The sequence below is a fragment of the Gymnodraco acuticeps genome, unplaced genomic scaffold (assembly GCF_902827175.1).
Source record: "Gymnodraco acuticeps unplaced genomic scaffold, fGymAcu1.1, whole genome shotgun sequence".
Lineage (NCBI taxonomy): Eukaryota > Metazoa > Chordata > Actinopteri > Perciformes > Bathydraconidae > Gymnodraco > Gymnodraco acuticeps.
In genome coordinates this window covers 1,008,904-1,080,405 of record NW_022990590.1, presented here as the reverse complement: position 1 = coordinate 1,080,405, position 71,502 = coordinate 1,008,904, and the positions used below count along the sequence as shown (strand labels likewise).

The 71,502-nt window shown below is 41.1% G+C and overlaps 5 protein-coding genes across 8 annotated transcripts; 3 read left to right on the top strand and 2 right to left on the bottom strand.

The window, feature by feature from the left end:
- Positions 1 to 8,066: 8,066 nt before the first annotated feature.
- On the bottom strand, positions 8,067 to 9,273 carry rps29 (ribosomal protein S29). Its single transcript, XM_034228623.1, has 3 exons — positions 9,144 to 9,273; positions 8,563 to 8,662; positions 8,067 to 8,172 (listed from the first exon to the last, which is right to left on the bottom strand). Exons 1-3 carry the CDS (start codon positions 9,203 to 9,205, stop codon positions 8,164 to 8,166), a joined length of 171 nt encoding a protein of 56 aa, XP_034084514.1. The 5' UTR covers positions 9,206 to 9,273; the 3' UTR covers positions 8,067 to 8,163.
- Positions 9,274 to 10,629: 1,356 nt separating this feature from the next.
- On the top strand, positions 10,630 to 13,995 carry mgat2 (alpha-1,6-mannosyl-glycoprotein 2-beta-N-acetylglucosaminyltransferase). Its single transcript, XM_034228611.1, has 2 exons — positions 10,630 to 10,804; positions 12,179 to 13,995. Exon 2 carries the CDS (start codon positions 12,431 to 12,433, stop codon positions 13,832 to 13,834), a length of 1,404 nt encoding a protein of 467 aa, XP_034084502.1. The 5' UTR covers positions 10,630 to 10,804; positions 12,179 to 12,430; the 3' UTR covers positions 13,835 to 13,995.
- A 19,047-nt stretch (positions 13,996 to 33,042) lies between these two features.
- LOC117554262 lies at positions 33,043 to 34,320 on the top strand. Its single transcript, XM_034228612.1, has 2 exons — positions 33,043 to 33,317; positions 33,357 to 34,320. Exons 1-2 carry the CDS (start codon positions 33,124 to 33,126, stop codon positions 34,105 to 34,107), a joined length of 945 nt encoding a protein of 314 aa, XP_034084503.1. The 5' UTR covers positions 33,043 to 33,123; the 3' UTR covers positions 34,108 to 34,320.
- A 9,241-nt stretch (positions 34,321 to 43,561) lies between these two features.
- Positions 43,562 to 50,058, bottom strand: wdr20b (WD repeat domain 20b). The gene is made up of 4 exons (XM_034228610.1): positions 49,762 to 50,058; positions 47,495 to 47,677; positions 45,596 to 47,056; positions 43,562 to 45,293 (listed from the first exon to the last, which is right to left on the bottom strand). The coding sequence occupies exons 1-4, from the start codon at positions 50,008 to 50,010 to the stop codon at positions 45,243 to 45,245; spliced, it is 1,944 nt and encodes a 647-aa protein (XP_034084501.1). The 5' UTR covers positions 50,011 to 50,058; the 3' UTR covers positions 43,562 to 45,242.
- A 1,680-nt stretch (positions 50,059 to 51,738) lies between these two features.
- Positions 51,739 to 71,235, top strand: hsp90aa1.2 (heat shock protein 90, alpha (cytosolic), class A member 1, tandem duplicate 2). Of its 4 annotated transcripts, XM_034228608.1 has the most exons (12): positions 51,739 to 52,040; positions 52,943 to 53,089; positions 53,177 to 53,314; positions 62,582 to 62,810; positions 62,926 to 63,059; positions 63,143 to 63,460; positions 63,552 to 63,717; positions 67,829 to 68,019; positions 68,535 to 68,682; positions 68,792 to 69,060; positions 70,392 to 70,725; positions 70,808 to 71,235. In XM_034228608.1, exons 2-12 carry the CDS (start codon positions 52,943 to 52,945, stop codon positions 70,918 to 70,920), a joined length of 2,187 nt encoding a protein of 728 aa, XP_034084499.1. In that variant the 5' UTR covers positions 51,739 to 52,040; the 3' UTR covers positions 70,921 to 71,235. The 4 variants fall into 4 exon arrangements, with proteins under 4 accessions (XP_034084499.1, XP_034084500.1, XP_034084496.1 ...); XM_034228609.1 differs by lacking the exons at positions 62,582 to 62,810; positions 62,926 to 63,059; positions 63,143 to 63,460; ... (4 more) ...; positions 70,392 to 70,725; positions 70,808 to 71,235 and adding exons at positions 53,650 to 53,783; positions 55,153 to 55,452; positions 55,563 to 55,728; ... (3 more) ...; positions 56,793 to 57,126; positions 57,221 to 57,624 and having other exon boundaries at positions 51,740 to 52,040; positions 53,177 to 53,543; XM_034228605.1 differs by lacking the exons at positions 51,739 to 52,040; positions 52,943 to 53,089; positions 53,177 to 53,314 and adding exons at positions 58,842 to 59,008; positions 62,147 to 62,296 and having other exon boundaries at positions 62,444 to 62,810.
- The last annotated feature ends 267 nt before the right edge of the window (positions 71,236 to 71,502 follow it).

Sequence of the window (71,502 nt, the reverse complement as noted above, 5' to 3'; positions counted from 1 at the left end):
GGTTCAGTCCTGGCTATTAAGGTTCATATTTGTTGTAGAATACTGCTGTTTTTGCTTCAGGGATCAATTATCTGCTTTCTTGTTGACATTTTATGGAAAGTGTGCAAACTTGCAAAAAAGTAAGTCAATAAAAGAACTCTCTACCTTAGGTTTGTTTAATTGTTCCCCCTTGATGTACGTACATTATAAATTATAATGCAAGGTAAACTTGAAGCTCCCCTCCAGACATGTTGGGGAAATGTGTGAAAATACTCTGCTATAATTAATATGTTGTTAAACATGGCTTTTTCACGTAAAAAGACAACAACAACAACATAGGAGCTGGAAGCAAATTCCCTTTCTCCCTCATTGAGAAAATGAAGATCTTTGAATTTCCAAAAATGGAAAATCACAGAATTTGTGTTAACCCACATGCACATCGCATCATGCGAACAATATCTTGTTCTTTTTAATATTGGAAATCCTGCATGTTGAACATTTCTGCTCCATGCTACCTTTTTTTAAATCATCAGCATAAATCAATCATCAGCATAACACGCCACTTTCAATATAGTATTGTCATATCTTGTTTCCTACATAACTATATTTTGTGTAAGTATTATTTTTACTTTGTTGCAATAGTCTTACCTTTTATAATTGTACACATTTATTTGTTTTGGTTACATATTCTTGTTTCTGTGTCTCTGTATGCATCACTTATACCAAAGCAAATTCCTATGTGTGAACCTGCTAATAAAACTGATTCTGATTCTTGGAGATAAGTATGAAAAACCTTTACTATGCTAATTCAAAGTCATTTCCTGTATAGGCATATCGACTGTAATAAGCATTCGCAATTGTGACATACAAAATCTAGTTCGTTCTAATCTCAGTTTTTAGGGAAATGCACAGAGATCTTCCCCTTTAGTAAAGTTACTATAAACACCCCTTTAGTGATCATTTTTAGATAAGTGAGAATATTCAAATTCAGAGATTTTAGGGGAAATAAGAATAACACATTTTTAGAGTGGAGAGGATCATTAAAAGGGTTCAAATTAGTCTTAACTACTGTGTCTTTAACATGGTAAACAACAGTCTGAGGATACAAATGGAATTGTTGCTCCTTCCCGATAGTAGTTCTGCCACATTGCCTTGAAATCTGCTATAAATATTTATAGTTCTCAGCGACAGTTTTAATGCTTTTGTTGACTCTCATATCTTTCCTGTAGTACCGCCAGTCAGGCCACAAATGATTTCCACTTCTTAGGAATAAGCTTCTACAAAGCTCAGGGCCATCATCCAGAATGAACAAAGTCTGATAAACATAACATTAACGCACAATTAGGAAATCATTTTGTTTTCCAAACCGTTACATTGAAAAAGGGTCGGCCTCTGTCATGTGGTGTCAAGCGGCTCTACCTGAGGAGATAAACGAAAACAGAAAATAGGTATTTTTCACTGCAGCCATTTTGACTTGTCCTTGCAGCAGGGGAGGAACAGGTGTAACCAATTACACTAACAATGGCTCTGTCCCATTTAGGTGTCCAAGTAAGTCATGTGGGCCAAAATGCAGCAGCAGGGGCCTTCAACGAGCGCACCTGAATGGGACGCAGCCATCGTTAGGGTTATTAATCACACCTGTGCGTTTCCTGCTGCGATCACCATGAGCGCTTTTACTTTGGCGGGGTGTGGATCCAGTTTATGTTACATTATCCTGAAGAATGCAGTGAAAAATGGACCACCTCTTATGTATGTGCATTTCTAGAGCATTTCCTCTCTTTCAATCATCTTCCCCCCATGAAATCTATAGAGAAATTAATGTTTAGGTCTAATGTCCTCCTAGCCTAAATAAGGGTTATGGAGCAGGGGAATGCTTATTCCATTGTGGTTGAATTAGATTAGCTGACTCAAGTTTTCCAGTCAAATAGGACTACTAGAACAATGTAGTCAGCTTGGTGCTCGTACTGGACTGTATAAAGCTCAGCCTCGTGGGAATACACAGAAACAGGAGACAATATCCTGGAAAACACTGTAGTCTGTTGGTTTTATGGCTAGATATATCACTGTTAGATAAATAAATGGATCATTGAGGATGCTTTAAACCTCTCCAGTTGCTATCACCCAAAGAAAATGAGTGAACAAAACATGCAGTAATTATCAATACTCCGCTCTTAGTCACTGCATGATTCCACAGTGAGAATAAACTGCTCTTGCCTTTACTGTGGCCTCTTTCTGTTTTTCAATTAATCTTCCTGTTTGTTCTTTCCGTCCCCGGCTACTATACTCTTTTTTCTTTTCTCTTGTATTTGCCAAACACCAAACCCACTCAGTTGAAATTGAGGGAGAGCGTGAATGAGCCGTGTGTTTGCTCACAGCTCTTTTGAGGAAACTTGCAGCGGGAAGTGCCTCTCTGGTCTAACAATTGAAAGCAGGTAAACCCAGAGGAATGTTTCCATGCCAACAGAGCACCGTAACATGTTGGATTCACTTATTTTCCCTATAATCTCGGAGATGGATGGAAAGCCTCTGTGATGTGCCTGGCAGGCAGTCAGAGCAGCACTGAGACTTTGAGGTCCCGCGCCATCAAACAAGCGCTCCCTTCTGATTTGCTCGAGCTAGTGTTTTAGTCAGGTTTACTCTCAGTGTGAAGATGTGGTTGTTACCACACAGTGCACACAATTATATATGTATAAGGTGGTATGCTTGACATGCATACATGAGTGCACAGAGAGTCTTTCAGAGCAACAAATGATTTATTTCTCCACATGTACATTATATATAGAAATGTGTATTGATTGGGATAAACCCATTGAGATGCACCATCTCGTTTTCAAGGGGTCCCGTATTCCAGTGCTGCAACACATAAGCAGCTACTGTTGGAATAGGTGTCAACTGGAAGGGCACTCAGAAAGCACAGACCTCCACCAAGGATGTTTACATAAGCGGAATCAGTATATCGTGTATGTGTTAGAAAATGTTATGGGTTTTTCAGTTGCTAGTGCTACACGCTACTGCCAAGTTTCATGAAATTCAGGTCAGTAATTTGTAATCCTGCTGACAAACAGACACTGAAACCAACAAACAAACCAAACTGATCCCACAGGCTGAGATATGTTTTTACTGCTTAAATAATTTCCCCCAATGTTTATGAAAATGTAATACTTACTGCTGTAGAATATGGGCCCCTCTGGCTTTCACCTACAATATGTGTATCAAATACACCTGTATGAAACAGGAAGAGTCTCAAGATCACCACAAAGAAACAAATTAACTACAAAGAGACTAGAAAGAGATGCAGAACAGCTTCAAAGAGACCAGAAAGTGACTCATGACAACCATGAAAAGGGACACAACAACCACAAAGAGACACAACATCACTGCCAACATATTCCAAATGACTATAAAGAGACACACAGAGAGGTATAAAAACAACAAAAAGCTAACAAAAACAAGAATGGGTGTTCATGGGGCCTTGTGCATGTTAGTGCACAGGGCCCTATTTTCTCATAATCGGCCCATGCTCTCATTTATTGCGATTGCAATCCAGTCACAGAGGTAAGTATCTGAGTTTCTGAGAGGAAAACACAAATGTTCAACTGCTGGATTTTGAAGATGACACATCCTGCAGCAAGCCTAACCAAGTTTAGCCTCAGGAGCCGCTGATCCAATTCTCGCTGCAATAATCCAGTCTGTTCTCTGCACATCCATCAATGTCTGGTTTGGATCGGACACCAAACAGACAGTCAGGACTGCAAATCCCCGGTGCCAACCTGTCCTCCAACAGTACCTCCGGTAGGTGCTATAAAGTAGTGGTACACTGAGAAACTGGGCCAATACCTGCACATAAGGCTGATCATTTATTATAGTAGTTCACTGAGCCGACACCAGGGAAGGCCACTACACGCACATTCTTTATTTTGTATTTATGCATGATTATGTTGTGGCTCAGAAACAAGGAGATACTGCTATCTGCTAATGCTAATGTTGCTTGAGCTAAATTATTTTATTTTTTCGAAAATGGATCCCTATGGATGTTTTTATTAGTTTTTTATTTATTTACTTCAGATCTACTTGTGCAAACGGGATAATAATATTTTTGATAAATAAGAGGAGGGTTAAAAAATGAATCATTAAGTTGAATTTTGTCGTTGTTTTCAGCCTGATTTCAACAGAATGAGGCTGAAAGAAGGTATTTTCGCAACTTTTTTGAGGAGGTTAAAGGTGTCCTATCATGCACAGCCATCTGCTTTTGAATTATTGGCCCATATTCACTATTACAGGGCGCAAAAACCACCAGACACGAGAAACAGTTTTATCCCAAAGGCCCCATTGTACATATCATCATGGCTTGAGGATATAAATCCAGCATGCTATGTAAACATTTACATGCTGTACATACAGTAATCTTGCACTATTTGTATGGTTATACCCTAAGACACTTGAATTGTATATAGATTTTTGTAAACTTATCATTTGTATACAAATACCCTTTTTTCATCCAGCTTACTTATCCCAAGCTGTTAAATCAATGTATGTATACATAAAGAGCACCGGGGAAAAAAGGAGTCGAGTGCCTTATGTGTTCAGATTGGCCATTGAAGCTGATTCTGAAAATACTTCAGACATTACTCTCTGAATAGATTATAATAGCATGACATACAGAAGACCAGCGAAATGGTCTGGCCACACAAAGACAGAGAAGAAGAAAGGGCCTTGTTGAGAGGGCTCATGTTAGATGAAACAGACTTTTCAACATGTCCTCTCGCTCGCTTGTCTTGTCTGTGGAGTGAATAGAAGGCAGCATATCAGGAGGATTAATACACATGGTGATACAAAACAAGGATGTGAAGTGAACATCAAAGACAACACCTTTCAGCCTCCTCCGTAGTGGACTGATGCAACACGGAGCGTTTGTGGGTTCATCTCCCTGCGTCCAAACAGCAGCCTGTCCTCACAAGTCCCTTTATGCCTGTAGTTTTAAGTTTGTATCATACTTACATATTTTACAGAAAATAAAATGCCAAAACAAACACATACATAATATTGATTTTCTTTCTTTATCTGTGTGTTGGTTCATTGCTGCTTACATTTTAGCATTTTTTTAAAACAGTACATAGGATTTTAAATGCTACACCACTTTCTTTTTTATCCGTTGTATCACTTGTTTTGTGCTGAAAGTGTCCATGGTGTATTTAACTTTCACTTTGTTATGATCTGATTGAATCTTTGCTACATTTTAGTTAACCCATTTGGGATTGAGAAAGATGCAGAGTAATGCAGTTGAGCACAAAAATATCTGCTACTTATGATAAACAGGATTTTGACTAAAATGTTTTGTTGCCTATTAAACATGACCAAACCTCCACCTGATAAATAATCCAAGTGATAAATCAATCTTTCAAATTGAGTTTTTCTTTCAACAATACGTATAGTAACCTCTCTTGAGTGCTGTTTTCCTGTAAACCTGAAACCTAACACTCAACCTTAATTAAGCATAACATATATATAACTGGTCATCTGCATGCACTGTTTGACTATAAAGATTGCATGTGCTAGTGTTAGTTCATTGACACTGGTGTTGGATCATGAACATGAAGTGCTGCTGCCATCTAGTGCTTCACACCTAACTTTCTGTTTAAAAGACAGATAGAAAATGACATATTTGAATAAATCCACACTGGTCTATCAGAGTCCCACATGCCATGATGCATCTTTGATTGTATCGTTAAAAACAGATTTGAGAAATTATACAACAAATTGTTAGCCATGTTAGTGCTGAGCTTAATATTTAAAATGTCGTAGCCGAATATGGAATGCACCGAGCAATGGGCCACACAACTGGGAGCCCATCAAATTTCCCTATTTTTGACCAAGACTAATATCTCAGCATCTCGCCAATTCTGGATAGGGGCATGACTATCATGTGAATACATGCTGATTTAGAAATTAATCCATGGCTCTTTACTGCTGTGCCGCTTATAATTATGTACAGCAGCAGATATCAGTTGTGCTTGGACATTTCCAGTGGTGGAATGTCACCAAGTACTATTCTTAATTATAATTTCAACAGTAATAATCCTTGAATGCTACTTCTACTCCAAAGATCTTATGTGCTTACATTTTACTTTGACAAGATGCTTTAATGTAATGATGCAGTACTATACTACTCATCTACCCATTAGTATTGAGTACCAACATCGGCTCCAAATGTAGGAACTAAATTACATGAAAATGCTCATTTGCTTTTACAGTAGGGAGACCAGGGACAGTTGTAACAAGGGTTGGTTGTAACACCTTCAATATCTCCAATCACAAACAAGCTAGAGTGATGAAACTCACTCTGCACATGCGCAGTTAGATGGTAAGATCGCTGAGAAAAAAAGGAGCCACGTTTGAATTTCTCGCATAAGATATCAGTAAAAGTGTGTTTCTGAGATAAAATATTAACTAAAATTATGATGTATTTTTTGGATACTGTCTTGAGTTCAAATGTCTAGGAATCCAAACTAGTATTATTAGAATCACTGTTTTGTAAGCTAAAAATATAACTAGCTAAATATGGGTCAAGCTAGCAACCAGGTAGGTTCACAGGGGGTGCAAGCAAGACTGGTGGTCCTGGGACGGTTGTAACGGGACGGTTGTAACATGGCACATTTACAATGATGGCTCATTTGCTTGAATGATCAATTGTTCATTCAAGCATACAGTTGTATTGTTGATTGGTGTGCATTGTCCCTGTACAAATAAACAGAATAAAATACTGTACATTAGGCCTAAAGTGTATGCGTGTGTTTACAGTATGCCACATGTCAGAAAGAGGAAGACAAACAGGGGAGTGCCACTTGCTCTGCTGCAGAGAGCCTCAAATGAAGTTGAGAAGGGCAAATCATTCAGGGAAGTGGCAAAGTCCCTGGATATATGCCATGTCACCCTGTACCGGTTCCATACAAAGAGGCTGAGGTTGGAGAGTCAGGGATCACAAACACCCCCAAGAGTAGGCTACTGGACACCAAAGAAGGTGTTCTCAACAGAGCAGGAGATGCTTTTGAGAGACTACCTGATGGAGGCAGCTGATTTATATTATGGTCTCAGCTCAAAGGAGGCAGGTCCACATAATTAAGCTAGAAGCACCTCTCAGAGAACAGTTTAATCCTTCACAGAGGATGATGCTGTGTGTGTTATCTGTTATCATGTTCATTGCTCATTGTTTGATGGAGGGATGTGTGAAACCCCATTCAAATCTTGTTGCCTTAGAATTTGACAGCTTTCCCTATTTGTTGTCATGTAGTGTTGAAAAGGTAACCGTTATTAACATGTTACAACCATGCCTGGCATGTGTTACAACTGTCCCTGTACTCAAGGACAGTTGATTTTTTTTTTTAACCCTGTACTTATTTCATAAAAAGATCTTAAATACATCGTTTCAGTAGCTGACATATTGATAATGTATAATATAGCAAAATGGCTATCCTATTGTAAATGGTTTTTTACTTATTGGGGAAAATCCCAAAAAGTTTGCAACTGTCCCTGGTCTCTCCTACATTTGGCTGATAATACTTTAGTACAAAGATAAACATATATTCAGACAATTGCTAATTGTACTTCTCATTTCTTGTAAAACAGGTCTCAAATGTTGCTTTAAGAGTCGGTCTTTAATGTAAAATATGTGCATGCCCTTTCTAATAGTGTTTTATTTGTATGTCCATCTTCGCTTTTGCTGTCACAATGTACATTTCCCCTCTATAAACGAATAAAGGTATTCTGATAAATGATACTCAACAAAATATAGCCTTTTAGTTTCAACATGGGTTTGGCATCCAAAGACATCTGGAAGTTACCACTGGTGTCAACAGCATTTATATTATTATTTTTTGTTTCTCTAGCGATGACTTAAATATTGCCATGGTATCAAAGTATTGCAAATCACAGAAGGCCAATTTAGTTTGTATTAAGATATAACCATTTGTAAGTGAATGTCTTTGTCTACCAATAAAAACTGGGTAATCTTTGTTACGTGTGTTATTTAGAACCATCTTTCCTGACTATAACGTCACTGACATGTGTACAGAAAGAACCACCACAAAAGATTTAGTTTGGTCAAAAGAACACATTTATTTGCAGTGCTAATTATCCCATCTCGGCCAGCCTTCCAGAGATGACTGAACCCATCCTAGGACGTGACATTTAGTCCAGCTGTGGGAAAATAAAGGAAGCAACTCATTAGTCAGGTGTACAGAATATGTAGTCCACATTGTTGGATATTAAGACCCATCATTCATTGCATTTGTAGTGCGGTACAAGCAAGATGTATATATAACGTTTCAGTAAATGATAGACAAGTACTTGATTGATCGCAATTTGGGAAATATTTGCGTGGCAGCAGCATAAACAAGACAATAAGAGAAATTAAGACACTAGTAATATACAGTCCAACATATTTATATTATTTATTGTGCTTTACCTTCAATGCAGTAGCATTTACTTTGTTTACATTGAGCCTGTAACTTTACTTTTTTTCATTATCGGATAATGATAACATTTGGATTACCTCTCAAATTAGATATAAAGCATAATAATACTTGCCTTGCAGAAGCCGATGTCTTTAGCGTACTGCCTGAAGCACTGGCGGCACATGTTGAGCCCGTATTTACGGATAAGACCGTGTCTGTTCGAGCAAACCCGGCTGAAATACAGAAGAATATGGGGTTAATTCGCTTATATTCAAAATACCAGGTAACATAATCCTTTACTAACATTCTTTCACACAACTAGAGGTGCGGAAGTTCATACAGACTCAGCAAAGCTGGTGTGCATCACTGCTAATATCATTGAACGGTGTAAGCTCCTATAGCATATAGTTAGCAATATTACAAATTAAGAAAGTTAACGAGAAACTTTCCCAGAACTCAATTTGAACATATTAGCCCTCTTATATATTTCTATGAGTTGTATTGTTTCAGAAACGAGGTGAGGCTGACTTAACAAAATGCTAGTGCTAACAGGTTAGCACGGGGCATCCTTCTACCGCCATATTGGCTCGACAGGAGCTCCCATGCGGTGGACATTTGGTGATAAATTCTAAAGTATGGGAAGCTACAAATACCTCAAAACTGCCCCGCTTTAGCACATATATTGATAAATGATACGTTTAAGGCAAAACTGACCAGGATCGGGATCCCTGGCCGAATTTTCTGGGGTGACTCCAATAGAGCTGCTGATGGCCCATCTTGTCTCTCTCGCTCGAGCGTCGGAAAGGAAGAATAAGGGGTGCGCGTGCGCAAATGAAGCTTTCAGATTACGTGTTTCCGGCTGTGGAGTTTTTGTTTGGCGCCCTCTCGTGATGGAGAAAACTGCTGCATATAGAGAGGAGTGTAATGGCCTGGAGGTGGCGTTACAGCAAACACAGAGGAGGCATTTAGTGCACTGGCCATTTAAATAGCTAAGAATGTCATATACTGAAGCTCTGTTGTGAAAATTGGGTTAACTGGATAAACAAAAGGCATTTTAGGGGGAAAACTAAACGTACGTTCATACGTTTACACCTTCTTACTGTAAGTAGGGCTAATTTGGAACAAATATATTTGATACTTGTTTTCCACCAAACTGAAATTCGACAGTATTCTGTGAAAGACAATACCATGCACTTTTGAAACTGTTGTTTTCTAGAGCTAATATAATTGGTGATTAAGCCCCCAAAAAATGAGTCTCTTTATTTTCTTCGACACACACAACAGTGTTGACCTTATTTTGCCACATTTCTGTTGTGAAATATTCAGCAATATTTTTTTAATGACTACCCTTTGGTGTTACATCATATTGAAGAAGTATTCATGTATTTTTAAAAGAGTATCACCAACAAGAGAGTGTATCATTTAAAGAAATTGTTGCCAGAAGTGGACAAGGTTGTACATTTTTGGTACAGACATTGTCAGTTCATATATGTGTTTATGTACCACGTAGGCTGCTATGCAATTGTGATATTTAATGTTTCCCAAACGTAATCATCATTTTTTTAAACTTGTGTCTAATGATTCAAGGCTTTATTGTCATTTGCACGTTAGCTACAGTATAGATATGGCAATGAAAAACTTAAGTCACAGGCTCCTCCAAAAGTGCAACATGAATATATCTAGTACATAGAACAGTTAAAACAGATAAAATAGTGCAAGAGAATGTTTTGAGATGTGCAAGTAAATACAAATAAAATAAGAAGAGTCTATATACAAGTAAATGGAATATGATATTAGATAAATAATGTGCAAGATGCAAACAGATGAATGTTTATGGATGTTCTTTAAAAAGTTCAGGAGTTTAAATGACAAAGCTTATATGAATAATATACAATATGACACAAATTAATTTCTTATTTGTATAGTGTCAGTATACAGGATAAAGTAATAGTCAGTCAGTATGAATTTTACACAAAATAATCATCCTATCACTTACACTAGTAATGATGCCATCGTTTCCATCTCAGGTAGACTATATACAAAATTCAGTTTAGTGTGGATTTTCCGTGAACATTTCTATAATAGGACCTAGTATGAACTTGTTAAGCTTTTAAAGGTATAGTAAACCATCTCCCCTATGATGAGAAACACTGTCAGCAGCAGGGATATATGATATGTAGGGTGTCTTGGGTGCCCCCCTCTGGACCAGTGCATTGTGGGACAGCGGCAGGCACTGGTTGGTTCCGTATTTGGGATTTGTACAGCTAGCTGGTAGTTACGTTTCCGTGCAGCTTCCATGAAGGTGCGGAGGAAAATGGGACGCCACCGTGCTGATGTTTCTCACTGAAAGGACCGCACGGATACTCCCGTTTGAGGTAAGCAGTGTGAACACGGTTGTTGTGGCTCGCCATGGACGCTGTTGTTGACGCCGTTTGGTCGGGCTGCCTGTAAGTTGCTAGCTGAAGCTAATTTAGCATTTCCAGGATGCTCGCAGTAAAAAGAGGGAAGCTGCGACGACAACATTGTTTTTAGTTGAGAGTGTTTCCTATCAGTCGGTGAAATAAAGGTAACGTTATATCGTGTTCAAATCGATAAGCTGTCGTTGGCTCGGTGTGTCTGACAGCGGCCAATTCAGGACAGACAAACTCATGTGAAGAAGGCTTCCATTAAAAAATACATTTAGTAGAGAAGGCAATAAGATGTATAGACACTGTTTTTTCGATTAAAAGCTGTTCAGGTTATAAGATAACACATACGAGCGATAAAAACGGAAGTGCTGTTTAGCTGCAGAACAAACGATTCACTTCATTTGGCGAGCTTCAACTGTATGGAATCCATTAAACGGAGAAAATAGTATAGAGTCATGTACATCAGCTATATGGGTCAGATAGCTTTGCCATTTAATCAGCCATAAATGCATAGATAAAGTACATGTTTAAAGTGCATGCTTATTGTTTTACTTTGAGTTTTATTGTAGCAAACTGAAATGTATTGATCATCATTATCATAGACTCTAATAGATATACAATGCCGGTAGTGCAAGGCAGTGACCATTCAGTTAAATAGGCAGGGGAGAAGACGCATACAGATACAAGGTTCACGCAGGAAGCCCACTAATTTAATAACAAAGAAAAGATGGAGGTTTGTTCAGCAGAGAGGGGTAATCAATATTGATAATGCAGTTGAGGACAGAGATTTATGCAGAGGAACATAAAGAAGCATGGAGAATTAATCAACATTGATGATATAACTTCAGAGGAACAGATGCATCAGCAGTAATGCATTTTAATATGCATGTGGTTTAGTGATACTTTTTCATAGTGACTTGTCCTGTTATGGGAAATTAAATAATTTCTATTGCTGTAAGTGTGCTTCCATTAGAGCAGATTTCTGCTGTCTAAATTGAAATCTAACAAAATTACTTATCGGATTTTGTTTTGCTCCGACAAGGTTTCCAATGCATCTCGAGGTTGTCATTAGCAAATGGAAGTCGCTGAGTTGTGCAGCTGAAACAATTAGCCTAGTCTGGTACTTTATACACAGACAATTAATCACAAACACTTTGATAATTCATAAATTGGATGATTTGTTTACTTGTGCGTTTTAGTTCTAGATTCTGTACAATTTTGATATGATTATTTTCTCTATTTTACATGTTTCTTATTGTAATTTGCATACATGTGCCATATTGCTCAGCCTTAACTGCCTCTATGCACCAGACTGTATTGATTGATTTATTTTTCATTTAGGTGGTTCATGCACACTGCTACCCTGCTGCCTCCCAGCTACCGCCATGCCTTATGGAACAATCATCCAGCATCAATGACATTCCAGTGGGACCCATGTTTACAACAACCCTTCATTTTGCCAACTATTAGCCTCATATCAGCTTATTTCTAATCAGGCTTGCTCCCCTTTTAAAGCACAATATCACAATTGCAAATTTGGGCTTTTTGTTTCCCTGCAACTTCTCTCCCTGTGCAAGAGGCTGACCCCCTATCATGAGATTCCGAATCTACAAGAGGAAGGTGGTGATACTGACTGTGGTGGTTGTTATCTGTGGCCTAGCTTTCTGGAGCAGTGGAAGGCAGAAGAAGAGCGACAGCGGGCCGCTCCCCAAGGAAGTGGAGACGGTGAGGAAAGGCAGCAGCGTGAGCAGCAGCAGCAGCATCAACAATCATATCCAGGTGCAAGCCACCGCTGCGGTCAGCAAGGCACCTGCCCCACCCCCCATTATACATGCAAATGACACACACCAAGAAAAAGCAAAGGAAAAAGAGAAGATACCCAAGCTGGAGACGGATAACACAACTTTAGTCTACCGCAGCATTGTCTTCCAGCTCAACTTTGACCAGACAATAAGAAATGAGGAAAAGTTTAAGGCGGTTCGACAGAAGGACGATCTGGTTGTGGTGGTTCAGGTCCATAATCGACCGGATTACCTGAAGCTATTAGTGGACAGTTTGCAGAAGGTCAGAGGGGTGGAGCACATACTGCTGATATTCAGCCATGACTACTGGTCTCCCGAGATAAATGAAGTGGTGGCCTCTGTTGACTTTTGTCAGGTACTTCAGATTTTCTTCCCCTTCAGCATCCAGTTGTACCCCGAAGAGTTCCCCGGACACGACCCTAAGGACTGCCCTAGAGACCTTCCCAAAAATGACGCCTTAAAGCTGGGATGCATCAACGCGGAGTACCCTGACTCATTTGGCCACTACCGCGAGGCGAAGTTCTCCCAGACTAAGCACCACTGGTGGTGGAAGCTGCACTTTGTGTGGGACCGAGTCCGGGTTTTGAAGGACCATAAGGGCATGGTCCTGCTGATCGAGGAGGACCACTACGTGTCCCCAGACTTTATCCATCTCTTAAAGCTCATGTCGTCTCTCAAGAGGGAGCAGTGTCCAGACTGTGACATCCTCTCCTTGGGGAGCTACAGCCACATCGGCTACTCCAGCAAAGCGAATAGGGTGGAGGTGAAGGCCTGGAAGTCCACCGAGCACAACATGGGGATGGCTCTGAGTAGAGAGACGTACCAGAAGCTCATCAAATGCACCGACACGTTCTGCACTTATGACGACTACAACTGGGACTGGTCCTTACAGCACCTGACGGTGTCCTGCCTGCCCTCCTACTGGAAGGTGATGGTCAGTGAGGCGCCCCGGGTTTTCCACGCCGGGGACTGCGGCATGCACCACAAGAAGACTGCTTGCATGCCCATAAGCCAGAAAACCAAGATAGATAACATCCTCCAGAGCAGCGGGAACCAGTTGTTCCCAAAGAACCTCCTGATAACAAAGAGACTGCCAGCCAACGGAGCCGGGGGGGTGGCCCCACATGTGAAAAATGGGGGATGGGGAGATATCAGGGACCATGAACTCTGCAAGAGTTATGTTCGATTACAGTGACCTTAATTGCTACTAGTATATATTACTGTCTCTTTTGCATCCTCTATAAGAAAAAAAGCCTTTTAAAAGTAAATCTTTATGGACTACTCTTCATATTGCCTGTTTTCTCGGACTGTTCCAAATAAAAACGAATGTTGGATTTTTGGCTTCTTTAACATAAATATGTCTTTACGTCAAATTATTTAAGTGATTCCTGGCAAGTCTACTTCGTTTTGTAAGTTGCAATTAACAATAATATACTAAACAATATATTGTTGCGTTTTCGCTAACAAGCCTTTGAGATTGTTGACTAACAATGTAGAACTTCTGCAGGTCTCCCTTGAAAAAGAGATCATTGATCTCAATGGGATTTTACCTGGATAAATAAAGGTTTTGAATTGAATTGAATTGAGAACATATTGAAGTAGTGGTTAATTGGGAAGGGCAGTCATACATTTGGTAAATCTGTGGATCTAGCAAGTCCCACTGTGCATGCATAATGAATTTGAAGATATTTATATCACGTACATTTGCTGAGATCAAAGGAGACACCTTGTGCCATTTCAATAATTCCCCACTTAGCGTTCATTCAACAGGTTTCTAGAGCACACCAAGAGTCTCATTACTCCTGTGACTGCAGGAAGGATGTCACTTAAGGACACTGCATTAAAAAACATGCAAATGATACCAGCATGATATATAGGGCTCAAAGAGGAAACTGGTGATTTTTTAGTATAGAAATGTTTGACAGGGAGTGTATGGTCAGCATCTGTTTTATTTTGTTGCAATGCACCACTGGAAAGCCAGAACGTGCCAATATCAGGCACCTGGGCCTCTGTGCAGAGATTTTGATGTCACAGATGAATGCCCACATTGCATCTGGAGAGATCCCAAGACACTGATACAACTTTCTTGTTCGTGTTGTGGCTGTTGAAGATGCATTTACATTTTAAGTGCTTGGAACCCAGCTCGGTATCGATGGTTTTCGCTGAGGCCCGAGCTCGGTGGCTTCTCTGATGCTGCATTGATCCCCTCTCCCTCCGGCAATGTTTAACAATCACTTCTGCACAGTGTTCGAAATCTCAAATAACAGCAATGTTATCGCTGACTGGACTGTTCATATTAAATAGATCCTCTGGCATACTCTGCTATAGGGCCTTTCAGAGAGCTCTCGATGTAGAATACCTAAACATCACATGAATTAAATATGACAAATGTAAGGCATGTATCAATGGCACAGTAACACAAGACTGAGCAACACTGATGAAGCCTTACAAAGCACCCACTAACAGACAGCACAATCTGCTCATATTTCCAATGTGTGAACTTTTATTCCTAATGCAGTGTGAAGACATGTGACACGGGACTATGTGCTGAGGTCATGTGACAATTTGAGCAGCTGCTCCTGTGCTAGAGGGCCAATAATTGGGCTCGCACCTCAAGGGAAACGGCTCAGAATAGAATTGAGAATAGGAGGAAATGGCTCTGTGCTGATTTTTGGTGAAACGTGCTTAAATGATGCTTGAGCCCTTGAAACTCTCATTTGAAATGCTACTTAGTTTAACAGTTGAGAGCAAGAATGAAAAAAAATCCTCACATTATGGATCAAATATTTGTATGGTCCTGTTATCTTACTGCCCAGTAAACCATAAAATAATGATGAGTGAAACAAGACAATCAGACAATATACAGATGAGTAGAGAAAACCAAGGAAATTAACACATACAATCACAGATAATACATTTAGTCCAAGGTTAATATATGGGGTGAGAGATGTTTGAAAAGACAAGCTGTTTCGATTCCAATGTACTCATTACTTATTATGTGCCTTGTGGTATAGCCACAGGGTGAATCATTCATTTGAATGAATTATTGTATAAGCATAAAGATTTCTGTCCTACATCTACACCTGTGTGAGCTAATGATAACAAGCTGCCGTAGAATGTATCAAACTATATGGTTATAATGACGATGTAGATATAAAAACAACTTCATTAACCTGATAACCGCTCAACCTGGACATTAATCAGCTATCGCCTTTGTTGTGTTAAATTACTACATTTAGTGTGAATAGTCATTTTTAGTTATAACTATCACCCCAGAGTTATTTCACTCAGCTGTATGGAGCATGTTATTATCTTTCAGCTTGTTGTGTTGGTTTACCATCATTGCTCTTCAAACGTTTTCAGCAGGCAGCTGCTACCTGCTAGCAATAACGCTTGGTGCTCAGCACAAAACGGTAGACAATTTAGAAAGAGGAATTTGGTTCAGCATTGTGTGCATACTAAAAACAGCTAAAAGGAGAATACATATTGGACTACTCACTACACTAACTTAAATAACTACAACATAACAATTTAATTAGCCATTGGTTTATTAGTACCTCCTGATGCTTATTTTTCAATATTACCTTATTCACAGATACACAGGTGGTTGCCTAATTATTTTTAATTGACTAGGTGCTGGTGAGGAAATGACACTTGTTACATTGGAGTCCAAGACACCCATTTGCCAAATGCTAAAATAGCCATTTTAAAGATGGAGCTTGGGTTCCAGTTTCCCATTTAATTTGGCATACTATCCCTACTTCCTGACTCATTCCTTCAGAACTGACCTCAGGTCTTAACAATGGGCTTAATGAATATCCCTTTGGAATGTGTGGAAACCTAGCTTTTAGTTGTTGCGTTTTTCCATAATCTGACTTTAAATCTGTTTGTTCAAAGAAAATCCATCACTGATTCTAGTGAGTGTGTCACGGTGTGTGAAGCAGGTAGGACCCAAATGCAGATTAAAGTGAAAGTTCCTTTATTTCAAGGCTAGGTGATAACAGACAGAACAGAACACTCACCGACGAACTAGTCATGACAAAAGACAACCCGACAAAGAGAGACAGAAAACCCAGAACTTAAATACACCCAGGACTAATCACATAAACACGAGACAGGTGAGGAGGGAGGAGAAAACACAGAGGTACCAGGTGAACACAATCGGGTAATCGGGGAGGGAAACAGACAGAAAGCAAACAGGCAGGAAACGGGGGTGAACACTTTACAAAATAAAACAGGAAACCCAAAGATAGAAAAAGACAAGAAAAACACCAACAGAGTGTCATTTTTGCAGACTTTTGTCTCCTACTCATTTATTTTTCCCGGCCCATTATCTGAAACTGTCAGCTTTTTCCAACACATAGACCCCTGCTCATTCTTAAGGCTTATAGCACTGAGGGAGCAGCGACGTGCAGTCAGGGGAGGCAGAGCCTCACCTGTCATACTCCAATGTAACGGAAAAACAACTAAAGAAAAACTAAATAGTAATAATAATAATAACATGTCTCCATTGATCTGTGTTGTAAGTGTGATTTCTGTATGATTCCAATCGCTTTTTATAGTCAAAATCAGCATATTGGCCGAGCTCCGCTACAACTTGATTGATTGATTGATTGAACATTTATTAACAGCTTGTATATTGGGTACAGTACAGTACAGCTCAAAACATACAATTGTTAAGGGGATGCAGATCAGAGAAAGACTTTCGTCTTGTTTACATCAGGGTCCCCCAACTCCTACATGGGAGCGATGAGAAGTGAGGCAGGACGAGCTCTGCCTCACGTAAGCCCACAGTAACTGGCTGGAGCGCGGGCACTAATGTAGCGCGAGCACTTATTTTGTGAGCGCGCTCAAGCCAGTTACTGTGTGGTGAGATGAGGCACAGATGAGCTCTGCCTCACCTCAGAATGCGTCACCCCACAGAAACTGGCTGGAAAGCGGGCCCTAAGCGCATGCCTGCACCATCTCACTGTAGGTCACCAATGTAATGTTTGTAGATCCCTTTATTACATTTATCCTCGCCATCCATAGTCTCTAAATAACTTATTTCACGTATATATGATATTTAGGCCCGCTGGTCTCATCGTACAACGGCAATGAAAAAAGCACCAGGGGAGGCAGCCATAACCTCTGCCGCACTGAAGGGGGCGCACGTGAGCCCACAGGTTCTTGTTGCTACTGTTATTCTACCCAGACGCAAACAACAAGCTAGACTTTTGAAACTAGAGAAAGATAAGGAGGACTTTTACAAAAATGTAATGGAGATTGTTGTCCAGAAGGATAGCATGGACTTCATTTTCAAGTCAAGGTAAGACCACAATTGTAATGAACATGGGATCTTACTAAGAAAGAACAATCCAATATTTAGATTGTGGGTATCCTTTTGTTGAACAGTCTGTTTAAAATGAATCAAAGCATCAGACTAAAAAAGCTTTTGAAAATAACCGAACATTTAGATTAAGGTCAAAATATAATATTTGTAAATCTGACTCTGAAAGAGTTAGTGCCTCATCAGCCATGAACCTCACCGCACTTCACTGTGAGGGAGTATATTAATCATTCATAGCCGCTGCACACATTGCTAGGTAAACAAAACTCTGGGTTAATATATAGAGGCATGCAGACGAGGGAATTGCATCACTGAGAACATTAAAGCAGGGGCTAACCGAGGCAATGGGATTCTCTCTCAATTCATTGAATTCCTATCAAGTGGGAACTATTTCCCTGAGGATGCAAGATAAATGTAGTTGTTTTCCCAGCTTTCACTGTAGACTTTTGATTGCTCTACAAAATGGCTGGGTTTGTATATAATGAATAAATGTGGTTGACAGCAAAGGTACTTTGGAGACAGATAACAACATAAAAGTGTGTGTATTATTGTTGGTGTGATGTTTTTATGTAAAACATCTCACTTTAAGCTCCAATCCTGATTGATGCCAGCTCAGCATTGACTGGTGAGGCTCAGGCGGCATCAAACAGTCAGTCAGCACCCATCAGGCCCGGACTGGCCATCGGGAGCACCGGGAGGTTTCCCGATGGCCTGGCCTGCTGGCTTGAGGATTTTTTTTTTTATGTATGTATTGTGAACGCAATGCTGCGCAAATGTGGGTCTGACTCTGCCTCACAGAGGGTGACTGGCTGTCTACATGATGTGGCCTGCCGACATGGCCACTTTCATACAGATCATACTAATGCCCTCGATTGGTCTCTGTGTGTCATTCAAGCTCGGGAGGGTGTGTGTGTGTGGCGCGAGCGAGTGAGATAAAGCGCTCGCACTGGTTACGTGTATTGTTGTTGTTAGCATCTGGTGCTAGCTAGCTGCGCTAACGGATATAAGGAGCTTTTTCAACAACAAGAGGTGCATTTACACCGCAATACTTTTCCCACAAAGGTTCATGAGAACTTAGTTCATGAGAACTCTTTTGTCGCGTTCACACCAAAAAGAGCCGGTACTAAAATTAGTTCATGAGAACCTTTTTACCCCAACGAAAGTCCCTGCTAGAGAGCAGGGACTTTCGAGCGGCTCTCTTGTGAGAAAAGATCTATATTTCTGATTGGCTGGGCGGATTGCAAACCAAGTAAAACTCCCAAAAAGTTTTGTGAAGCCGCCATTTTATTATCCTCCCATTAGCATTATTAGCATTAGCATTAGCCCAGCGCAGAAACACAGAGAGACTAACTTATGGCAACACAAAATAAAACATGGGAGCGGTGGAGATGAGGAGGTGTCGGCGTTCTGGCGATTTACTCGGAAGGCTTCAGTAGAAGCTGCTGGGACTCCCAGCAGCTTCTACTGAAGCCAGTCCCCAACTCCGGGGACTTCCGGCCGGGGACTTTGGGCGGCAGTATACGCCGTGAAGTGGTTTGCGGCCTGCCAGTAAACCCAAAGCAGAAGAAGAAGTGACGTCAGCGGCTTCATTTGCCTAATCCACCCCCAGGGACTTTTTCCAGTGTGAACGCGATCTGTACTTAGTTCATGCGAACTAAAGAGTTCACATGAACTAAGTTCACATGAACCTTTGTGGGAAAAGTACCGCAGTGTGAATGCGCCTAAGGTGGAGGAGAGTCCTCTCCTGTCAGACTGATAACTACAGCTCAGGTGAGGTAAAGGACTCTCTGAGTGTTTAGATAGTTAATTTAGTCTAAATTATCTCAGTGGGTCTCAAACGGTTTGGTCACCATTTATGTAAACACATATTTCCATTTGAGGGGGGAGTGATTAGTAAAATATGCATGAATAATTTAAAAAAAACGTTAACTAGGTGAAAAAAGACAAGATAAACTATTAAAACTTGTTGAGAGCTAAAACTAGTCTTTGCTTCTGCCTCAAATGCGGCTTTCACACCAGCGCTTTTCCCTTTCTAGCTCCGAGCGGGAGCTTTTCTGGTTCAGCTCCGGTTTCCCTTTTCTGCTCCCGCTCTGTTCACACCGCCCAGCACCCGACTGGTGCTGCCGCGTCATGACGTCATCGTTTACATCGCTGATTTGCTCCCCAACGGCGTTACGTCGCTCACAACAACAACAACGGGGAACTGCGTCGGGTCGATGATCGTGTTGCTTTTAATCACACGAAGCCAGATTCAATTTAATAACTACTTCTCCAACCTTATACTTTGCTCCAGAGTGCCGTGGTTCATTGTTTATTAATGTGTTTCTGCAGCATTTACCGACCACTGCAGTGTTGGCTGCTCTTCCACGGGAGTTTATTCTCCTCCGTTAGCTCCCGGTTAGCTCACACTGCTGCGGCCGCTCTAAAGTATTCACTGTCCGACTCACACAAGCAGCTGATACATATCCCCAGTTCCCCTTAGCCTAAGTGAATGTGTGTCAGTCTGAATTGACGCTGTTTGGTATCACAACGATGTTATGAAAGTTTCTCTGGTATAAAATGGGTGATGTTAGCATAGCAACCGAAGCTAAACTGACTACTTGCTATTGCTATCCTATTGTGGCATAAACCGTTTTCTACAGGCACATTTTACCGGCGTATTTTTATTATGATTCTACTTGTGATAGTCGGACACGACAACCTGTGCAGCCCATGTATTGATTCCATCCGATAGCTGCTATAATGCAAAACAAAACGTCTGCCTCTCTCCACAATGATCAATAACAATGAACGGATGGTCAAAGTAAGGTACAAATAAACAGAATCACACGAAGCCTGGTTAGTGTTGCCTGACTTTATAAAGTGTGTTTATAAGCACTACTGCTTGTAGGCAGGCATGACAGTCGACCCATGTTCAGGGGAGGTGGGTTTAGTTTCCTGCACGCCTCGAGTAAGAGAGACGTAAGCGACGCCACCTCTTAGCTCCGAAGCTCTTGCCTCTAGACCGACAATTTTTTGCAGCTGGAAGTGAACCCGATTCCGGAGCTAAGAGTCGGCGCCGCTGCGGTGTGAACAGGAAAAACCGGCGTTTTTCAGGCTCCAGCTCCGAGCCGGGGCTGAAAAAGCGCTGGTGTGAAAGGGGCAAAAGAGGAGCAGAGGGAGAGGAGGGAGACAGGTGAGGCTGGTTCAGGAGCACAGACACACTCACAACTATAAATGAACCAAAAACAAATAAACAAGTTTCCATGTTTTTTCATATTGGATATGATATGTTATTGGTTATAGCCATTTATTTAAATGTATACAGTTATGTTTCATATGGGTGTAGTCTCATTATTTCCCCCTCAAAATGCACCAGATTGATGCATTTAAGTCCAACATTTAAAAAAAAAAAAATCAAATCCTAGTAGGGTAGTAGATTTATGCCCCGGCCACACGAGGACGAAAACGGCTAAACGCATAGGATTAACGCAAACGCAAAAAACCTTCCGTCCACACGCAATAGTCATCCGGATATTAGGCTTGTTTGAGACAAGCGAGACCTGCGCAGACCTGCGCAATTGCGATCAACGTCTTGCTAGTGCGTTGCATGATGGTTAGTCATTTTGTCCGACTTGCTCTGGAGGCTCGCCTACATGAGACGTTGAAATCTCGCGGGACAAAGATGCCCGCAGCCTTAAGAGCGAGGCGCGGCGAGGCGGCGCAGTTCCTCTCCACGGGCTGCGGAAGCTAAATGCTTGATGGGAAACGACTCGCTGGTATCTCGAGCTGAGCGCTCATTGGTGGTTTTTACCACGTGCTGCTGATGAAACTCTCCAATTGGCTCGGCAAAAGTTTGTTGTTGTTTTGTGTCAGTTTTACGTCGCCCCTTCCGTTCACATTTTTCATCATCGTTCCACAATGTTTATCATCATGAAATTAATATCTATATATTTTATACTATACTTGCACTGCTTATCATTTTCATACTTTATATAGCCTATCTTAGCATATTCATACACACTGTTCATACTGCTCACAGGCTGCTGTGTATATGCATACCCCTCACTGTTTATTCATCATTCAATTCATTCTATATTTTATTCTGTAGATTTTGTACATTACTTTTCACTTTACTGCTTGTTGCACTCCTGGTTAGAAGCTAAAGTGCATTTCGTTGTCTCAGTACCTGTAATATGTGCAATAACAATAAAGTTGAATCTAATCTTGAGCAGGAACAAATGTATTTACTTAGTACATATCTGACATTAACGATTAAACACATATGTGCATTCTTTATAAATGAAAACCGAGTCAAGCCGACTCCGGAGGTGGCGGTATGCACCTTAAAGGAATGGTATGCTCATGACACTCATTTTTAAATAATTATCATCCGATAAAACAGACCAGTCTCTGCCAGTCTTTTTTTTTTTTTTTTTAATCCGATGACATTATCAGTGATTTTAAACTGATTAATTACCGAAATAACATCAACACTGTGGGCGGCGCCATTTTACCGGACGTGACGTAAACCATGCGTTTGGTTTCGAGGACACGTTGATGTTCATGTTATTTACTGTAGTTACTCTCTTCAAATATGCCTCATTGTATCGCGAAACATTGCCACAATTCTGATAGGAACAATCCACGGAATGCTCGGTTCCATCTGTTGCCAAAAGGTAAGCGTAGGAAGTACGTTCGGAGGCAGTGGCTTGCGAAATGTGGCCGGTGTTCCGGATTAACTGGTTCCCCGATCAACTGGTTGACAGATGTGGAGGCGTGGCCTTCGACTGAAATACACATTTCGATCGCTTCTTCTGTCGTTTTCATAAATCTTTTAGTATATTTGGCTGGATAGGAACACTTTGATGCACATTCAGTACCAGTGTGTGAGGTTGTGGTTACGATGGCGATATCCGGACGCGAACAGCGAGGACTACAAAAATAAAAACGAGTTGACGGATGTCGGTTCAAAACATTGCGAGCTCCAATAAATCATTTAAACCAGCTATTGTTGCCAGACTAATTACTGAATATCTTTCTTAATGTGATACCAAGTCCATCTGAGACCTGTGTACACCTTCAGACAGCCTCCAAGTGAAGCACACGTTGTTTACTCAGAGTTTGAAAGCAGCGTGGAGAAGTTTTCAGCTGTGATAAACTGTGATCCTCTCAGGTAAACTGTGATTCGCTCAGGGTCAACTGGGATCCACCCATGGGAAAATGGGATCCGCCCAGGTTAAACTGTGTTACGACTTCTGTGGCTATCTACCAGCGATCATGTTTAATATGAAAGACACACACATCTACATGCCTTATAAAAACGGCATTCTGCCCGCACTCATCCAGATAACATGCTGTTAACTCGTTTTGCAAAGATAGCAGCAGAAATGTCATTGCTGCATGTGCAGGTATATTAGACTTTAAAATGCTGATGGGTCATTAATGTTGGTCTCGGCAAACAATATTAGGAATCCTCTATTCAAACCACATAATATTCAGTGTCCATCGACATGAAAATAACAAAAAAGTTCATGCTGGACTCAAACCCGAGTCCCAACAGCAAAAGTCACTCCAGCCCTGCGCGTTATGAGTGCGCCACGAATCAACACGATACCACGGTAAAACTAACACTTATCACAACATAATGTGGGCTCGCAGGCTGATAAACTAGGATATCTGATCTCGGTGGGTCTTAATGAGGCTTGATACAGACCTCAGTCAGAATACTATATTATAATATGTATATTATATGGCTTAAAGTGTACATACATTCGTTCACATTATAAATGATGGTTGGGTTGCATTTTTCTGGAACTTTTTAACAAGGTTAATCTAAAATATTATAGTGTGGTGGTTCGATGAGTCGTGTTGATTCGTGGCACACTCATAACGCGCAGGGCTGGAGTGACTTTTGCTGTTGGGACTCGGGTTTGAGTCCAGCATGAACTTTTGTTATTTTCATGTCGATGGACACTGAATATTATGTGGTTTGAATAGAGGATTCCTAATATTGTTTGCCGAGACCAACATTAATGACCCATCAGCATTTTAAAGACTAATATCCCTGCACATGCTGCAATGACATTTCTGCTGCTATCTTTGCAAAACGAGTTAACAGCATGTTATCTGGATGAGTGCTGCAGAATGCCGTTTTTATAAGGGATGTATATGTGTGTGTCTTTCATATTAAACATGATCGCTGGTAGATAGCCACAGAAGTAACACAGTTTAACTTGGGCGGATCCCATTTTCCCATGGGTGGATCCCAGTTGACCCTGAGCGAATCACAGTTTACCTGAGAGGATCACAGTTTAACACAGCTGAAGACTTCTCCACGCTGCTTTCAAACTCTAAGTAAACAACGTACACTTCACTGGGAGGCTGTCTGAAGGTGTACACATGTCTCAGATGGACTTGGTATCACATTAGGAACGATATTCAGTGATAAGTCGGGCAACAATAGCTGGTTTTAAGGATGTATTCGAGCGGATCACAACTTAACACAGCTGAAGACTTCTCCACGCTGCTTTCAAACTGTGAGTAAACAACGTACGCTTCACTGGGAGGCTGTCTGAAGGTGTACACAGGTCTCAGATGGACTTCGTATCACATTAAGAACGATATTCAGAAATAAGTCTGGCAACAATAGCTGGTTTAAATGATTTATTGGAGCTCGCAATGTTTTTGAACAGACATCCCCATGTCAACTCGTTTTTATTTTTGTAGTCCTCGCTGTTCGCGTCCGGATATCGCCATCGTAACCACAACCTCACACACTGGTACTGAATGTGCATCAAAGTGTTCCTATCCAGCCAAATATACCAAAAGATTTATGAAAACGACAGAAGAAGCGATCGAAATGTGTATTTCAGTCGAAGGCCACGCCTCCACATCTGTCAACCAGTTGATCGGGGAACCAGTTAATCCGGAACACCGGCCCGAACCGAAAGATCCACAGGCGCATGTATGCAGCGAACATTTCAAATTTCCGGACGACTACTCTGAGAGTATGATAAAACATAACATGGGATTTATTGAACAACCATTACTTAATGGAGATGCAGTACCATCGGTCTTTCTGGTGTCATCACCGACCAGGACACCAGTTCGGCCAGTTGAGAAATCGCCCTCTGCAAGTGTGAAGCGACGGAGGACCAGAAGTAGTGCTCGGAGTAAGAATAAGGTATGTTATGGCGCATTTCCATTGCAGCGGGTAGCCCCGTTTAAACGTCCTTTATCGTCCAGGCCAGGCCAGTTTTTGGTGGTCTTTCCATATAGCGTAGTACCGGCTAGTGGGTATTTTCCCCCAGTTTTTCCGGCCCCATAACATCGTGGTTCTAGGGCCAGGGACAACGAGGCTGAGTATGCTAAACTAGAGAGGGAATCGCTAGCAAGGGTGGTACTACATGCATACATATTTAGTAATCAAAATAATTGTATCTACTAAGTAGTACTAAGTAGGCTCGAAGCTGTATGGCTGAATTCCCCCATCCAATCTCTTCATATTGCTCAAAACTTCTTCCTCGGCTGACGAGTCCGAACTCAAATACTCCGCCATGTTTTCGTGTGTTTACAAAGTGAACGCATGGATTACGTCCAGTGTTGCCAACTCCATAGTAAGGAAAGTAGCTATTGGCTGTCCGAAAAGTCGCCAGAAGTCGCTAAATGACGTCATCGCCTAATTTGCATATCATGTAATGGCGGCTGTAGGCAAAAAACGTTCCCAACCCTTCAAGGATCAAAACTTGAAACCACCGGAGTTAAATCCAGACGACAGTAGATCAGAAATGTCTTTGCCTTTTGAGTATGTTTTGGGGTTTTAACATGACAGTTTGGCATAGAAATCCCCCTTACAATAAAGGCAGTATGCCCGTGTGTCATCTCCAATAAATGGCTTCAACCATCCTTTATACTCAGGGTTTGATTCCCACTCCTTTCTGTATTTTTGAGAATACAATTTAGACTGTGCCATGATGTTTAGCTTGTCACAGAGAGGCACACACACAGTGGACGAGGTGATTGAGTGACTGAGGCTGTGTGAGGCAAAGCAAAGGCAGTTATTTATGGAGAGGCGAAGTCCCTCCCCTTCCGAAAGCCTCCATGGGACCCCGGAAGCGGAAAATTATACATTGAAGTCAATGGAGAGAGAAAGGTTATCTTTTGATCCCGTTTGAATTGTGCCACGAATGACACATATGATGTTTGTCAATTTAAAAGAACATTTTGCAAGTCAAAAAAATAAAAATGTGTCGTAAAACTGTGAAGTTACACATTTTTTTGTGTGAAACCGCTCAGTGAACTACAGGTCTCTGGTCTCGCACAATACGCGTCACCAACATAAAGATGGCCGTCACGTTAGCACATTTCACCACAGTCTTTCAGAATGAGAATACAATTATTTTACGAGGTGAAAATCACTACAAGTCTGGGCACGTTGAGAGCTGTACCTATATGAAAGGGGAGTTAGTCGGTTCTGTAAGAGCCAGCATGCGGGGACCGGCTTTACAAGGTTTCGGTGAGTAATATGAGTGCAATGTTTAACGTTAATGTCAGCTAGCTAACATTAGCTAACAAGGTACACTAACGTGTTTTGTTTTAGCAACTAGTTTTCTCCTTAAGAACTTCGTGGTCTCTGTGTATGCTATGGATAACATTAGTGTTCACAAGAACAAGGTACACTCCCGTGTTTTGTTTTAGTTGCTCTTCAGATTGAAGCGGGCCAGTTTTATATCGATTATACTGTATGTGTGATCTCCTTTTTCTCGTTGTGTCATTTGACTTTATTTGCTGTGTGTAGATTCAAGGATTTTGGTTATCTAGTCACAGCTGTGTGTGACTCCCTCTGGTACACTGGTATGTGTTTTCCTAATGTAGAGAGCATTGATTAATTAATAAACTACACACTGAGTCTAGATCCTGACCAAATCCTTTTTTATTGTTGATCAAATGTTTTTCAAAAATGTATTCATACACATTTAGAAAAATACAATGTACAATCACAACCAATACAACACAAATTACAAAAAATACAGAAAAAACAAACAATAACAACAGACAAGAGGACAAAACTATGGACAAATAAACCCTCCCACCCCCAGATCCGGACCATCCTTGTATTATTGCTCATTCAATCTATTATAGCATGCTAACAAATGGTACTTACTTTATTTTTACAGATCTGCATGGAAGACGATGGCGCGATGCAGAGCGCTGTCTGTGATTGTGCACAGGGGATGTACAAATGCAGCCACGCTGCAGCATTGGCAATATTTGCCATGTGGCAGATCAGCTCCACAGATGTTGAGTGCCAGTGGAGGAAGCCTGGCACTTAAAAAGTAGTCCAGCCGGTGTCTCAACTTTACCATCAGCGAGAGGAGACATACAACCCACTGGCCAGAGACATCGCCAACTGTCAACTGGGGGGTTGTAAACGAAGCCGAAGGGGTGAAGGCTTTTGTGGAGGCTTTTGTGGAGGCCTATCAAGTGACAGTGTTCGAATCGAGTCTGGTCTCTTTGTGAGTGAGTCGGGTGTTTTGGGAGCATCACCCGATGGACTTGTGCAGCCATCTGCCCTGCTGGAGGTGAAGTGTCCACACAGCCAGAGGAACATGACCATCGCGGAGGCAGTCCAGTTACCATCCTTCTGTCTCCGTGAGGAGGGTGGGTCATATATTCTCAAGGAGAATCACCCATACTGGCATCAGGTGCAAGGGCAGCTGCATATCACAGACCGGAGTCTCTGCTACTTTGTTGTGTGGACCACGAAGGAGGCGATCATCATCCCCATCCCCAAAGACCCTGCATGGCATGGAAATCTCCTCCTCCTGGAACAATTCTACACCCAGCATATGCTCCCTGTGTTGGCCAGTAGAGAGGAGGACATTTCAATAAACATACTCTTAACACACCGCGTTGTGTTTCGTATGTGTGATGGGGTGTTATGCAGGGGGGAGGAAAACAGGACACAGCAGATTGGGATTGTGGTGGAGATGCTGAGCAGTTATTTAATTGTTGCATGTAATTATTATTATACTGCATGCTTCTGAGTTATTCCATCTTTTGCTGTAACATGGATCTGTATGTAACTCTATATTTACTTGTTATCTAACACACTTCCTTCTACATCATACACCATCATTATACATGATGGTGTATATAGGATATATATATTTGTATACATATCTGTAAATTGTATAATTTTATTTAAACATCTTTTTGATCTCTCAAACTGAGTAAGATTGACAATAAAGTTGACTTTGAAAAATATATATATATTCTTTATGAAAATAGTTGACTGTTGTCAAATGAATCCAAATGAAACGTTGGACTGAACTACAACTACGCCTTTAAATCTCTACGGACTGTTTTTCAGTGGGATGGCAAGTTCCTATCTTTAAACATTTATTAGTTTTTTCTCAGAACAGATTTGATTTTCTGAAGTTAATTTAACTTTGCCGACCATGTAAGGTCATTATTAAAAGGTACAATCAATTTGTTTATGGTTGACTAAAATAATGAAAAACATTTCATTTGGATAATTTACTGACAGAATAAGAAACTCAATGATGCTCTACTCACCTGTTCCCTTTTTATAAAGTGAAACAGTTGAAATTATAGATTTTAGTAAACTTAAAAACAACCTTCTCCAAAAGCTATCAAGGAATATACCGAATACTTGTTTTAGAACTTTATTACATATTTTTATATAAATAGTTTGAATGATCCATAATTGACAGAAGCTTGTGTTTACACTGACCTGTTACTCATATATTAATGTCTTTGTAACTTCAGTAAACCACTACCTCACTTATTTCACTTTCATTCATCACGGTTCAGTAAACTAAGTGATACATGAACCAGTTTAATCATTATATATATATAACCCACAGGTTCTCTCAGCGCTGGACGGGATGGCAACACGACTGCTTCAACCTAAGAACAGCAAAGACTGATGACCCTTAAAATAAGGGAAAAGAAACTACATACCAACACATACACACCTTTTGTATAGCTCCTTTATTATTTATTGGTAATTGTCTTTTTTCTCATACTAAAGCCAATTAGGGGCCGGTGTGTAGGAGCCATTTTGTGGGTGATGTTGGTGTGTCAGTTTATTTAAGTTATATGTATAGTGCAATATTATTTATGAACACTGGGTGGCGGGGTTTAGCTGCACCGGGTGTATATAAGGAGGTCATAGGTGACAAGAGAGGTGGGGACACAGTAGGAGAAGAGCATACCGATTCCACCAGCCCGGCAGATGCTCATAGAATCACTAGAACGCTAAATTAACCCTGGTATGTAAAGACGAATAAACATCATCATAAACCACAACTAAGGACCGGAAAATCATCTGTTTGTGTCTGCGTCTGGATCACTTTTCAACCCTTCTGTGAAAGTAACGGCAAAAATATATAGGACATAGGAAAAGGAAATTGCCATTACAATAAGTGGAATCGCACTTTTGAGTGAAACTGGACAATTGGATTCACTTCAAATTGGATTAAGGATCGTTTTCGGGGAAAACAAATAATTGGATTATTGCACCATAGACTTCTCATCACGGATCAGCTGCACACGCCACAATCAGCTGGAGATTGTTCCCACCTGCGAGGACCGAAGAGGCTGAGAGAGGACTGGGAAAGCGGCCGGGTATGTGCACCGTGCAGCGTGATAAGTAGATTGTAAAAGAGATATTAAGCTGTATTGGACAATGGCTTAGTAAATGGAGGTGGTGCTGCAACATTGTCAGCTGTTTGAAACAGCGCGCTGTCAGCTAACGGACAATTCCTGAGAACGAAACTTAAAGGGACAGTGAACATTAATCATGTCTGTGACATCTGACGTCACGTCACAAGATGGCGCTGTTGGACTGCAATCTGTGAGAGACAAAAGGATTATCACTCACACTGCCAAAGGATTGGAATTGTTTATTGCAAACTGCCAAAAAGCAAGAAACTTCAGTTACAAACAAGTAAAGAAGTTAATGGAAGTACTGAAAGAGCTTATGAGCTCAGAAGACAATGCAAAGGAAATACAGTTGAAACTGGTTGAATTTAAGAAGTTGTGTGATGAACTAAAAGAAAATCACAAATCATTAACTGACCTTCAACTGCCTGAAGAAGAAATGGGAAAGCAAAGGCAGTGGCTGCAAGAAAAGATGCATATATTTGATGGATTTATACAAGATGCAAATGTGTGGTTATCTGAGAATGGACAGGCAATTAGACACTCTATTGTGGGAAGTGCCATAGAACAAAGTGTCAGCTCAGATGACATCGGACCTGATGACAGCATTTCAAAGGCATCACACCCTCAGTCAAAATACAAACCTGGTTCATCACACGCATCATCTACCTCTTCTGCTCGAATTAAAGCCCAGGCAGAAAGGGCGGCTTTAATCGAAAGGGCGGCAGCACTGAACAAACAACATGAGCTTGATGTAGAAGGGGAACAATTAAAACACCAGAAACAACAGTTGGAACAACAGAAACAACAACAGTTGGAACAACAGAAACAACAACAGTTGGAACAACAGTTGGAACAACAGTTGGAACAACAGTTGGAACAACAGTTGGAACAACAGTTGGAACAACAGTTGGAACAACAGTTGGAACAACAGTTGGAACAACAGTTGGAACAACAGGAAGAACAGGTGAAACGGAAAAAGGAACAACTGGATATACAAACTAAGCTGGCAGAAGCCAATGCCAGGCTAAACGTGCTCAGCATGGGATCAAGACACACCTCTAGAGCATCAGATGGGATGAGCTCTTACTACAGAAACCCTACAGCAAGATTTAACGTACAGGCCACTGAATTCTTGCCTCATCAAGCCCAAACCTCTATTCCCAGACAAAGTATACAGACACATGTGCAGGGACATGTTGACATCACACCACCTGTAATCAACAATGGTAATCAAGGTGACATCTATAACCTAATCCAGAGGCAAAATGACAACACTGCTATGCTGGCTCAACAACATCTCACTTCTACTTTACCTCCAAGAGACATTCCTGTTTATGACGGTGACCCATTGCAGTTTGAAGCTTTCATCCGTGCATTTGAAAGAGGAGTAGAGCGGAAAACTAATGATGAAAGTGACTGCCTGCATTACCTAGAGCAATACACTAGAGGACAATGTTAGAGATTTGGAGGGATAACTGGTCCGCTTTTCAAATCTCCGCGCGTTCCTATGAAGCTGGTTATAATACAGGAAGGAATCCATATCTACAAAGTAACCGTTAACAATAATCTACTTTAATGGCAATATGACAATGCAATACAATCATTACAATACAACATGATATATTACAGTTATATTGCAATGCTTAAGGAGTAATGCCGGCTTACTCCTGCTCTAGTCTGCATACTACAGAGCTACTTTCACCCGAGGGCAGCATGTGAAGAAGAGGCCGAACGCCAGGGATCCACCGGAGATATACCAGAGTAAGAAGGAGGGGTTTGGTGTTAGGTCAGCTGGTCATCTTTTCAGGTCATCTCATTGGGAGACGCAACGCAGCAGGAAACGCAGCAGGAAACCAAACAGGCTCACTTTACAACAAAAGGTCTCAAGGCCTGCATACCTACACCTCCCCCACAGAGCCATAAAACCCTGTTTACTCCAACCAGCCCAGAATGTTTATAGCCATTTGTAGTCCTTACATTTATGAAAGGATAAAACAGAGAAATCAATATAAAACACAAACACAGGTATTGTTTGAACAGTATTCACTTAACTGCTACTGTTGATAAGCACCAGAGAAACCCAAGAGACCTCTCTTAATATCACAACCACTGTAGCTCGTTCTAAGTTGAATGCAAATCAGGACATGCTCTCACCTTCCCCCATCTTCCTTTGTCCTCAAAAACACATGTCAACAGGCCCCAAATGCAGCTCACAGTTTTACCCAAATTATTCCCATTTTAAGCTTATCCATAGTTTGCTAACATGAATAAATACAAATATAATTCTACAACAACCACAGGACCTAGTGCGCAGCTGCCAACATCTGCCTCCAGCTCAAGGTTATCAAAGGGCAAAACAGCTGCTTAAAGAGCACTTTGGTAATGAACATAAGATCGCCACTGCATACATGAACAAAGCATTTACCTGGACAATGATCAAAGCCGAAGATGTGAAAGCACTGCAAGCCTTCTCTTTGTTCCTAAGAGGTTGTTGCAATGCAATGGAACATCTCACCTATATGGATGAAATGAATGTTGTTTCAAACATGAAACACATACTTCAGAAACTACCCTACAAATTCAGAGACAAGTGGAGGAATAGAGCATGTCAGCTACAAGAAGAGCGTGGGCATCGAGCTACATTTCCTGACCTTGTTAGCTTCATAGAGAGGCAAGTGAAGATACTGTCAGATCCTCTGTTTGGAAGCATCCAGGATGATAAACCAACTGCAGCTATCAAAACTGTTATCTCTACCTTTTCAAAGGGAAACCCAAGCCTAAGAGCAAGTAGTTTTGCAACAATTATTACCTGCCCAAGAACACCAGTGCTAGAACATGTAACAACGAATGGAATGAAAATACCTCCATCAAGCCACAACTCCCTACATTTGTGTTTGTTCTGCAGAAGAAGTGGTCACTCATTGGAGCAGTGTCCACACATCCTGAAGAAAACACACAGAGAAAGAATGGACTTCTTGAAAGGAAAAGGGGTGTGTTTTGGATGCCTAAAAATAGGACACATGAGCAAACACTGCCACAGTCGTTTGACATGTTATGTGTGCAATCAAAGTCATCCTGAAATACTCCACATTGAACAAAAAGGCAAAAGAGAGGAAGCAGAACACACAAAACAGAATGGGAAGCCAATGAAAAGTAATAGTGTCATCTCACCTCATACATGTGGTCACATTGGGGCCGGTGATGAAAACTCCATCTTCTCCATTGTACCAGTACAAGTAAAGAGCCACAAAGGGGACAAAGTGTTACAAACTTATGCATTTCTGGACCATGGAAGTTCATCCACCTTTTGCTCAGAAAGTTTAATGAGGAGGCTAAACCTTACAGGACAAAGGACTAACATTCTCCTAAAGACAATGAATCAGAGAAAGATTGTGTCTAGTCATTATATCTCAGGTTTGGAAATATCGAGTCTGGACGAAAACAATTTCCTTCAACTATCCGATGTGTTTACACATAAAACCATGCCTGTTTCCAAGCACAATATTCCTCTACAAGAAGATCTGGAAAAATGGCCTTACTTAAAGGACATCAAAATTAATGAAATTGCTTCTGGCATTGACCTACTCATTGGGACAAATTCTCCTAAGGTATTGGAACCTTGGGAGCTGATCAATAGCCAAGGAGAAGGACCGTACGCTGCAAAGACCCTACTGGGGTGGGTCTTCTATGGTCCCCTAAAAGGAAGCAACGACAGGTGGGTCTTCTATGGTCCCCTAAAAGGAAGCAACGACAGCAGAGATGCTAATGGCCACCCTGCTGCTGCTGTTAATCGGATAGCCATGGTACACCTAGAGGAGCTATTGGTCAAACAATACAAGCATGATTTCAAGGAAAATACAAGCAAGGAAACAGAGGAAATGTCCAGAGAAGACAAACAATTCCTGAACATTATGAATCACTCTGCAAACATGTCAGACGCCAAAGAGGATGGCGATGTTGTAGCGGACGCCAAAGAGGATGGAGATGTTGTAGCAGACGCCAAAGAGGATGGCGATGTTGTAGCAGATGCCAAAGGAGACAGTGATAGGGATGTTGAAGGCAAAACTGAGGGCCCCCAAGAAGAAGAAGATGAGGGTCGGGATTCAGGCGATTACTATGAAGAGGCAGAAGACGAGCCTTTTGAAAGCCAGCCGACTTCAGACTCCTGTCACAGCATGCCTGACTTCACAGCAGATGTCGAGTTACACCAATCTGACGCAGTGCCTGAGGAAGAAGCCAAGCCTGTGGCCGAGAAAGTGAAAATGTCAGATGGACACTACTGCCTAGACTTGCCATTCAGACAAGAAAATCCCAGCTTGCCTAACAACAAACACGTTACCGAGCAGCTCATCTGCGATTTTGCTGCTATGGTAGCAGGGCACCGGCTGAATCCAAGTGACAGACCTGAAGAAGTGACTGACTCATCAATGCAGGAGCCCTATAAGGAGAGGCTTGGAATTGGATGAAAATATAACCCACAGGTTCTCTCAGCGCTGGACGGGATGGCAACACGACTGCTTCAACCTAAGAACAGCAAAGACTGATGACCCTTAAAATAAGGGAAAAGAAACTACATACCAACACATACACACCTTTTGTATAGCTCCTTTATTATTTATTGGTAATTGTCTTTTTTCTCATACTAAAGCCAATTAGGGGCCGGTGTGTAGGAGCCATTTTGTGGGTGATGTTGGTGTGTCAGTTTATTTAAGTTATATGTATAGTGCAATATTATTTATGAACACTGGGTGGCGGGGTTTAGCTGCACCGGGTGTATATAAGGAGGTCATAGGTGACAAGAGAGGGGGGGACACAGTAGGAGAAGAGCATACCGATTCCACCAGCCCGGCAGATGCTCATAGAATCACTAGAACGCTAAATTAACCCTGGTATGTAAAGACGAATAAACATCATAAACCACAACTAAGGACCGGAAAATCATCTGTTTGTGTCTGCGTCTGGATCACTTTTCAACCCTTCTGTGAAAGTAACGGCAAAAATATATAGGACATAGGAAAAGGAAATTGCCATTACACTGTAGGTGGCTCTTAAAAGAGCCGTTGTGTTTGGGTGTGCTGGTCTCAGGTCAGTCTAAGCCCTCTCTCCGCGGATGCGGCGGGCCAGCTGGATGTCCTTGGGCATGATGGTGACTCTCTTTGCTTGGTTCATCTTACTGGGGGGCAGCTACATGGATGTCGGTGCAGTCCACAATCATTGCGCAGTTGAAGGCAGAATTAATTTATTATTGACTCCGAATGAAGCACAACTTCATGTCACACAATACAATGACTTTATTTGTAATTGTGTAAAAAAATATGAGCATTGATTAGCAAGCAGGACCTGCAGGAACAGAGAATGGTGATGGATGGAGCTGGGAAGAGAGAAGAATAAAGAAAACAGATCAACTTTATTATCGGATATTAAAAATTCAATTTCAAAACAAGTTGCCGCTCCTACAGTTTTCTAGTATGTAAAGATGATTTCACATGACCTATGCAAAATATCACACTCAATACATGTGTGTCTTTGGGGGGTGCATTGTGCCTATGATGTATATAAATAATATACCATAACCAAATACTATTGCGTACAGTGGAAATCAGGTTGCGGCAGGTCAGTGTGCATGTTCCTCAACATCTCAGCAGTTACAGGTGAGGTAAAGAAAATAAAAGAGAAAAAGGTCAGTAACAACACTTTGAATAATTATCTCTTCTAACAATTTTCTCTCAATAAGCACACAACGACTGTCTTTCCAACAAACAGATTGTCATCACAATGAAACACGTCCAGAAGAATGTCATGCAAAGCTCCATGCCTGCCTTCGACTCTCCCTGAACTGCTTCCTTAGCACCCGGTGGATGGCGCAGTAGGCTACTCTTCAAAAGTTTCACGAAATACTTACCATCATGTTTGGTTACTGTTTGACATTTTGGTTTACCTCATGTAATAAAATAATAACTTCATGGTAAGGCTACTAAAAATGACAAGGCTAAGTAATGTAATGCTAACTAACGTGCTCGCTACTCGTCGCTACTAGCTAGGTAGCTAACTTGACTATGTTCCATGCACAACATGTATATTACCTATGATATTACCTGATATGTCTGATCCAGCGACTCCTGGTCCTTTCATCAGACGGGAAGCGATAGAACGAGCAAGTGGTATGATCACTTTTGTGATTACAACCTGGTACAAAGCACACAGGCATCTTGTAAAAGTGAACCAACCACTTGGAGCATTATCGCCTGTGACATCACTTACGCGACCCAGAATGGGATTTGTAGTCTTTGTAGTAGCGTATTTTTCATAGTCTTATATTTCAGCAGTTTTACGACAAAATGTGACTTTTTTTACATGGAAATTATTGTTTAAGATTGGCAAACATCATATGTGTAGTTCGTGGCACAATTCAAACGGGATCAAAAGATACGTGTTCTCTCTCCATTGAATTCAATGTAAATTTTTAGCTTCCGGGGTCCCATGGTCCGGAAGTAGATGGGCGTGACTTCGCCTCCATTACGACGGGGAGAAAATTAGCTTATTTCTTCAATACCTTCCAGGTCATGTGACCTAATCACTCAAAATCAATGCTGGGTCAAAGAACTACACTGGTTGCATAGGACACACCTCTTTTTATTGCATTTTAATACTTTAAATATTTTATATTAATATTTTGATGGAAAAATTAGCCTATTTCTTCAATACCTTCCAGGTCATGTGACCTAATCACTCAAAATCAATGCTCGGTCAAAGAACTACACTGGCTGCATAGGACACACCTCTTTTTATTGCATTTTAATACTTTAAATATTTTTATATTAATATTTGTATGGGAAAATGAGCTTATTTCTTCAATACCTTCCAGGTCATGTGACCGATACACTCAAAATCAATGCTGGGTCAAAGATCTACACTGGTTGCATAGGACACACCTCTTTTTATTGCATTTTAATACTTTAAATATTTGTATATTATTAATTTGATGGAAAAATGAGCTTATTTCTTCAATACCTTCCAGGTCATGTGACCTAATCACTCAAAATCAATGTTGGGTCAAAGAACTACACTGGCTGCATAGGACACACCTCTTTTTATTGCATTTTAATACTTTAAATATTTTATATTATTAATTTGATGGAAAAATTAGCTTAGTTCTTCAATACCTTCCAGGTCATGTGACCTATTCACTCAAAATCAATGCTGGGTTAGGGTTAGGAAAATACACAAGAAGAGGAACAATTTCCAAAGCCTTAACTGGTGGTGTCAGCAATTATTATTACACTATGTTAAGACAGACAGCAGAGGAAATAATGGCTGGTAACATAAGCAGAAGCCTCACCAAAGACGTGTTAAAGAAAATATCCTCTGAAGTGAAGAAAAGTGCAACGCTCCACGATGACATGATGCTTGAACTCATGTTGACTAAAAAAATAATCAAAGAGAGTAGCAGTCATGCATCATCAAAAGGCTATCTTCAGCACCTACAAATTGATCCGTTTGCTGTACATTTATACACAGATGCTTGAATAAAGATATTGACTGAGCACTTGAAAAAGCCAACACCTACGACCCTCTAACTTGATGCCACAGGCAGCGTGATACAGAAAATTCCTGATCAAAATAAGCGGGTCTTGAATTATGCTTTGGTTTTGCCCGAAATGGGTAAGGATAAGCCTCCCTTGCCTGTCACAGAACTGATCACCAACAGCCATTCCATTCCATCTATTTTGCATTGGCTCATGGAATTTAAAAGAAAGTTGTCTTACATAACAAAAAGAAAGATAGCACAGGTTGAGACAGATTATAGTTGGGCTCTGATAAACAGTGTGCTTCTGTCTTTTAACAGGGAAAATATGTCAGTGTACCTTGATAGAGCATTTGAGATAGTGTCTGGACAAACTGAACTGATTCCTAACTTCACTGTGCTGCATCTGTGCTCTGCTCATCAATCAATCAATCAATCAATGTTTATTTATATAGCCCAATATCACAAATGTTACATTTGTCTCAGTGGACTTTACAGCTCATATCATGAAGGCTGTGTCACAAGCATTTGGAAAAAAAACTGTAGACAGAGGCACACAGGAATATGCAACATTCTGTTTTGCGTACATCCTGAACTGCACAAGTATGCAGGAAGCCCTTGATGTTTTTTATCATATGTGTGTGTGCTTTTTGATGCAGAGGAGTACACTCATTCGGTGAAACAGAGCAAAATGTACCTCGACGAGTGCATTTTGCAAACTCGGGACTTGAAACTGGAGGAAAGTGGAAGAATGTAATGGGAGAGGAGGAAAGCAAAATGGAAACAAATGCTCATAGCATTATTGGAAAGTCCCCTTTTACACAAGCTTTTCAAGTCAGGCGGGACCAAGCAGAGTGTGACATTCTCTCTGACGATGCTGTTCATGTAAAAAAACACTACCTCTGTCCTGGTGTCATTGATGCACTGTTAAAAAACTACATGGGGATCTTCCCATTGTGGAGTGGTTTGTTGCTTGGGGATCTGTCGCGACATAGAAAAGGTACCTCTAAAAAAGATGGAAGTCATAAAACCAGGGATACCAACTGCCATGTTGAGCTCTGGTTTGGGTTGGTCAAACACTCCATCCTTTTAAAAAAAAAAAAAGTACCTGAGACCAGCTGAGTTGGTCTCCAAAATGTATGCCTCAATATAAGGAAGATATATAGAGCACATTGAGCAACACAATCTGCCAATGCATATTCTGGAGAAAAAACTTTGGACATCCTAGCAGGCCAGATGATGACCACGAGGAACAGTGGAACAAGCGGGAAAGTTCTGCTGGTCACACCAAGTCCAAGTCCAAGTACTTCAATCCACCAAAAACACTACCCAACCCCAAGAGCCCACCTGCCACAAAGGTGAAGAAAAGAAAAGTGGACCAAAAGGAAAAAGACGCACAGGGAAATGTGAGTTTCTCTAAGACTTACTATGTTCAAAGTGTGTAAATTGTTCTCCAGCATTTTAATTGTAACAATGGAATAAGTAAATATTGTCAGAAAGTAAAGCATGGACTAAATTGGTAAAGAATGAGGTGAAGGACAAAGAACATGAAGTATTATAACCCAAGATGATTAGGTGCATGTTGTAGGGGGAGAATATGAAGATGAAAAATATAAATACAGCTTACAAACTTATAACAGAAACTATATTTCCAAATCACACTTTAAACTGCAATTACAGTTTCTGTTCCTGAGCAGCCTGTTTAATGTCATTTAGTGAAAACTCTAAAAGGGACTGAGGTTACTGACTGAGTGTTAAAATGCAATAAAAAGAGGTGTGTCCTATGCAGCCAGTTTAGTTATTTGACCCAACATTGATTTTGAGTGAATCGGTCACATGACCTGGAAGGTATTGAAGAAATAAGCTAATTTTACCATCAAAATATTAATATAAAATATTTAAAGTATTAAAATGCAATAAAAAGAGGTGTGTCCTATTCAGCCAGTGTAGTTATTTGACTCAGCATTGATTTTGAGTGATTAGGTCACATGACCTGGAAGGTATTGAAGAAATAATCAAATTTTTCCATCAAAATATTAATATAAAAATATTTAGAGTATTAAAATGCAATAAAAAGAGGTGTGTCCTATGCAGCCAGTGTAGTTCTTTGACCCAGCATTGATTTTGAGTCATTAGGTCCCATGACCTGGAAGGTATTGAAGAAATAAGCAGGATTCATCAAAAATATTAATAAAACGTATTTAAAGTATTAAAATGCAATAAAAGAGGTGTGTTCAATAAAAGTATGCTCTAGTCTAGAGTGAATTTGCTTCACATTCACACGATCGAGAAGCCGTCGATTTATTAAAAAGAACATTTTTCTTGTCTAATTGTAAAAGTCATTTGTTGATGGTCCCTAAGTGAACGCCTCGTTTCGCGGAGAAGATCTCCCCGTTAAACTGACGCTGCTGGCGGGTCCGGGAAAATTACGCTGCTGGCGGGTCCGCGAATGTCCATCGAATATCCAAACTAAAACTAAATTCACCGCGGTCGAAGACCGCATGGTTGTCATGGTTGCCCTTCTGTTTATTCTCCGCTGTGGGGGCCGAGGGAACCGGGCAGAGTTTTTCGCCAGTCAACGTGTATTAAAGTTTAAATCTTCCGACAAAATTATAAAAGTGCCGGTCAAAGGTCTTCTTTGTTATTTATTGAGCTTTAAAACAAATGAATAACGACTCTATATAATATAATAATAAAATACACGGAGCCTCTCTTTTTCCTCCCTCTCTTCGGACAGCGTCAGTGTCTGTCTCATGCAGCAGCTGATCCAGTAATGAGTGACCCGGCCGACAGTAAAAATAAACATATTTATAACTAGTTTGGGTAGTTTGAGAGGTGTCTCCGTCCTGTCAGATTAGACTTCACTCGCATTTATGTCCATATCGAGAGAAAGATAAATAATCTGAATTCAGTGTGCAGTTTACTTTGACGCGGGGGTGAGCAGCAGAGGTGGGGAGAGGCGGGGCTATTGCCTCATCATTATCAGAAAATGATCGTATAGGGCGCACACGGAGCCGTTGGACCCCCCAGAGCGTTGCGTATGCCGTTCTATCCACCTTGGGACCCGTTATCGTTTCCGCAGTCGTTTAGTGCCGTATTCGGTCGTCCTCGTGTGGCCGAACGGTCTATATGACACTAAACAGTAACGCAAACGACAATTTTCGTCCTCGTGTGGCCGGGGCATTAGAGGGCTATCACTATGGGCAGCAACGCTGTAAAAGTTGACAAATAAATCCAGCAAAATGGCACAAACAACTGGCAGTGGCCTGGCTGGGTGTATAATTCCCGGCCTGACTTATTGTCCCAGTCCGGCCCTGGCACCCATCATGTGCTGACTGACACCCTGACAGGCTTATCGGGCCTCTCCGGCCTGCTGGTCACTCCCCCCCCCCCCCCCACACCTCTTCATCCCCCCTGATTTCAAAGGACAAAGGCTGACGGTTTTAATGGCTGTGAGTGCTCGTGTTTCTTCAAAAAGTCACTCGTAAATTATAGCGTTGCAGTTTTACTCCCCACTTGGAATATCAAATATATATGAAGTAGCCTAGTATGTCGGGTTAGTAGCCTAGTTAGTTAGTTAGTAGTAGTTTGTCCGGGGACATCTTACTTCTTCCTTCTCTCTGTCTATACCTGTGTACTTTCATTGTTCCGAATAACCCAGTTTCCCCACATTTCTTTCTTTTTGGTATACGCCGGGATCCGGAGTCATGGATGATACTGCGGTCCTGTGTCCTGGATCCCGAGCCCTGGATCTTGAGTCGTGGCTGTGGTCTTGGATCATAGGTCCTGGATGGATATCCTCGTGGATTCATCTTCCTATTATACACACATGCATTTCCAAACATTTGGACTACCTATGTTGCAAATGTATTATCTTTTCAATTTACACACGGCATCTATTGCACGTCTGTCCGTCCTGGGAGAGGGATCCCTCCTCTGTTGCTCTCCCTGAGGTTTCTCCCATTTTTCCCTTTAAACTGTGGGTTTTCTCCGGAAGTTTTTCCTTGTACGATGTGAGGGTCTAAGGACAGAGGGTGTCGTATTGTCATACTGATATTCTGTACACACTGTGAAGACCACTGAGACAAATGTAACATTTGTGATATTGGGCTATATAAATAAACATTGATTGATTGATTGATAGTAAGTTGAAGTATAGGCATACATTGGTAAATAGGGAGACAACAGGATATTCATATGTGACAATGTGTTGCCCTTTTGATCAAGTGAATACTTGTATTAATGCAAGATCATCTGATGGTTATGAGGAAGATCTCTATACTCTGAGCAATACTGCCCCCTGCTGGCCACTGTAACCCACACATGCTCCAAATTAGGAACAAATCTAAAGGTAGTAATTTACATGGGAGAAATACATGTAATATCAGCTAACATTACTCTTTAAGGTCAGGTAAGTGACATGTTTGTGTATTGGTCATATTTGTTTATTTCCTTTCAAAAGTAAAAGTTCGGATAACTATTACAAAAACACAATTTATTAAGTAAAAGTCCTGTATTAAAATGGTAGGTAAAAGTATGTAAGAAGAATCAGGAAAATGCATATAAACTTTAAAGTATGAAAAGTATATGCAATGCAGAAAAACATGACTGTGACTATAATACTGCTATTTATTATTTCATTAGATAATTAATAATCACACATTAATGTTATTAAGCTTCCTTTTCAAGTGTTTTTTCTCCCAAAGCACTCTAATCCCCCTTTATTAAAAACCAGACAACTTTGGTTCACCCTCTAGGGTGGTTTCACTTAACATGGCTGATTAGGCCTTCTCAGGGCTGTACCAACTGTGTCTGATTGGGACTTACCAAAATTACACCTTTAACTGTTATACCAGTAGATGCATTTAGGTGACCTTCAGTAATCCCCGGTACAGTTCCACCCAACTGAAAAAGGTCTAATCAGTCCGAATAACTGAAACAACCTGTGAGTGAGCAGGGTCTTAATACATGGACTTTGGTGTAACCCCTCATGTAATTTCCATTATGGCTAAAGACTGGAGTCTAATTAGCAGATAACTGGAAACACCTGTGTGGCAGGGCCTTTAATAACTGACTCATTTCAGTTAAATTCATTCCTAATTGAGGTGCAATCATGTCAGGACATGACCTGCAAAAGGGACAGTTCACCCTTCAATAAAAAAAAATGTATCCTCTCATTTTGATTGTTTCGTGTGAGCTTTAAGGTTAGCTAATATATTTCTGTAAATATAGTAAGGTATAGGTCTCGCATATTTGAGAGAAGGCATTTCAATGGATAATATCTCCAAAACTCTGCAACTCCAAAACAATCTACAATATGTATTTCTGATTTTGGGGAACACTGTCCATTTAAAAGAGTTCTAAGCAACTAGAATTAGTGAAAACCCTGTGTGAGTGTGCAGGGCCTTTGGTTTTATTCCTCATGTCATTTCCAGCACAGCTCCCCTGCTGAGGCTTAATTAGCTGCTAACTGAAAACACCTGTGTGGCAGGCCTTTAGTAACCCAATTAAATAGAATAACTGACTAATTTCCCCCCCCCCCCCCCCCTACTAAGGGGGGTAAATGTGATCATGTTAGGCCAGCCAGACCTCATAAGTCTTATGCTGTTTCGTGTTCCAGGAGCTTTGAACAAAATACAGCACCTTCTTAACATACATTGTCTTATAACTTATGGCCATTTTACAAATGTCAAACCTGTACTTGTCATACATGACTGTATTTTGTTTACATTCGAATTAATTTCCCCCAAATTCAACCCAATTTCTAAAATACAAGGTTTTTTTTACAGTGAAAATATTCCTGTATTAACATGTCATTATTATTATTATTATTGTCAAATTGTCTTTCTACTGTTTCTGATTTTATGTAAAGCGTCTTTGAGCATCAGGAAAAAGCGCTATACAAATCCAATGTATTATTATTATCTTAATTTACATATTTACCTTTCTGCAACTGTTTAGTTTTAATGGCCATGTTCTTTTTAAATAGTATTGCCTCTCCTCAGTAAGTGTATTTGTTTCTTCTTGTTTTTGGAAATGATGGTGACCCTTCAATTATCTCTCAAGTATAAATAAAGGCTAATTAAATGAGTAATATGATTATAGTCAAATGTTCAAATGCTGGCACATACTGAGCCCCATGCTACTACAGTAATTGAGATGCTACTTTTATGTATGGATGCCAGCCAAGTGATATGAGTCAGTGTTTGGTCAGCAGGAAACCTATTCAATTCATGTTGTCTGCCGAGCCTGACCTCTGACCTCATGTGGAGGGAAGCATGGCGGTCTATCCCCATCTAATGAAGACATTTATATGAAGACATTGATTCATGCGGTGAGCACACACACACACACACACACACACACACTTAATAAAGTGACACAAATGGAACATGTAATCTGTCAAAGCTGTTTTAATAGGTGTCACATGGAGGAAAAGGCTCCCATTGTTAATATCCTCAGTCTTCCTATGTGGGAAAAAACACGCTCACCTCAAGCACTTCCACCATCGTCAAGTGCTCACGTTAGTCAGTTGGTTTTCAACAGTGTCAAATGTTTTGTTCACAAGTTCAGCATCAGTTCAGTAATTATTACTCACAAAAGCAGGACCGACAGCCCTGTCCGCAGAACATGGTTTTCAGTCTTATTTGTTAGTTAAAGTGGATTCACACACATGTTGATGGATGGGACTAGTGAGGGGGAAGTATGCCAGCGTTAGTCTTCCTGTGGTTTACCTGAGCTCGGAGTGATGGCTGAATTAGACCGCTGCGTCTGCGCCTACCTGCCTAATGTTGTAAAAGTAATCTGCAGCGACAGGCTAGCTAGCATTCAGCACTACCTGTTAGATAAGAGGACTCCATAGATGTCTCCTATACCAAACTTTTCATTAATAAAAATACACCTGAATTCTCTTTATATGTACAACAGAAAAGAAACACCTGCATATTCAAGATTCATTTTAATATTAGGTATAGATCTTCTGTATTAGAAATATCACTATTTTCTGAAATGAGGATCCTAATGTAATAATGATAATTTCACCCATAAATCATTGAAGTACAATATTTACATATAATACAGAGCCCATTTAATCTGAAACAATATTAAAATAAATGTTTAATAGATACAAAGGTGTTTTTTTTTTAATTCTATTTATATTTCAACCTTTTCAAGGAGTCCTTACACACTCCAAAAATGTAAAGCCATTCTCCTCTAACAAACTATTAAGTGCAAACAATTTTTTTCCATATAAAAAACTATGATTGCAGCATCCAGCGTTGAGACAGAGGGCAATAACAAGCCTCCCTCCCTCCCTCCCCCCAAGTGCTTTCAAAACTGTCTTCAAAATATGTTGCTTACACAGTCATGAATTCAAAATGGGGGGGAAAAAAAACAAAAAGAAAGAAAATCTGTGGCAAATACACTTTAAAGTGTGATACCACTGATTAAAATATTTGTAAAGGAAGTAAAAACACTCCTGAACAGGTGTCAAGACTGGGGCTGCACCAGAGATCGCTCAGGAAGTGAACAATGAAAGACTCCGCTTCCCTCATCTTATTCCCTTTATGGATGACATTTGAAGAAACAAAATATAGGAACGTTTTCCGAATTAAGCCCATATAAAAAGGTAAGGTTGAGGCATCACCACAATGCTTACAGCATGTCTAGTCTTTAAAGATCTACAGGCACAAAAGGATTGGGTACTAGAGTTTTTTTCAGACTAGACACGACTTGATATGACCGTAGATGGAACAATGAGCCAGTCAATCCCTCCTATAAACCTCCTGGACGATTTAAAGCTTGCCATCTCACTTCCAGTAGCCCCCTTGGTTACGCCCGGACTACAAAGGAGGGGCGTCGAGTTTCTAACCCTGGCTTGGCCAACATCGGTTATCTAAACATGATCACTAACACATAGAGAGCATCTGGTTGGGTTGCCGTGATGAAAATGAAGGTTACACTGGAGGTCGTGTGGTGTGTGACAGTGTGTGAAGAAGCGCTGCAGGGCCTTGGCCACGGTCATCCCCGTCTCTGTTGCATGGAGCTGTCATTAGCAGCGCCAGCACTGGGGCTATACTACTGTTCCACTGGGGGAGTTGGCTGCGTTGTTTGAGATGATAGCAATCCCTGCGGAGAGACAGATAACACACATTGATAACAAACAACAGTGTTACTTGAATGTATTAAAAGAGGCTAGAAGAATAGTGAGGTTAACTGTCGGAGAGGATGTGCTATTAACCATCGAAAAAGCTGAGGTGGTGGGGGGGAGTTTAGTGTAAATCTTGCATGAAATAACCAAAAACCTTTTGTCTGCACACAGTAGCGTAAATGACTTCTGAATGCAGCGAGAACAAAAAAAAGCCTGTGCTCGAGACAGTGTAAGTTAAGAGGCGTCACATGACAGTATCCTCGAGAGGCCTGTCACTCACCACTTTCCCGGGCCTAGCCCATGTGCAAACGAAACCCTCCTGACAGGCTGTTACCAGACAGTCCTCAAGGAAGATTAACACAGTGAGTCTCTCGTGAGCGATCTTCTTGCACACCAGCGGCTCGAGCAGCGGCAAGTCCTCCATGCGCGGGCACAGCGTGGTGCCCAGAGTCTTAGCTGCTTCTGCTTTTGCCGTCCGTGTGGAGCTAAGTTGGTTGAGCTTGTCGCTGCTCTTGCTGCTGATGTGACCCATGCTGTGGTTCCGCTTGTGGTCCTTCTCGTGGCGCTCCTTGCGTGAGTCGTGTAGCGACAGCGTTGCGAACTTGCTGACGCCCGTGGCAATGAACGCACTGTCGATGATGCTGTTGCCCTTTGGGGTGGGGGTGGGGGTGGTGGTGGTGGTAGTGGTGCTGCTGTTGCTGCTGCTGCCTGTGTGACTGTTAGGGGTGCTGCCCCCTGTTGGGTTGGAGGAGTGTGGCAAACTGTTGGACCGAGGCAGGGTGCTGGGGAGGGAGTTAGGGTTGGGGTTTCCGCTGGTGCTACTATTGCTCGAAGTGTCTTTACCATTGGTGCCACTGGGAGTGGTGGCAGGTACAGTAGTAGTAGTAGTAGTCGTGGGCGTAGTAGTCGTTGTGGAAGTGGTTTGTCCAGTGGCTGGAGGGCTCGTGGCACTCATAACATTAGTGTGAGTCCTAGTGCGGGACAAAGGGAGGTGAGGGAAGAGAATGTCCTCTGTTAGGTCCCACAGACACAGCTGGGTGTCCTGGCCCACCGAGCCGAACCTGTAGGTGACGCTTACAGGCCTACTGTCCGTTGAGTTTCTCTTAGAAAGCCGAGAATGAGCGCTGTTAGCCCGGTCTCTGCCCGCACCGAAGTGAATCTGCTCATGGAACTCCTCGTCACTGCCGCTGAACTCAGCAGGAGGGTCGCCGTCCTCCACGCTGGTGGTGCAGTGGTCAAACGCCACCACGCTCACCCACGACTTGTGACCGTGCCCCCGAGCGATCACTCTGCAGTCCGAGAACGACCACACCGTCACCAGGTCGTCCTCCCCTCCTGCCACGATATACCGTCCGTCTGGGCTCCAGCACACACACAGTAAGCCGCCAAAGTAGCTCTTCATTGTCCCGTGGAGCTCCGCGGCGTCGAAGCCAAACACCCGCAGGAAGCCGTCCTGGCTCGCACACGCCAGATACTTGCCATCAGGGGAGAAGGCAAACTCGTTGAGCGCCCCTTCGCCCACCGTCCAGCGCAGCAGCGGGTTGCGAGCCGACTTGCTCTTGCAGGTATGCACTGCATAGTTTTCTCCCTGCTTCAGGAGCTGGTAGTGAGGCGCCGTGGTACCGCAGGTGTTCTCCACGTTGTACAAATACATGCTGCCGCTGGAGTGGGCCACCAGGAACAAGCTCTCCGAACCAGGAACCCATCGCACACACGTTACTCTGGACTTGTCTATAAGTCTCTGGGGGGAGAGGGACAAAGAAAGAGAAAATAAGACACTGGTTATTTCATTATTTCAACAGCGGACAACTAAAACTCAATGTTAGTAATCAAGCCTAAGCAACATAAGCTCAGACGCTGACTAGAACTAAGATTGAAAAATTATTTTACAAATATATTTATCTGATCACCCCATCACCTCTGACAGAACTTTGAATCAATCAAATCTTCAAGCTGACAGCAAGCAATACAGTTAATTGTTTTGCCCTCCCCTAACAATCATATGGAGAACAGCAATGCAGTTAATTAAAAGAGCCTAAGCAGACATGCTGCTCCACCAAATAAATCAAGACTTAAAATCTTAGTTAGTACGTTAAAAATCACATTGATGTTGTTCTCGGAAAAACCATTGTCAATCATCCCCTCCACAAACATGTCTCCAGTCGGCTATAGAACCCACCTCCTCATTGAAGAGTTTGCTGGTTTCCTTCTTTATGGGGTCGATGAGCTGCACCTGGCCGGCAGAGAAGCCCACCAGCAGGGAGACGCTCTCCGCTGTGGCTGTGATGGGGTTGAAGTCGTGACATGTGGGCTGCGTTCCTTTGTATATCCTCTTGTCTATGGGTTTACTAAGATCGGCAGCCTAGACAAAGACAAATACACACTGCTTAGAAAAGACAAGCAACCATTTTGTTCAAACTCATTTATATTTCAGACACTCTCCTTCAAGGCGACCTCTAATACTTCACAACTTGGCGCTAAAGTTTATCCCAGAGTTCTTCTCCAAAGGTTTCTTGTACAGGAAGGTTGACATATAATCTATTTATATAGTGCAGTCGCAGTAAAGAAATGACATTACATTCTCTCAAACACCACCAGGGGACAACTTATCCCAGATCAGGAACTCAGAAATGGGATCAATTAAAGTCTAAGACTCCTAAATCTTTCAATACCTGCTGGGACAAATATCGCAAGAGCATTGTTGGCTGCCATCTTCTCTTTGTTGATGTCTACTAAGTGCCAACCGAATGTTCCTAATGCATGATGATAATGAATTGTGACACATGGAAAGTCATTATCCAAAAATAGAGGAAGACCAGCACAGGCAGACCTTAGAGGTAACTGTTTAAGTGTGTTGGTTGAAAACAGAACTCAAATCCAACATTAGTGATCAGATTAGATTATTCCAGACGTAATCACACAAGTTCGAATCTTGTAAGCTTCAATAAAATGAACCATTACCATCAAAACGGATCTTATTTATTACTGAAGAAATGTTGAACTGTTTCGTTATTGTAGGAAAAAGGAAGTTGAGATAATTCTGTAATGAGTCTAAAAGGAAAATATAGATGCTACTCTCTTGGGATCTATTTTCCTGCATTGAAAAGGACAGACGGAGACAAATGTTAAGGGATGTATTTTAAAATATGTTAAGTGTTGTCAAGGACAGGCTGCTCTAAATAAAATAAAATTCTAATCCCAAAAGGATGTTAAGGTTTCCAATTGGAAACCAAATTCAAAAGAAGCTGGTTCCTGACTACTGGAAGTTCGACACAGTGCATGTTTGTAGGTCAATTCAGTGAACATTTTTAGAATGAGAGAGCATGACACACCACAATCATTTAAATTAAACAGATGAAGCAATAGATATGCAAAGTGTCTCCACTTTGGATAAATGGGAGGGCCACACAGTAATGTTGACAACTTGTCTCGGTCTTTCATTAGACAAATGACTTCTCTTTGTGCTGTCAGAGCTGCAATAAAGGCTTCAATATTGGAGACCATGCCACATCTATATTCAAATGCAGGCCATACAGTCAATTGCAAGGGAGGGAGGCACAATAAGAATCAGTCACAGTGAGTTCAACAAGAACCACAACACAAAAAATGCATTACCAGTTACTAAAGTATGATTTTTGTAAGTCGAGAACAGCCCTAATAAATACAACTTCCCTTGTTTGATTTGACTGGGCTGAAAGATTGTGAGACCACCAAGTACACATGAATTGTAGAAATAGCAGAATAGAGAGAATAGGCTGCCATTGTTAGATTGCGTCTTCTGTAGTGTAGCTGATTCAGGACAATCACTGACTCTCACAGTCCCCGTCCCTGCTAAGCAAGCCCAAACCTGGCTTGCTGCAATGACATCACTGTGTGCAACCAAACAGTGGATCTTATTACATCACATCCAACTCCTGACAGTAAAGTGAACACATCCCTACATCACGAATAACAACCCCCCCCCCCCCCTCACCACCACTCCGACAGCTAACAATGTGACCAGTTAGTGCTGTAATAGATGTACCAAAGTTGACCCTGCTGGTGAGCACTGTTGACAACTTGCCTCCCCTTCACCATTTAATTAAAGCACGAAGATAAACAAACACATTATAAGACATGACAAGCCTTTTCTCACGTTATCCACTGTGATGGAACATTTAGTGTCACAGCTTATCACTGACTGAGATCTTAAAATAACCAGCGGACTGTGAAGCGTACAAAAGTCTCGCCGAAGCAACAACAAGTACTGTGGCGATGTTAGCTAAGAATGCTAATTAGCTCCTAACTTAGCTAGGTCTGCTACATGGCCTTGTCTTGACAAGCTGCGCACTTCAATGACAGAAGCTAGGAGAGTTGACAGCCGGGGTGCAACACGTTTCAAGATGCCACACCAATGGGCTGCTCCTGGACAGTGCGGGCTTGGTTGCTGCAGTCTTTATTGTTTACCTTTCTCACGCCTTTGTAGATATAAAAGTAGAGTTCCCGGCCCACATTGAAACAGATCCTGTCGCCGTTGCCGGACTGGTCGTTTACATTGACGAAGGAGACCTTGACGGGATTGGAGCCCTGCGAGTTGAAAGGCACCCTGTTCGGGCGGCTGTATTCGGAGTGAGTGAGGAGTTTGTAGACGCCTTCTCGGGTGGTGAATTGAGTTTTAATTTCGTTCATCTCCTTCCCTCCTCCCTCCGCCGCCATCTTGGAAATTGGCGTTCATCCTTGTCCGAGCCCCGGATGTTAGCGACAGCGCATGCGTTGCAGCGTTGAAGTTCTGCAGCCATGCGTACAGAGAATATAGTCATGTGAGACAAAACTAGAAAAATAAACATAGTGTATAAAAACCCAATGAATGATAGACTTTATAGATAAAGTAAATCTATGTAATGCTGTTTCCTTCTAAAATAAAGATAACAACTAAGTAGCTGTAATTATAGGCTGGATAATCGAATATATAGGCAAATATATTTCTATAAAAGTGATATATAAAGTCACAATTGTATAGAATGAATACAATAAGCATATATTATATTTATTAAAGGTGCAATTGAATTTGTTAACCATCACCATCAAATGTTGTAAGCTATTACTCTTTACCCAGGGAAGAAGCAGCAACAAATGGTCAATCTTTGTATGATTAAAATATAGAAAAGCAATGGTTTAGTGTAATTAAAATAAAGAAATCAATGTGGTCACACACAGTAAAAAATGGGAAATCTGGCTCATTCCTTCAGAAAATATAATCTTAAAGTATTTGCAACAGTTCTTCATGTTTCTCAGTGTTATTCAGCCTCTAAGTGAGGATATATTTCTATTATATAACAGATCTGTGGAAAGTGTAATACACTGCCATCCTCTGGTCAGCTGAAGTCATTAACACCCACACGAGACAATAGCTCTTCTATCTTATACAAGGTTTAATTTACTGTAACGTTGTTTATTGCAAATGTTATAGGGGTATTAGTAGCAGCAGTGCCCCTTTTTACATTATATTGTAGCCTAGTTAAGCTTTGCAAATTTGCCAATTTCAATATACAAAACATTTCTAAATTGTACTGTTACTAGCCATAAGACACACATGTCGAAGTTCCAGGACAGAGACTACATTGCTACAATGTTTTTACCCTAATTCCACCTAATGTTACCTCTTGATGTCATAACAAGGCCTGTTAATCATCCCCAAAACATTCAAAGTTGCAACTGTGGCCAATACACTCTGAAATGTGTTCATGTTAAGATGTCTGATTCTGTTTAGTCCATAAGATAGGGCTGAAAGATCTAATAAATGTCATGATTATGGGGTTTGGTTGATAGTTTTATTTTTAAATGCATTTTCCTCCTTGTGTCTTGTCTGGTTGTACTTCCTGTGTTTCCCTCCTGTGCCTGATTGTCTTTAGTGTTCACATGCTGCCTCTGTGTTTCACCTCCCCCAGTTGTGTCTTGTCTTGTGATTACCCTTGTGTGTATGGTTTGTGAATGTTTAGTTTTTCTTAGTCATCAGCTTTTTATAAATTAAAGCGTGCCTTGTGTTATACTCCAATACTTGCCTCCCCTATTTTGTCCTGCATTTGGGTCCTGCCTTCCTTACCCCACCGTGACAATACTTGTTCTATCAAAGATCTTTAGTAGTGTTTATTCATATTAATTATATTAATACATCACATATACAAATAATAACTTAAGTACAATTGTTTAATGTGTAGCTCAACTCTGAGATTACCCCCAATCTCACACACCTACAAAATAAATGGGCCTGCTCAACATAGGAGGCCCTAAAGTGTGTGTGAGGCACAGACAGCAGCTGATAGCAAAAGGCCTGGACAGCTGTGACGATAGCAGGGGGGTATGGGGCCTAAGAGTTTTAGATAGGCTATCAGGGCAGCTCTGAATGTGATTGACAGGCACTGCTTGTGACTCCGCTGCCCTATAAGGGCACATAAACTTTAGGGCTCTCACAACCCCCTTCCAGGCCTTTCCTTTACACCCCCCCTTAAAGTAGTGAACACATTTTCTGGAAGCTTCTGAATGGGAGCTTCTAGAAACCACCCCTTGAGTATAAAAAGACACCAGCTTGTTGTGAGTGCTGCATTGATTCACTTGAACACATCAAGGGAGAGTTAACTGCCCAGGAGAGGAGCAGCAAGCACACTTGGAGCTCTTCAATCATTTGAGGAGAACACATTTTACAAGGTTTCATCAAGAAGCGACTGTAGGAATACATTATTTTCAAGGTAAGACTTAAACATATCACATTAAGTACAGCTATGTTTTTTGCATTGCAAAGTTAAAATGTATATGGTGTTATATTTTACTAGTTGATTAAAGGAGAACACAGTAAGAACAGCAAGAATACTTGCTTCATTTTAGAATACATGAAAATTAAACAATTGTATGATAAAATTGTGCAAATGTAACCAAAAGTACACTTATCAGTATATCAGGTATTTTTTGTGTGGCATAGTAGCACATTTACCATTACTCTCTAAGTGAGATTGTAACATGCAGGGAACACATGGCAAGCAGGGTGACCCTACAGTATGTGTGAGAGCAATGGCGGAAGATCATGGAGACCGGCTGGCACAAACAGCAGGCACAGCAGCTTCACATGCTGGTGCAAAAAACATTACAGAAGTGCGATTTGTTAGAATGTAATTTAGTCAAACTAACTTTTTGTTAGGCCTATTTTCATGTTGAAGGTTTGAAGAAATTATACCATCAGACAATTTCATTTCTCATTCGCAATAAATCATTCATGTTCCACAGTTGTAGAACATTAATGTAGAACAGATGTCGTTTTCTTTACTAGGTGATATACCTTCATTTAAAATTTTAAATAAAGGTGTTGAATGACAAAGCAGGAAAGCTTTGGGGGTTGGGGAAGGCACCAGAACTCCACCCATTAAGCAAATGGCAGCTTTGATTGACAGATGGAACAGGTGTTCATCTGCAATAGCTGACCACTTCATGCCACGAGGCTGTCTTTTACAAGGGGGGGGGGGGTCAATAAAACAGCAGGAGGCACGGTTTCAACACACACATTACAATTGTATTTTAGAGCAAATTATCATGTCTAAGCGTAAGAAGCATATTTATGAATGCAGAATAACTCAATGTTATATGTGGCTCTTTTTAGATGCCTGCCGCCGGAAACGTTGTGGAGGAGGATGTGGAGACCTTTGCTTTCCAGGCTGAGATTGCTCAGCTGATGTCTCTTATCATCAACACCTTCTACTCAAACAAAGAGATCTTCCTTAGAGAGCTCATCTCCAATTCCTCAGATGTAAGTAAAATCAGCCCTTTTATCATTTAAATGTGGAAGCCCTCCCATGTTAGCAAGCATCACCATTTCACAATGTTATCCCTTTAGGCCCTGGACAAAATCAGATATGAAAGCTTGACAGACCCCACCAAACTTGAGTCCTGCAAAGACCTGAAAATCGAAGTGAGGCCCGACGTGCTTGCTCGCACACTTACCTTGATTGACACTGGTGTCGGCATGACCAAGGCTGACCTGATCAACAACCTGGGCACAATCGCCAAGTCTGGTACCAAGGCTTTCATGGAGGCTCTGCAAGCTGGAGCCGACATCTCCATGATCGGTCAGTTTGGTGTGGGTTTCTACTCCGCATACCTTGTGGCTGAGAGGGTGACAGTCATTACCAAGCACAACGATGACGAGCAATACATTTGGGAGTCTGCAGCTGGAGGCTCATTCACAGTCAAAGTGGACTCTGGTAAGTTCCCTCTTTGATATGATAATAAATATTCAATAATTTGCATGATAGTTATAATTTGACTCATAATCCAGTTCTCATCATTGATTTGTATTGCTACTTCTAGGAGAGTCCATTGGCAGAGGCACAAGAGTTATCCTTTACCTCAAAGAAGATATGACAGAATACTGTGAGGATAAGCGCGTCAAGGAAGTTGTGAAGAAGCACTCCCAGTTCATTGGCTACCCTATTACACTTTTTGTAAGTTGTACCTTCCTTTACCAAGAATACACATTCAGACCTAAAACTTACTGTGACCTATGATATTTACACAGAGGTGGGAGTAAGTCCTACACATGCAAGTCATGAGCAAGTCTTAACCTACAAGTCTTAAGCAAGTTCCAAGTCACTGTGGTGAGAGTCAAGCAAGTCATTGCTCAGGTCAAGCAAGTCATACGAAATTCTGATGAATAACCCCAGTGTCCGCATTTAAATCAGTTAAAATATTGTGGTTATGAAAAGTTTTATTTTCAACATAAACAGCAATGGAGAGTGGGGCGCTGAAATGATAACCCTATAAGTTCTAAAAGGGCTCTATGATAACAGGAGTACAACACAAATATTTGACAACATGTTAAGCCTCCTGCCCTGGCTCCACTTCAGCAGGGTCAGAGTATTTCTCTTGTCTAAGGTGTTCTCATATGACCTTGACTCATTGTTTTCCTAACTGTCTGTGCACAAAGAAATATTGCATCTAAGCCAATACAACGGAATAGTGTACCAGGGTACATGATATGTTTGTGTGCAGACAGTGCGACATTAAGATGAAACTAATTTTTTTCATTTGGGAACACCCACATATACATATGGAGTTGGCCAGATGTGTGTAAATTACTGTTCATGGTAATTTGAAAACAAATGCCATTGTCGGACACACCGAAGACACACACAGCAGAGCCGAGCACAAACACACACGCATATCATGTGCCTTAGCGACTGGACATCTCCTTCATAAAACGAGTAATAGGGGGATTAATCGTGGAGTTCGGTGGGTGTGGTTTAAAAAGTAGCAGCCTGCGGTCGCTCTTTAGCTGTTTTTAATTCAAGTAAGTGAAGGCGTTGCGTAAAAGGCACAGCTCTTTGTGCGCTGGTGCTGCACTTCTCAGAGGCGAATGAGAGTCCGAGTTAGAAATATATCTAAAATAATGTTATGGACTGCCATTTCCCAACATAAACATAACAGTCTGCAATGAAACGGCTGTCTCCTGTGTGCTCCACTTCCTACTTGGCGCTCCAAAAAAAAAAAGATACTGTATCTCGTTCGCACGAGAAAAACGGAAACTCTGATTAACTTTCTCGTGCGAACGAGATACAGTATCTTTTTTTTTTTCATTGCCCTTTAGGGGCTCCGTAAAATACAAATGCAAATATTTAATTTAGTCCTTTTCGAGTAATCTGTCTCAAGTCATGAATACCAAGTCAAAGTCAAGTCTTTAATCAATGTTAGTCAACCAAGTCTCAAGTCCAAAAATATGCGAGTCAAGTCATGTGACTCGAGTCCCCCACCTCTGTATTACTATTTACACACACAAACTAATTCCTAAACCACCACTCTTTCCATATATTCAAGGTGGAGAAGACAAGAGAGAAGGAAGTGGACCTTGAAGCGGGAGAAGAGGAAGTTGATAAAGATGCCGCTGAGGACAAGGACAAACCTAAGATTGAGGATGTAGGCTCCGATGAGGATGAGGACACAAAGGAGAGCAAGAACAAGAGGAAGAAGAAGGTCAAGGAGAAGTACATTGATGTCGAGGAGCTGAACAAGACCAAGCCAATCTGGACCCGTAACCCTGATGACATCACCAATGAAGAGTATGGCGAGTTCTACAAGAGTCTCACCAACGACTGGGAGGATCATCTCGCTGTCAAGGTAAGCCGGGTTTACTGATGATTAACTTGCAAAAAAGTATCAACAAAATACCTATTTTATCCTCTCTTATATTGATTTAAAGCTAATACCTTATTTGTTGTCTCTTGCAGCATTTCTCGGTGGAGGGTCAGCTCGAGTTCCGGGCTTTGCTATTCATTCCCAGAAGAGCTTCATTTGACCTCTTTGAGAACAAGAAGAAGAAGAACAACATCAAGCTGTACGTGCGCAGGGTCTTCATCATGGACAACTGTGATGAGCTCATCCCTGAGTACCTCAGTGAGTTAAATAAGTCTATATTACATGCCATTCAAATAGTAATGGCTTCAAAATGATGCACTCTAGCTCCCATAAGTCTTGATTGTTTGTCAAATGTGTGCTTTTGTTACATTACATTTGTATGGCTTTGAAAGGCTAAGCATTATTTTTTCTTTTCAGACTTCATCAAAGGTGTGGTGGACTCTGAGGATCTTCCCCTGAACATTTCCAGAGAGATGCTGCAGCAGAGCAAGATCCTGAAGGTCATCCGTAAAAACCTGGTCAAGAAATGCATGGAACTCTTCACTGAACTCTCTGAGGACAAGGAAAACTACAAAAAGTACTACGATCAGTTCTCCAAGAACATCAAGGTAGGAATTTATGAATTTAACTCTAACCCTTGTGACAGGACATTTTCAAATTTGCAGTTGAATTTTAATAACCTATCACTTTCTGTTGTAGCTTGGCATCCACGAAGACTCCGCGAACAGGAAGAAGCTTTCTGACATGCTGCGTTACTTCACCTCAGCCTCTGGAGAGGAGATGGTTTCCCTTAAAGACTATGTGTCACACATGAAGGACAACCAGAAACACATCTACTACATCACTGGTTGGTTTTCAACTCACTTATTTTTCTATATTGTTGCCTAACATTTAAAAAATAAGTCATTTAGTGATTACCATATTGATTTAATCAATTCATTTTACTTTTTTCAGGTGAGACCAAAGACCAGGTGGCCAACTCTGCCTTTGTGGAGCGCCTTCGCAAAGCCGGCCTTGAGGTTATTTATATGATCGAGCCCATCGATGAGTACTGCGTCCAGCAGCTGAAGGAGTATGATGGCAAGAACCTGGTTTCAGTGACCAAGGAAGGCCTGGAGCTGCCAGAAGATGAGGCCGACGTGAAGAAGCAGGAGGAGCTGAAAACCAAATTTGAAAACATTTGCAAGATCATGAAGGACATTCTCGACAAGAAGATTGAAAAGGTCAGGGGAAATGACTGAAACATTTCTTAAATGTTGATGTTGCTATAATAGTCCATTTTGTTTGATCATGACAATAATACAACATTTTATTTATAACAGGTCACAGTGTCCAACCGCCTGGTCTCTTCCCCCTGCTGCATTGTCACAAGCACCTACGGCTGGACAGCTAACATGGAGAGGATCATGAAGTCTCAGGCCCTGAGAGATAACTCCACCATGGGCTACATGACGGCTAAGAAGCACCTGGAGATCAACCCTTTGCATCCAATTGTTGAAACGTTGAGGGAGAAGGCAGAGGCCGACAAGAACGATAAGGCCGTGAAGGATCTGGTCATCCTCCTTTACGAGACCTCCCTGCTGTCTTCAGGATTCACATTGGAGGACCCACAGACGCATGCCAACCGCATCTACAGAATGATCAAGCTGGGTCTTGGTAGGTTTATTTCTCTGACAACTGACATAACAGAAATGTGTCTTTTCCATATTATTGTGTCTTTGGTTGCTAATAAATGCATTCTCATTCACAGGCATTGATGATGATGATTCTGCAGTTGAAGACGTCATTCAGCCTGCTGATGAAGATATGCCAGTCTTGGAAGGAGATGATGACACATCAAGAATGGAGGAAGTTGACTAAACGATTAAGATAATCTTTCCCGTTTCCTTATTATTTTTGTAATATCGCCTCAAATAGACATGTCAATCTAACACAAATCAAATTTCTTGAACAGTATTAACTAATCACTACAAGTTAATTAATGGAATGAATGTAGGCCAGTGTGGCTTTGTCTGCATTGTATCAGCTGCTTCTATAAAACTACTGACTACCATTAAGAGTTATATAAAGTCACTGTACATTTGACTTGTGTCTCTTTTTGTAACAATTTTTTTTTATGAAATGCCTTCAAATTTGTAATAAAAATTATTAAAACATAAGAGCTGCCATCTTGATTACTGAACGATGCATGCTGTTTTTCATCATATTGTTTGCTTCTAAAATGGTCATAAGGTAAGAGAATTAACTTATCAATTGTATCTTGTAATTTATTAAATGTTCTGGAAATTTCAGTAGGGGAGAGTGGGGTAAGTTGAGCCATTTTTTAGTTATGCTGTCCTCTAAGCAAGGAGAAATTATACATAGTAAAAATGAAAACACACACCTATAATTCAGGATGTCTCCTATCAATGGCAATGACAAGAATTCATATTTGATCAAGGGCAGTGAAAATATTACTTCTTAAAAAAAAAAAGTGGTCTTGTGGCTCAACTTGCCCCGGGTTAGGGGTAAGTTGAACCACTTTTCAAACCTGGGCATACCTACAACAAATCTTAAAGGTAACTATAAACGATAAATAACAAACCAAATACAAGTTTAGTTTTTCAAATATTTTTAATATAAATTTCGATTGAATTGAAAAGTAATCATACAAATGGTGATACAATTTCATACCAAACAAAGGGGAAATTCAACTTTAAATGTAGCTACAATGAGCTCTTATCAACTTGGCCTACTTTCATTCATTTCTCTATTGGAAAAACTGGCTCAACTTACCCCAAGGCCCGTGGTTCACTTTACCCCATAGCCACCATTTTAGAAAAAATAGCCTAGCATTAAAATTCAGTGTCATCTTTAGCTAATGATTCACATGGTTTAATACGCTGCCAACACATCAACATATACAATGTGTTTAAACCTGGATTGTTTTTTTTACATGACAGCCGATATAGCTGACATCTAGAAAATGTACTTTGACAAGCAAAACACTTTTTTTGTAAAAATGTTTACTTACCAGACCACAATGAGCATATCTCTTTCACAGGCAATGAGAAATGGGTGGAGCTTGCATAATTTCTGGTCACGTGAATACAACTATAAGGCGTTGCCTGGTTACAGGGGGTGGTTCAATTTACAGTAGTGGCAGTGGCATGCAGTAGTGGCAGTGGCATGCAGTGTTTAAGGGAGAAGGGGGTCAATTGAGCCATACTGGCTCAATTGACCCCCTTCTCCCCTAAACACTGCCACTGCATGGTTCATTCTAGTTATTCTGCCCCCGCACGCCTTCGTCAGATCCCCTCCTTTAGTCCAGCCTCCTCAAGCCATAAATGGACAGAGGCGAGTACACACATCATGATTGACAGCACACATAGCCTATCAGCTGCCATCACAGAGCTGTAGAGAGAGGAAGATTCCAGATGGTTCTGGACGCTCAGGTCGGGAGGATTTCTCGAAGGGGATATAAAAGCTGCAAGGGGAACCTGTCAGCAGTCCACATCTTAACTTAAGTCCACACGGGAGTCTTCGATACAGGACCAAGGTAAATTATTGAAATATTTCTTTACTATTATAAAAATAATAACGAGATGCCTAAATGTAATATAACACTTTCATGGTTAATGTAAGCCAATATCAGCTTAGTTATGATATAGGTAAAGCTTAACCGTTGTCCATCAATACTGGTATTTTATAAATGACTAATAATATTCTGACATGCCTGGATTTCAATGGTGATGCAACTAAATCTAGTTAATGTGCATAGTTTTATTAACGGCTCATAACAATACTGTTGCAACCAGAGGCTGGTTATTTCAATGTACGTTTACAAATCAAGATTTGTAACGGTTATTAATTGCTCCTACATGTCAGCGTTTTTTTTGCACACGTCCAAACTTTTTCCAATATAATTTGGTAACTATCCTTCCTGCCTGACATTACCTGTGCACCTCTCTGGGGGACAGCAGCCACATGATGCAAAAGAGGTGCACTTCAGGCAGGAATTATGTTAAGTGGCACACAATTGACAACCAAGACCACATTTCCTGAGCAGAGAGTCTTTCATTCCTCAGTTCAAACAAAGTGAATGAAAGGCGACCATTTACAGATCCTCATCAGATGGCCATGAGGAGGAGCTTTCGATTCTTATGGAAACTGCTAGAGTTCTGCTCGCCTTTTGGTACCTTCTAGAAACTTGCAACTCACCTGGGGAACCGGAAGGGGGAGCCATTTTAACTGCTGCTTAAAAGTAATCCAGAGCCACGTGCTCCTCCGATAAACCAACAACTCATTGTATCTATTTAAACATGAAAGCTTAATTGCACTGTTACTATCTATTAACATGTGTGGTTGAAAAGTTAAAACGTTATTTTGTTTTATGCAGCAGTGGAAACAAATTAATTAAATATCTTGACAGTTTGGATTATTTTATTTTTTATTTAGTGATATAGGAGTTACAAGACAAGTGCATACAAGTACAGTGTCACATATACTCGGAAGACAATAAGAAGCATTTACAAGTAAAGACAAATAACAAATTACAAAATATACATGGAGACAAAAAAATAAAACAAACAGTGTGTCTGTGTGTGCATTTGAGGGATTAAAAGAAAGTAATAAATGACACAATTAAAATGATATGAGAGTAACAATATAATAGTCATGTATACTAGGGGTGGGGGGGGGGCATGTAAATTACAGTTTGGATTAATAAAATCTGCTGAGTACAATTCACTTTCTACACGCTCAATATTTCTTTTTTATTGTATTTGCAGGAAATGAAATGCATATTATGCAACTTGTGTATAGACGGAAGCGGGTGGAATTAGTGTCACTTGCCAAAGATGGATTATAGGCAGGTGGAGCTGAGCATAGCTGGACAGTCTGTCACACCACCTGTCCCCACCCCCCTGCACAAGTGATGCATTACTGTTGCGTTTCTCATGTTACTTCTCATTACTGATGTTAACTGAACTTATTATTTGGTCTGGATTTTGTTACTGCCCAGGGGCGGACTGGCCATCTGTAGAATCTGGAGAACCACAGAACGGCCGGTCGTCAAGCGGCGTTGACGGCCGGCACTTTAAAAAAAAAGAAGGTTTAACGTCATTTAAATTGCGCTGACAGCCGACAGAGGGCGACAGCGGCCGCTAATGCAGTTGTGTGGTTTTTATGTCAAATAATCACACACGAAGAAGAAAAAAGACCGGCCACATGAAAAGAAGGGATTAGACGCCACGGCAGACAGGGAGAATGAAAAAACATGGTTAAAAATCAAAGAAAACGAAAAGAAAAAGGTGGGGCCGAGAAGGCAAGAGAAAAAAAGATGAAGTCACTCGCAGGTGAAGCATATAAATGTGGCAAATTGACAGACCTTTTTGGCAGCAGCGCTGCTACAAGCACTATCAGCAGCAGCAGCTTAGAACAAGTGCAAGATGATGATGAGAATGATGAGGGCGCGAGTTCAGATATACAGCCAGCCTCCTGCGTTCATGATGAGGGACAGAGTTGAGCTGCTGGAAGAACCAGCTCAACTGGCACGTATACAAGTGCAGGGCAAGAGCAAGAGGTGGGTGAGAATTATCCCTTGAACTCAGTAGCGTTTTCTCCTGGAGGCCAAGGGATGCCAGGCTTCCCCTGTTTTTTTTTGTATTGTAGTTATAATATTAATAAATACATAAAAACACTTCGTTTAGTTTCGGTAATTATGCTGCCGGCCCGTCTCTCCCCCATTCTCTTTGAGTATTTTACAAAGAGTGAAACAGCGCCCCTCTAGATGTTATGGTGAAACAGTAGATTGCACTCTGTTGTGAGAGGAGGCCAGCCGAAATTGGCTTCCCTTGGTGAGAAAAAATGGAGGGATTGACCAATCAGATGAGGCTCACGTCATGCCTCACAATCCAACCAAATCGCATCAACTTCAGTTCGTACTGTAACTGTCATCACTGCCCTTAAAAAGTAGCAAGCAACTGAAGCAAGTGCAATTATGGAGGGTGGAGTATTTCATCAAAAATAATTTTACTAAACTTCCGCTACAGCAGCAACTAAAAATGAAATCTGATACCAGGCCAATGCCCAAACTGGAGCTGTGTACTGAGATGAAAAAAGGAGCAAATCGGACGTAAAACGTTAAATAATAAACAGCGGATTTCTAACATTTGACATTTCATGTGGCCGGACTGGGTCAGTTTCCAGGGCTGAATTTTAGTCCCAGTCCCTGTTACTGCCTATGACTTGTGGTTTACCTATGACTTGTGGTTGACAATGTTAATGGATACTCATTAACTTAACAACCATATAAGAAAAGCTGATCTTCTTTGTGGCGTTGATTTTGTTTTAATTGTATGGTGTAACTTAAATTATTTGCCGATTAGTGTGACAGTGTAGTGACTCACAGAGCTGCAGACAATCTACAGACCAATGAAAATTTTGCGAGCACACACAGGGCTAACCTGCCTGTAAAAATGTAAAAGAAAGTATAAGAAAGAGTCATAAATAAGTGTCAAACATCTCCTCAATGGGCAATGCATTAATTTTTCTAATTTAAATAATTATGTTGGCCTTGCTTTATGGACACAAACGGTGCCAGCGGATCATACAGAGCATTTATTTTGTGTGTTCATTTGTAATCCATGATATATGCATGTTCTAAAAATAGTCATTTGTTCCCTCTGCTGCTTAGATGTCTGAATCACACGACCAACCAATGGAGGAGGAGGTTGAGACGTTTGCATTCCAGGCTGAGATTGCTCAGTTGATGTCCTTGATCATCAACACTTTCTACTCCAACAAAGAGATCTTCCTTAGGGAGCTTATCTCCAACTCCTCAGATGTAAGTTTGTCATAGCATTAGGCTGAAGGTGTTTCCTTTTAATCTCATGTTGTGTCTAAAAAGTTTGAGTTTATTTCACAAATCTCTGAATAATAGAAAGTTATTTAAATTTCTATCCACACTTATAGCTTTTTGTCTTTCCCCCAGGCCCTGGACAAAATCCGCTATGAGAGTCTCACTGACCCCACTAAACTTGATAGTGGCAAGGACCTAAAAATCGAAGTCATTCCCAACAAAGAGGGACGTACACTTACCTTGATTGACACTGGTATCGGCATGACCAAGGCTGACCTGATCAACAACCTGGGCACAATCGCCAAGTCTGGTACCAAGGCTTTCATGGAGGCTCTGCAAGCTGGAGCCGACATCTCCATGATCGGTCAGTTTGGTGTGGGTTTCTACTCATCATACCTAGTGGCTGAGAGGGTGACCGTCATTACCAAGCACAACGATGACGAGCAATACATTTGGGAATCCTCTGCTGGAGGCTCATTCACAATCAAAGTGGACAACTGTAAGTATTATAAGGCCCTTACTTTATTGCTAATAACAATTGATCTCTAGCGATAAAGGGGTACCTACAGGAGGTTACATGTAACGTGCATTGACCCGTCTTTTTTTCTATGTAGCTGAGCCCATTGGGCGTGGCACTAGGGTGATCCTACACTTGAAAGAAGACCAGATCGAATACGTAGATGAGAAAAGAGTCAAGGAGATTGTGAAAAAACACTCGCAGTTCATTGGCTATCCGATCACACTCTTTGTAAGTCCTCATTTAAGTTGTTTAAGGAAATAAATCACATTAATTAGCCTGATAGCCATTGACTGAGTTCTATATGAATTTAGGTGGAGAAAGAGCGTGACAAGGAGGTGAGTGACGACGAGGCAGAAGAGGAAAAGGAAAAAGACAAGGATGAAGAAGAGGACAAGGACGAGGACAAACCCGAGATTGAGGACGTCGGGTCTGATGAGGAGCACGACCACGACAAGTGTTCAGACAAGAAGAAGAAGAAGAAGAAGATCAAGGAGAAGTACATTGACCAGGAGGAGCTGAACAAGACCAAACCCCTGTGGACGCGTAACCCTGACGACATCACTAATGAGGAGTATGGAGAGTTCTACAAGAGTCTCACCAACGACTGGGAAGACCACCTTGCTGTCAAAGTAGGGCCCCTAAATGATTCTTTATCCATATGTAATAAAAGTAGTGAGATTTTAACTTGAATACTGACCTAATGGATCGTCTTTCTCACAGCACTTTTCCGTAGAGGGTCAGCTGGAATTCCGCGCTCTGCTCTTTGTTCCTCGCCGCGCTCCCTTCGACCTCTTTGAGAACAAGAAGAAGAAGAACAACATCAAGCTGTACGTGCGCAGGGTCTTCATCATGGACAACTGCGAGGAGCTCATCCCTGAGTACCTCAGTGAGTATTAACTCAAGCCACAAAATACTAGCGTATACTAGGCCTGTCGCAATAAGCAATTAATTGACTTATCGTACAATAAATAAAAATGAACTCGATAACTTTCCTGACCTCGATAAATTGCCGTTTACATGCGTGTTTGTTTACATAAGGATGTGACCAGCATTTTAGCCAGGTGCGCTGTGGCTGCCGGCCAGGCGCGCTGTGAGGGGCGGGGCTCACACACATCCAGGTCAGGACTAGTGTTAATTTCGTCAGCTATTTTTTTTATTTAGTTTTAGTCTTAGTCCTGTGTTAAATTTTCTTTTTAGTTTTAGTCATATTTAGTCACCTTCATCCTGTTTTTATTTAGTCAAGTTTTAGTCGACTAAAAGTCTGATCATTTTAGTCAAAGAAAACTAATTATTTTATTCTACTTTTTGTCAATGAACACTGTTGAGTCTTTTTTAGTCATCAGATTATATAGAACATTTCAGTCAAACTAGTCTAGCCAAAATCAATAATTTGTCATTTTAGTATATATAAATAAATAAGATTATATCTTGTCCTTATTTGATGAAAAACACAGGTTGAATGATTAAGAAGCTTTACAGAGAGTATCTGGTCAGGTTTGTGGTGTTTTTACCAGCTGTGTTATGGCCACATTGCTTCCCTTCTGATTAGGGATGCACGATATTGGTTTTTTGAAACCGATACCGATAACTTCCTGCTTCTCAAGACCGATACCGATAATTAAAAAAAATGTACGCCACTAATTATTTTACCGCGATTAACGCATGTGTATTTTTTTTCCTTGGCCGCCCCGTAGTTTCAGAGCGCATCGAGTTTAAAATACCATCTACAAGCTGATGCTGACAGCCCCGCTCCTGCCGCCCGCTTGTGGCAGACCACACTTCCACGCTCACCGGCAGGCACCGACTGGCCATCTGGAGGACCGGGAGGGTGTGTGTATGTGTGGCCCGAGCGAGAGACCTTACGTGCATTGTTGTTGTTAGCATCTGGTGCTAGCTAGCTGCGCTAACGGATATAAGGAGCTGTTTAAATGAAAACAGAGGAGCGACATTTCGCCACAACTGCGCCGAGCACTTGACTTTATGCAGGAAGCCAGACAGTGGGACATTGTACGAAAAGTCAGCACACTCAGCACGGATAGTGCGCAACATGATTGCAGCGTCCAGGCAGCTCCGGTTCGAGCATATGCCTTGAGTTGCACATAGCTCCAACGCCCATACCACCGACGACATGTTTGTTTACTGTCCTAGCTTCACGGCCGCACACCATTAACGTCACAGCCAGGCATGAGTTAGGGAGCGCTGGATTTGTGAAGAACTCCCCTCTTCCTAAACCACTAATACCACAGTACTGGCAAAATGGGAGGAGCCGAGTGAAAAACAAGCGCCCCTCATCCCAATCCACCCACACCGCAGTATTTTTTCTTTTTTATATATTGTATATTATCGGGGCTATTAATACTGGAATCGGGTTTATCGGGATGACGTCCTAATATCGGGCCGATAATTATCGTGCATCCCTACTTCTGATGAAACAATGCATTCGCTTTTTTTCTCCGCCTCATTGTAGCGAAAATGGGCCCAAATATCACATCGTTTATTTCTCCCAAGCAGTGGTGGCGTTAGACTTTTTCGTTGTCAGTAATTTTGACGGACCGGATCGTAACATTTCCGTCATAATCCATTATTACCCGTCGAGTGCACAATTTATCACTCACTCGCGCTGACGGGGGGATATTCGGTTAATGCGAGTGCGACCACTGCTCCCAAGCCCTGTTGCCATTTCATTTTCTGTTAAATAAGGTTAGTTAGACCTGAGTCTTCCTGACAGTTCACAGTGTGCCGCTGCCCGGTGTAATTCAAATCTTCCGCCGCGCGCAGCACAGAATCACAGCTGCTGCCCTGCCGCAGCACCGGAAATGGAACTGCTGGGAGAAAAACTGACTATCAGAGATGTAACGTTATCTTTGATAATATTTCGTCTCCTCATTTTTCGTCAACGAAAGTAAAGAGAGATTTTGGCATAGTTTTTATTTAGTAAACTACATTTTCGTCTTGTCACTTTTCGTCAACGATATTACATGATGATTTCGTTGCAGTTATTGTTTACTGCCGTCTCGTTTTCGTCATGGAAAAAAAGGTCGTTGACGAACATATTTCGTCATCGTTTTAGTCAACGAAATTAACACTAGTCAGGACACACCGCGTGTAGCAGTGTAGCAGCCAAATGAATAATATAGAGACAAGCTGGAGACAACGTGTGACTTACTCGAGGGGAATCTGAAGTTAAATGTAATTTGTTGCAAAACCTAACTCCATCTCCGGTGTGGGAATATTTTGGATTTAAGCCAAATCAACGAGATGAACCTACGGACTTGAATGAGCCGGGCAGTGTTTCGCATTTGTTTTAAAAAGGTAGCAAGAAAAGCTAGCAATACGACCAACCTTAAACTGCGCCTGAAACACAACCACCCCATTCCGTTTTTCCAGCTGGGAGCAAACACGGCAGCTGGAGATGGAGAGCCTCCACCTTCCCGACAGTTTGCAATCAAAGATGCATTTGCCCGACAATGCAAACATGTTGGTGTTCCTTGCTCTAAATCTTTGAAATACAAATTTGGATATGGCCTGTTGAGGTTTTTTTTTTGCTTGTGAGACAATGTGAGCTCATATTTATTTATTTATATAAATAAATAAATATATTTATTATTTATTTAGCATATAGTAGGGCTGTCAGTCGATTAAAATATTTAATTGCGATTAATCGCATGATTGTCCATAGTTAATCGCAAATTAATCGCACATTTTTTATCTGTTCTAAATGTACCTTAGAGGAATATTTTTCAAGTTTTTAATACTCTTATCAACATATGAGTGGACAAATATGCTTTATGTAAATGTTTATCATTTGAACAATGACAAATATTCTCATGAATGGGCTGGCTGGCTGGCTGGCTGGCTATCATGTTGCACGCACTATCCGTGCTGACTTTTCATACAATGTCCCACTGTCTGGCTTCCTGCATAAAGTCAAGTGCTCGGCACAGTTGTCGGCGAAATGTCGCTCCTCTGTTTTCATTTAAACAGCTCCTTATATCCGTTAGCGCAGCTAGCTAGCACCAGATGCTAACAACAACAATGCACGTAAGGTCTCTCGCTCGCTCGGGCCACACATACACACACCCTCCCGGTCCTCCAGATGGCCAGTCGGTGCCTGCCGGTGAGCGTGGAAGTGTGGTCTGCCACAAGCGGGCGGCAGGAGCGGGGCTGTCAGCATCAGCTTGTAGATGGTATTTTAAACTCGATGCGCTCTGAAACTACGGGGCGGCCAAGGGAAAAAAATACACATGCGTTAATCGCGGTAAAATAATTAGTGGCGTACATTTTTTTAAATTATCGGTATTGGTCTTGAGAAGCCTCCCGATGGCCAGTCAGGGCCTGCCGGTGAGCGTGGAAGGAGCGGGGCTGTCGGCATCAGCTTGTAGATGGTATTTTAAAGTCGATGCTCTCTGAAACTACGGGGCGGCCGAGGACAAAAAATACACATGCGTTAATCGCGTTAAAATAATTAGTGGCGTACATTTTTTTGTGTGTTGTTAACGCGTTAACTTGACAGCCCTAATATATATATATATATATATATATATATATATATATATATATATATATATATATGAGAGAGAGCTCTGTTTTCCAGCCTGAGTCTATTTAATTTATTGTTTTGGTTGTGTGTGATTTAATTATTTTTTAATAATTTAATTCATTTGTTTATTTATGTATTTGAATATTATTTCACATTTCATTCGCAATGTTGAATGTTGAATGTTCAATAAAAAAGTTCTGTTTGAAAGGATGTTCTTGAATTATTATTATTATATATTATCATTATGTCAGTGGTCTAAGATGGTCTTACAACGGTGCCGACAATATTATCGTTTATCGCAATAATTTCCCGGAAAATGTATCGTACAACAAAATTAATTATCGTGACAGGCCTAGCGTATACTCTTCATAAATCACATAATCAGCTTATATAATTAAAATAACAAATAGACATTTGACTGTATGGCTGATCAGGTTGTCTTTATCCATCCTATCAGATTTCATCAGGGGTGTGGTGGACTCTGAGGATCTTCCCCTGAACATTTCCAGAGAGATGCTGCAGCAGAGCAAGATCCTGAAAGTGATCCGCAAAAACCTGGTGAAGAAGTGCATGGAACTCTTCACTGAACTCTCTGAGGACAAGGAAAACTACAAAAAGTACTACGATCAGTTCTCCAAGAACATCAAGGTTAGTGTTCTCACCTTGCACCGTCCAAGCCGTTAAGTGTTCCTAATCTTGTCACATTTAAACTGTTGGCAGCCACCTTGTGTTAAACCCTTGTGCCTTGGTTTGATACTTTGTTAATGTCCACACAAGTCCTGCAAAAATGTAATCTGAATTGTAACAGGATAGTGTGTTTGTAGAGTGCAAAGCTTGACAAAAACCTCTTGAATTGTAGAGAAATATTCCAGTTTGCACTTCAGACCTTTTTAATGTGTTAGCCATCTGTCTGATCCTTTGGCCATATTGCCCTAATGAAAAGCTGCTTTAAGTCTTGTTTGGTGTTCCTTAATGACATTACTTACACTTTATTAATGGTTAGTTCTTGGAGACAAATATCAGTGTATCTACTCTTTAATACTGAAATAGTTATGTAATTTTTTTTAACCAGAATGTAACACATTTAATTAATAAATGGATCTACTTATACAACGTTGCTTTCAAATGCATGTTACTGACATTACGTTTTATTTGTATTTCAGCTTGGCATCCATGAGGATTCTCAGAACAAAAAGAGGCTGTCTGAGCTGCTGCGATACTACACATCAGCTTCTGGAGATGAGCTGGTGTCCCTGAAGGACTATGTCACACGTATGAAGGAAAACCAGAAACACATCTACTACATTACTGGTGAGGACACTTCTCATCCTTATACTGTACATTTAGATTCAAAATAGTTTTGAAACGGGTGAACTGAGTTGGTTAATGTGTTAAAATATAAATGTGTTTTGTTTTTCAGGTGAGACCAAAGACCAGGTGGCCAACTCTGCCTTTGTGGAGCGCCTCCGCAAAGCCGGCCTCGAAGTTATTTACATGATCGAGCCCATCGATGAGTACTGCGTCCAGCAGCTGAAGGAGTTTGATGGCAAGAACCTGGTTTCAGTGACCAAGGAAGGCCTGGAGCTGCCAGAAGATGACGAGGAGAAGAAGAAGCAGGAGGAGAAGAATGCTCAGTACGAGAGTTTGTGCAAGATAATGAAGGATATCTTGGAGAAGAAAGTGGAGAAGGTGAGAGGATTTATAAACGAAACTACCTCAAAACAAATCATTAGGGGTTGTATAATATGTTGTTGATTGACCACTGTTGTGCAATTAAGGCGAGACACCCCAGGTGAATAGGGTAATTTTTTTTAACTTAAAGATATCAGCTAGAAATTTCTCCAGTTAATTACTTACAATAAGGCAATTGTTTTTTGTATAACAAGTTTTCTGAAATAGCATGTTTAAATATGCAAATTAGTCATTATCTCATTAAATATGCACATATTTTAACACATTTCAGGAACTGAAATCTGAACTTTGGATAAAGCCAGGTTCAAAATTCTTGTTTCATTTTGTAGTCATATTAGCATCTAAGGCTTTTACAGAAGGGATATTGGATATCTCTTTTTATCATTCCATAAATCAGAAAATACTGTCAACAGCCCTAAAATATCCATTTTCGCCTTTTTTTTTTTTTTTTTAGGTATAAAATGTTATATAATTCAGGCTATGAAAAATATATGAACAAACCCTTCTGTAAAAGCCTTCATAATATTGATAGGAATATAACTGGAAGGTTGGTGTCTCTACGTGCAACTGAAGTGGAAATTTCGAACTCAGAGTAGGAGAAAAAACTCATTTTGAGAAAAGGACCTTTAAAGATTGCAGTGAGGAGCTAGCTAAACCCTCTGTTCTTTGGATGACAGCTTGCGCATCGACGCACTCCGTGAAGGTATTTCATGTTCGGGGTCATTTGTGTTTTGTATAACCTTGCTTCGTGCAAGTGACAATTGTTGTCGTCTTCTCTGTAAATGTTTTTTTCGCCGTTCTTTTGCCATTTTGAGATTTAAATTTCTAGAGGAAAGCTAACCAGGAAGTGTTTTAGCACACCACGTGATGCATCTGAACGAATCACGTTGTCAGAAATTGACACCAGCCGATGAGATTTCGTTTCTTGGTTTAAGACCCCTTTGTGCTTTCACGATTGGTTGCTGATACAAAGGAAATGACCATATTTGGATCCGATGAGATTGTGCAGGAGAGACGGAGCTTTCCAGCGATATCTCTGATGACATGGTGCAAACAACGGTCGCGGTACTCTATGTTACGTTAGAATGCTAACTTTTGGTGAATTTAGGAGAAATCTACAGACGCAAATAGACAAACTATAGTAAAATAAACACTTAAATGTGTATTTTGTACGTTTTCCTTCCAAAAGCCTGAAAGAAAACATGTTATGGAATCAAAATAGCACAAAATCTCAAAATTGACCAGTGAATGAAAAACGATGTTTTTGCCTGCCGTGTCTCGCCTTAGGGCAGAAACTAACTGGTGTACATTTTTGTTGACATCCGCAGGTCACGGTGTCCAACCGCCTGGTGTCTTCCCCATGCTGCATCGTCACAAGCACCTACGGCTGGACAGCTAACATGGAGAGGATCATGAAGGCCCAGGCTCTCAGGGACAACTCTACCATGGGCTACATGGCTGCTAAAAAACACCTAGAGATCAACCCTGACCACCCCATCGTGGAAACCTTGAGGCAGAAGGCAGAGGTTGATAAGAATGACAAGTCTGTGAAGGATCTGGTCATCCTGCTCTTTGAAACTGCACTGCTCTCTTCTGGATTCACCTTGGAGGATCCCCAGACCCACTCCAATCGCATCTACAGAATGATCAAGCTCGGTCTCGGTGAGTATCTGTGTTTACGGACATTATATAAACAACTACCTGGCTTCTTTGACTAATCATGTTTTTCTTTTTCTTGTTTTAGGTATTGATGAAGATGATATGACACCAGATGAAGTCACCTCTGCGCTCACTGAGGACATGCCCCGTCTTGAAGGGGACGATGATGACACATCCAGGATGGAGGAGGTGGACTAGGCCTGTTTCTGTGGCCTCTTGGCTCTCAGAAGTAGTGTTATGTAACATGTAAAGTTTAATGTTGTAAATGAGCCTCTCCCCTCAACACCTTTTTCACACAGTTCTCCCCTTGATATGACCAGATTCAGATCCATTCCTCATAGGACTTTATATTTAAGTTGTCACGTTTAGTAACTTGAGTTTTCAATGCATTTTCTTTTTTATTTATTGACATTCCAATTTACTTTTTGTGTTCTTACTTTGATTGTAAATATACCAAAAATGTTAGTTATTTCAAAGGGGTTGGACTCATAAATAAAGGTTCGATATCTTGACTACCATGTTTTGTCATCCTTACTGACCCTCTGCAAAGTTTATAACACGGGGGCAATTCTAAAGACAATAATTCACAAATATACAGCTAATGACAGGACATTTAGTTAAATCCCATTTAAATGAAATTAGCGTTGTGTATATGATTCACAACACATAGACTAGCAATAGTTACATGCAACCTTTCAGTGTAAGATTTGTGAAATGTATCGTGCCAACAATATTAACTGAATCCTCCTAGAAATGCAATCTTTAGAAGACAGTCACTTA

Excerpts from the sequence above, each read along its gene's own strand:
- rps29 (XM_034228623.1), bottom strand. The coding sequence starts at position 9,205 with ATGGGCCATCAGCAGCTCTATTGGAGTCACCCCAGAAAATTCGGCCAG. Across the intron at positions 8,663-9,143 it reads GGCCAGGGATCCCGATCCTG|CCGGGTTTGCTCGAACAGAC; the intron begins GTCAGTTTTGCC and ends TCTGTATTTCAG.
- hsp90aa1.2 (XM_034228605.1), top strand. The coding sequence starts at position 62,147 with ATGTCTGAATCACACGACCAACCAATGGAGGAGGAGGTTGAGACGTTT. Across the intron at positions 63,718-67,828 it reads GCTCATCCCTGAGTACCTCA|ATTTCATCAGGGGTGTGGTG; the intron begins GTGAGTATTAAC and ends CCATCCTATCAG. Across the intron at positions 69,061-70,391 it reads TGGAGAAGAAAGTGGAGAAG|GTCACGGTGTCCAACCGCCT; the intron begins GTGAGAGGATTT and ends TGACATCCGCAG.
- wdr20b (XM_034228610.1), bottom strand. The coding sequence starts at position 50,010 with ATGGCGGCGGAGGGAGGAGGGAAGGAGATGAACGAAATTAAAACTCAA. Across the intron at positions 47,057-47,494 it reads GCAAACTCTTCAATGAGGAG|AGACTTATAGACAAGTCCAG; the intron begins GTGGGTTCTATA and ends CTCTCCCCCCAG. Across the intron at positions 45,294-45,595 it reads GGGCTAGGCCCGGGAAAGTG|GGATTGCTATCATCTCAAAC; the intron begins GTGAGTGACAGG and ends GTCTCTCCGCAG.
- LOC117554262 (XM_034228612.1), top strand. The coding sequence starts at position 33,124 with ATGCCTGTTTCCAAGCACAATATTCCTCTACAAGAAGATCTGGAAAAA. Across the intron at positions 33,318-33,356 it reads GCTGCAAAGACCCTACTGGG|GTGGGTCTTCTATGGTCCCC; the intron begins GTGGGTCTTCTA and ends AAGCAACGACAG.
- mgat2 (XM_034228611.1), top strand. The coding sequence starts at position 12,431 with ATGAGATTCCGAATCTACAAGAGGAAGGTGGTGATACTGACTGTGGTG.